This window comes from Solanum tuberosum, unplaced genomic scaffold, assembly GCF_000226075.1.
Source record: "Solanum tuberosum cultivar DM 1-3 516 R44 unplaced genomic scaffold, SolTub_3.0 scf00152, whole genome shotgun sequence".
Classification (NCBI taxonomy): Eukaryota; Viridiplantae; Streptophyta; class Magnoliopsida; order Solanales; family Solanaceae; genus Solanum; species Solanum tuberosum.
In genome coordinates this window covers 376,541-447,370 of record NW_006239078.1, presented here as the reverse complement: position 1 = coordinate 447,370, position 70,830 = coordinate 376,541, and the positions used below count along the sequence as shown (strand labels likewise).

The 70,830-nt window shown below is 31.5% G+C and overlaps 7 protein-coding genes, 2 long non-coding RNA genes and 1 other non-coding gene across 11 annotated transcripts; 5 read left to right on the top strand and 5 right to left on the bottom strand.

The window, feature by feature from the left end:
- Positions 1–7,878: 7,878 nt before the first annotated feature.
- LOC102581106 (cyclin-D4-1-like) lies at positions 7,879–10,635 on the bottom strand. The gene is made up of 6 exons (XM_006353124.2): positions 10,038–10,635; positions 9,557–9,643; positions 9,338–9,436; positions 8,935–9,136; positions 8,588–8,715; positions 7,879–8,229 (listed from the first exon to the last, which is right to left on the bottom strand). The coding sequence occupies exons 1-6, from the start codon at positions 10,335–10,337 to the stop codon at positions 8,017–8,019; spliced, it is 1,029 nt and encodes a 342-aa protein (XP_006353186.1). The 5' UTR covers positions 10,338–10,635; the 3' UTR covers positions 7,879–8,016.
- An 11,781-nt stretch (positions 10,636–22,416) lies between these two features.
- Positions 22,417–26,852, bottom strand: 35G (14-3-3 protein 1). Its single transcript, NM_001318540.1, is given in 4 exon segments — positions 22,417–22,577; positions 22,833–22,949; positions 24,387–24,509; positions 26,298–26,852. Coding segments are annotated over 4 exon segments (750 nt in total). The 5' UTR covers positions 26,787–26,852; the 3' UTR covers positions 22,417–22,556.
- Positions 26,853–31,157: 4,305 nt separating this feature from the next.
- On the top strand, positions 31,158–37,956 carry LOC102580424 (probable serine/threonine-protein kinase kinX). Of its 2 annotated transcripts, XM_015311245.1 has the most exons (6): positions 31,158–31,468; positions 32,339–32,415; positions 32,482–33,915; positions 37,273–37,377; positions 37,478–37,549; positions 37,716–37,956. In XM_015311245.1, exons 1-6 carry the CDS (start codon positions 31,345–31,347, stop codon positions 37,785–37,787), a joined length of 1,884 nt encoding a protein of 627 aa, XP_015166731.1. In that variant the 5' UTR covers positions 31,158–31,344; the 3' UTR covers positions 37,788–37,956. The 2 variants fall into 2 exon arrangements, with proteins under 2 accessions (XP_015166731.1, XP_006353184.1); XM_006353122.2 differs by having other exon boundaries at positions 32,339–33,915.
- Positions 33,922–36,426, top strand: LOC107061635 (uncharacterized). Its single transcript, XR_001474124.1, has 2 exons — positions 33,922–34,229; positions 35,015–36,426. It is a non-coding gene; the product is annotated as an uncharacterized lncRNA (long non-coding RNA).
- LOC107061634 (uncharacterized) lies at positions 35,261–37,266 on the bottom strand. The gene is made up of 2 exons (XR_001474123.1): positions 35,792–37,266; positions 35,261–35,354 (listed from the first exon to the last, which is right to left on the bottom strand). It is a non-coding gene; the product is annotated as an uncharacterized lncRNA (long non-coding RNA).
- Positions 37,957–39,520: 1,564 nt separating the features above from the next.
- On the top strand, positions 39,521–49,794 carry LOC102580091 (uncharacterized). The gene is made up of 22 exons (XM_006353121.2): positions 39,521–39,764; positions 40,219–40,746; positions 41,634–41,851; positions 41,936–41,992; positions 42,088–42,222; positions 42,700–42,818; positions 42,905–43,210; positions 43,571–43,658; positions 43,750–43,855; positions 43,946–44,059; positions 44,690–44,853; positions 44,964–45,078; positions 45,699–45,923; positions 46,034–46,224; positions 46,941–47,108; positions 47,196–47,301; positions 47,407–47,544; positions 47,893–48,054; positions 48,151–48,351; positions 48,463–48,657; positions 48,742–48,813; positions 49,288–49,794. Exons 2-22 carry the CDS (start codon positions 40,252–40,254, stop codon positions 49,438–49,440), a joined length of 3,528 nt encoding a protein of 1,175 aa, XP_006353183.1. The 5' UTR covers positions 39,521–39,764; positions 40,219–40,251; the 3' UTR covers positions 49,441–49,794.
- Positions 49,795–53,062: 3,268 nt separating this feature from the next.
- On the bottom strand, positions 53,063–54,482 carry LOC102579771 (mitochondrial uncoupling protein 5-like). Its single transcript, XM_006353120.2, has one exon. It carries the CDS (start codon positions 54,230–54,232, stop codon positions 53,258–53,260), a length of 975 nt encoding a protein of 324 aa, XP_006353182.1. The 5' UTR covers positions 54,233–54,482; the 3' UTR covers positions 53,063–53,257.
- A 3,535-nt stretch (positions 54,483–58,017) lies between these two features.
- On the bottom strand, positions 58,018–58,099 carry TRNAS-GCU (transfer RNA serine (anticodon GCU)). Its single transcript has one exon. It is a non-coding gene; the product is annotated as a tRNA-Ser (tRNA).
- A 1,549-nt stretch (positions 58,100–59,648) lies between these two features.
- LOC102579448 (IMPACT family member in pol 5'region) lies at positions 59,649–62,652 on the top strand. The gene is made up of 6 exons (XM_006353119.2): positions 59,649–60,001; positions 60,157–60,198; positions 61,043–61,158; positions 61,337–61,442; positions 61,605–61,658; positions 62,130–62,652. Exons 1-6 carry the CDS (start codon positions 59,726–59,728, stop codon positions 62,286–62,288), a joined length of 753 nt encoding a protein of 250 aa, XP_006353181.1. The 5' UTR covers positions 59,649–59,725; the 3' UTR covers positions 62,289–62,652.
- Positions 62,653–66,231: 3,579 nt separating this feature from the next.
- Positions 66,232–67,238, top strand: LOC102578798 (glycine-rich cell wall structural protein-like). Its single transcript, XM_006353117.1, has 2 exons — positions 66,232–66,322; positions 66,944–67,238. The coding sequence occupies exons 1-2, from the start codon at positions 66,232–66,234 to the stop codon at positions 67,186–67,188; spliced, it is 336 nt and encodes a 111-aa protein (XP_006353179.1). The 3' UTR covers positions 67,189–67,238.
- The last annotated feature ends 3,592 nt before the right edge of the window (positions 67,239–70,830 follow it).

The following is a 70,830-nucleotide window of genomic DNA, read 5'->3' as shown; positions in this document are numbered from 1 at the left end:
CGGGGGAACCTTTAAACATCTCATAGAAAAGTCCTTGTTCTTGGATACTGTGCTTTTAAAAAAATACTCCATCCGTCTCAAATTAAGTGTTGTCTTAGCAAAAGTATGTCCACTAAGAAATCGATAAACATAATGTATAGTTAGAAAAACATACTTAATTTTGTCTTAAATTCTTGAGGTGACACTTATTTTGGGACGATGGGAGTAACTATCACCAAGAATGATATTAATTGTACAAAATTGAGGGTGATGGCTTGGGCTACTAAAAGGACAATTGTCCTATCTATATATGTTAAATTTCTCAACCACCCAACCAAAATTTTGCAATTGTAATGTTTGTTGTTGAGATTTGTTATCAAATAAATGAGTGGTGAGGGACCAATGCAAGCAAGGCATTGCACTTCTTCTAAAAGTAATATTTGCTAAGGCACATTGATTGATAATTTGTTCTTATAATGTTTATGTTATGAAGTTGAATATTGTATACCTAGCTAGGTTTACTTTAATATTAGGAGGTCGACATAGAGCTTTTCAGAAGAGTTTGATTATGGTTATGTTGTTGTCGTCAAATAACGATCTTATTATTTGAAGTTGAGTGACAAAATTAACTATTTCACATAGTTTAAAGATAAATACGATCATTTCACATGATTTAAGATCAAATTTGATTGTTTTCACATTTGATGGTCAACTCATATTTTATGTACTCAATCATAAATGCATCGATATTCAATGTTATAATTTTTGTATTAATGGAACTTCACCATAAATATGTGAAATTGACATGGCATTTCTTGATATTTTATTCTTCACTTTTTTTAAATGAAGTTAGATATTCATTTTAAAAAATACTAATGTCCAATTCCAAGAAATACAAAAAGTTAATGAAGCTTTTATGTAGTAATTCTATAAGCTAATTGTAGCAATCATAACAAGATTGAAGTTAGTTTGACATTCAACTTGACCATTCAACAAGATGTATTTGCAATTTCAAGGCACTTGTCTTTGGGTTCTTTCCGTTATTTTTATTTGTCATATTTCGCTTTTTGATAGTCAAATTGTATAGACTTTAATCAATATTTTATGATGTATTTTTGTGTTGAGTTTGGTTGAATCAGTAACTAAAAGGTTATATCTTTCGGAATTAAGATTTAAAATTTATTGATTCTAAATTAATTTTCACTAAACTCATAGCTCGTTTTAGTTATTGGATTCATGATTAAATAAATTTTACATGTTTAATGACTTTTCTAAAATAAATATAGGATTTATGGAAAAACTACTAAATTCATCCAACAGACCAACACTCCAACTCGTACCTTATATTCTTGAGTATCGATTTTTCATTTATATTTTACTTCTTTATAACATTATTTTACCTATAACAACAAGGACATTCATTATATCAGAATTCTTTGTAAAATTATCTTTCTATAATAGTCATACTCAATATTTTTATAAGAAATATATTATATATAAAAATAAAATTACATACTCTAATTTCTATTGTTTTGGTTAGAAGGAAAGAGTACTTTTCTTCTTCGTGATATACAAAATTATTAAACTAATTTTTATATACTTTTATTTATAACAACTAAATGAAATCTAAATCTAAATGTCAAATATCAATATACATACATAACTATCTCATTATAGCAGTCATGAAATTTTTATTCAAATTATTATCACTATGACCGTATTGTAGCTCCACCGACCACAGAGAAGCAAAAGTTTTATTTTATTTATTTAATAAAATAATTCATCTAGAGGCTCTTGAGTTTTGACCATGCTTAGCTGTTTTTGGTCAGTCAAAACTCAATTAATTATACATTAAATTTTACCATTATATTTTTACTGTCTTTGTCTTTATATATGCAAAAGGTATTCTTATGTTTTGTTTATAATAAGCAATTTAATACTAAGTATAGAAAATATTATCACTTGTTGGTCTGACAATAGTATGCTTTCGGTAGTACATTATTAATTCTAATTAAAAAAAATTACCCAAAAATTTTTATTAAGAGTAATGGGTGAAAATAATTAATTTTGACAGTATCTCATCTTATCTTATCATAATTATAAGTATTATTTATCTGCGGAATAAGGTGAAGAACGTGTTAGGATTTGAACCTATGAAATCGAGTTATTGAAGATCTACGTTTGAACTAATAAACTAAATAAGAAAACTCGTTTTAACATGGAAAACTTGATGATCGCAATCTTTAAAGCGTCTATGTTTTTTTAGGTCTCACGTTCGAATAAAATCGATGGATTGTGAATTTCTATTGATGGACTAATGGATTTATATTTAGTAAAGTGTTAATTAAGTGAGACGCTTAAAGAAATAAACCATAATTGAAACAAATATACTTTTATCATAAATATTACTTATTAAAATCTTAAAAATATATAATAAATTTGGACCAATGTATTAATTACACCTTTTTTTTAGATCATTTAAGATAGACACATCGTCAATCTTTCACGTTTAATTTAATGGATGCAAGGACTTCATTATAATCACATTGTAAAATGACAGCTCCAACTTACATTCAACATCATATGTATTAATTGCGATTTTAATAAATTAGAGTTCGAAAGTTCAGAATAAATATAATATTATTAAAAAAAACTACAATTTAATTTTAATTTCTTAATAATATGCATATGCATGTAATTTGAGTGAAAAGCCTCTGAACTAAGGCATATAATAAAGTCACTATAAAAAAAATTTAGCTAATGGATGAGATCGATCCTTCACCTTTAATCAAAGATTTCAGATTCAGGTTTTGAGAATGAGTAAATTCCTGATTAATGTATTTCCTTTTTAATAAGTCATACCCGACTCAAACTAGTCAAGTCGATGAATATAGAATACCAAATAATTACATACATATATTAATAATTTATGTTTGTTTAGCCTAGGTAAAAGGCTGCAAAATCAAGTAGGTTTTTGAAACATAAAATTTTGAACCAAAAATCTAAGAAAAATTATATTGGATGAATTTTTGTGTGAATATTTACAACTGAGAAAATGAACAGAAAGAAAGGAACAATCCAAAAGCATTTAAAATAATTTATTTTTCACATTCAATTCCCAAGGTTTCTTATGCTTCAGATATCCCTTTCTTTATTTTATTTTATTATATAAAAATATAATAAAAATAAAATTTTAAAAACTCAGTGAGTCAGTGTTGTAAATGAGCAAACCAAGATGTTGACCAGTCTTACTTACTATCTTCCATTTCTTATTATTGCCAAAATATTTTTTTCTAATAAAATAAACATTACTCTTACACAACTTATAATGATACTTTTATAAACTTACAAAAATATATATTTTATAAGCACATATACTAGATACATGTACTTGTATATCTAACGAGTCTGATAGAGTGATAGTGAGACTCTCCTAAAAGAGACGATAACAAGTATCTAAAATACATGTATGACATGAATATATCGTATATTATTTCTCCGTTTATACAACATGTATTTTACTTATCTTTCACCGTTCACACACAATTAGCTTTACATACATCGTGAAGATACATACGTTGAATTCATTTGATCAAGCATGCAATTGATGTCATCGCATACATACACATACGTTTCAATTTTTATTTTGAAAACACACACATAATATATGTACGTGTATTTTAAAAGAATATAACTATATTTTGAAAAATAAAAGTAGAATCTCGCTATATACTCCCTCCGTTCACTTAATATGGAGTGTTATACTAAAATGCACATATTAATTATTATTTTTCAATAGGTGTGAAACGTCATCGTGAACAAGTAAACATAAACGGAGAGAGTCCACAAATTTCTCAAAAATATATTTTCTATTGATGTAAGTTAAATTTAGACACGTGGCTATTGGTCAAACGAAACGGATTTGGGTCATAGTTAGTGGGCCCAATATTGCCAATTCGGATCCCCAAAAAGTACATACAAGGCAATCATTACCGGAAAACGACTAAACGGCGTCGTATTGTTCATTTGTTTGATTAATAATTTTTTGTACTCATATAAATAAGCAAATATTTAAAAATTATTTATGCCAAAATTTTGATGATATTTTTATATCATATTGCATTGGGGATAACAATTACGAAATTAGGTAATATCGAGATAAAACTATCAAAAGATAAAAATAATTGTATATCTGAGCCTGTAGTTGGTTGGTCAAATCCCTTTGTCCGAGTGATTGAGTTGAAGTTTTGGCACAAAACGGAGTGAGCCTTTCGAGTATTTATGATTCTAGTGGCAACATGTGATAGGCGAATGACATGATTCTCGAGGAGTTACACGACAGTCAAGGGTTTCAAACTTAATGATGACAACTAAACATGAGGATTGCGCTTGTTGCGAGACTTAACTCAATACCTTACGGTATGACCTGATAACAGTCATGCATCATGCTATTTTCTTTTAAGAAATTGTTTTTCGTTTTGTTGTATAACAATAACTACATATAGTGTAGTTTTACAAGTAGAATTTTAAAAAACTAATATACACATTTTATTTTTACTTTTATAGATTAAGAAGGGTGCAAGAATATATATAAAACTGCAAAATAACAAAATACATCACGATAAAATGACTAGTGCATATAAACTTTTAAATTTTGAAATGTCTTGCTTTTGATAAGGGCTATCCATATGTAATATGACAGAAAATGACCATGATCTATCAATTTATTCTGTGCCAATAATGCAAAAAAAGCTTCAACATTTTGATTCAAATTATGGATCTTATCAATTGAATGGGGCACATATGTCCCTCCTTGTCCATAAAAATTTACTCGCATCGAATACTTATATCAAACAAATAAATGTCTATATGTATTTCTATGTACACATATACAACTTAACTAATGTATATTTTTAGTACATGGTCATAGTAAATTAAGTTAATTTTGTATTGTGATTTCTCGTCTTATCCCACCTAAATTGGGACTATTTAATCCGACTTCTCAGATGGAATTAATTAGTCTAGAAATTATAATCTCAGAACTATAATTTCATTATAATTTAATAATGGCCCTAAATTAAATTTTGTGGTGAAAAAAAAACTAAAATAATACAAAACAGTAGTTATTAGCAAAGAGGAAACCAAAAATCAGTTGAGATCCTTACTTGTACAATTTTGTCGAATACATTTGTGGTCGTTTAGTTATTGGAATTTTGAAATTAATTTTAGTACAAAGTTTGGTAATAATTTATGTTGTATTTGATGGACAATTTGTAGTGTACCACCAAAGAGTAGTATAGTATAATGTTTTAATAATTAATAATTGATAGAGTTTAGTACTAGTAGTTTCAGTACAAAGTTTGATAATAATTTATGTTGTGTTTGGACAAAATTTCAGACTATGGATTTAAATTTGTGAACTACCACAATCAAACTTTCGTCCTCTAAGTTTGAAGTATGAACGTGTTATACTTTTTTATCCAGACCTTTGGATATGAAGTTTTGAACTGTCAGATATTAACTTCCACCCTCAAGTCTGAAGTTTGAACGTGTTATACTTTTTTTTTTATACTTTTGGATATGAAGTTTTGAACCGTCATATACTAACTTCCACCATTAAGTCTGAAATTTGAATGTGTTATACTTTTTTTTTCTTCAGATTTTTGGATATGAAGTTCTGAACTATCAGATACTAACTTTCATCCTCAAGTCTCAATTAAACAACATTTTAGATTTTCGAGGCGGTAAAAAGTACTTTGTAAAATTCAAGTATATTTTAAACAGTGGTCTCAAGAGGTTAATTCGATACCCACCTGAAATATAACAAGATGATTGAAATTCTTCTCTCTTAACTTAAGAATTTTATTTTGAGCACTAAAATGGAGAAATTCTTGATATAGAGAAATAATTGAGATCTTTTCACCCTTAGAGGGTCGTTTGGTTACATGTTTGTTAATGTAGGAATTATTTATGTTATAGATGAAATGACACAACAACTTCAAGAAGAGGTATCATGATGGATGTTATTTGCATATGACTAGTATTGATTAACATGACATGCAGTGGAGTTAATGAGATTTGGAGACAGACCCTACAATTTAAAGATTTGAAATGCAAGTTCAGTGGCGTCTGCATGAGACAAATGTGAAAGTAAGGATTGATACACAGGTCATCCTCTATTAGAGGAGGTTTCAGGTATCTTAGGTCAATAATCCAAAAAATGAAGAAATTGTCGATGATGTCACACATCATGCAAGAGTGGGGTGGATGAACGAGGCCTCACATCTGGTACCCTTTGTGATAAGAATATGTCATCGAGACTTGAAAAAAATAATTTCTATGGAGTGATTGTTTGACCAATCATGTTGAATGGGATAGAGTGTTAGTTATTTAAGAATTTACTTGTTTAAAAGAAGGAGATGAGTTAAATGTATGTGACTAGGAGAGATAAGATGATGAATGAAGATATACGAGACAAGGTGAAAGTGATATCAGTGGACAGTGATGGACAAGATGCAAAAAAGAATAACGTTGGAATGATCCAGACATGTAAAGAGGAAGAACATGGATGCCCCTGTAGAAGGTACGAGAACGGTCTACAATAATAGATCTAAAAAGAGCTAGAGTAGACAAGTGAAAAGATAGAAAAAGGTGATTAGATATAATAAGACACATCTCCATCACATCTAGGACTCAACCCAAAATAGAAAAAATATGATGATCAAGGATTAGAATATAGGATTAATAGGTAATCGAATGATTCTCTTTCTTGAACAACCTCTTCACTTCTCACAAATTAGGGATAAAGTATACATACATCCACTTGTTGTTGATAATTAATAATAAAGGAATTGTTGTATAATGTTAACAATAAAGGAAACCACTATACATAAATTTCTTAGTCTAAAATAGTTTTTTTTTATCTTTAAATAACTTAATCTCTACATTGATAATATACATACTTATTCACCATCCTATATAGTAATAAATAGAGATCCAATTTGCACAACACAATGCAACATTATATTATTAACAAAAATAAAGATCAAAAGGACTTTTTTTTGGATGTTTTATTCCATAGTACCATGAAAATACATCTCAATTTCACTTCACTTCACTACATAATAGAAATAATAAAACAATACCACCACTTAATAACCTCCACTAACTATACTACTTTTAACCTCCAAACCCTTTCTCATTCTATATATTTTTCATTTGATTTTTTTTTTAAATTACCCAAAAAAAGGAAGAGAAAAAACTCAAATCTTTCTCCTCAACCTCCTATTTTACTATGGTTGTTGACAACTCAGGATTATTATTAACAGCTGGTGACAATTCTTTTCATGCTAAAAACATGGACCCCCTACCCCCCCCCCCCTTCTTTTCCTCAATGCTTTTGTGACTTTTAAAGCCACCACACCAACAAATTTTCCATTTAGCCAAAACTCATTGGAGTTTTAGGACCTCTAAAAACTAGTAAAAAAGATTTAAAAAATTTAAAGTTGATGACTTCATGAGATGATGTTTGTGTTAAGTTTCCTCCTTTTTGCATTTTGACATGAAAGAACTGTTCCTTCACCACTTTTATAACTCAAACAAGCAGCTTCCAACACTCCATTGGGAGTTTGAGGTACTGATGTTGCTGCTGCTGCAGCAGTAGTAGCACTAGTCCCACTAACCAATGTCAAATCTTGGATCAGTTCAAGACACTTCATCACTCTGTCCTGCAATATCACAAGAAAGAAAAAACAATGAAGCCCCACATCAATAAACTAATGATATAAAAGTTAAAACCAAGTTGGTAAATTTTAATGTATCAAGAATCTAGACTAGTGGCGCATGGTTTGAAACTCGATGGATGATGAGTATGACTCTACATGGACCCCCTCCCCCCCCCCCCCTTCTTTTCCTCAATGCTTTTGTGACTTTTAAAGCCACCACACCAACAAATTTTCCATTTAGCCAAAACTCATTGGAGTTTTAGGACCTCTAAAAACTAGTAAAAAAGATTTAAAAAATTTAAAGTTGATGACTTCATGAGATGATGTTTGTGTTAAGTTTCCTCCTTTTTGCATTTTGACATGAAAGAACTGTTCCTTCACCACTTTTATAACTCAAACAAGCAGCTTCCAACACTCCATTGGGAGTTTGAGGTACTGATGTTGCTGCTGCTGCAGCAGTAGTAGCACTAGTCCCACTAACCAATGTCAAATCTTGGATCAGTTCAAGACACTTCATCACTCTGTCCTGCAATATCACAAGAAAGAAAAAACAATGAAGCCCCACATCAATAAACTAATGATATAAAAGTTAAAACCAAGTTGGTAAATTTTAATGTATCAAGAATCTAGACTAGTGGCGCATGGTTTGAAACTCGATGGATGATGAGTATGACTCTTTAACAATGTTTGAGCTCGTGACGTGCACCTAATCCACACGTCAATGGACAACATTTAACAGTATGACTCTTTAGTAATGTTTGAGCTCGTGACGTGCACCTAACCAACACGTCGTGGTTGTGCTTTCTCCACTAAAAGAAAGTTTAAGGGGGGCAAGAATCAAGAGTTTTTATATCAGTGGGGGGCACTAACTCAAAATCTTTCACCTTTTCAACTTGTATGGAGAAGCAAGACATTGCCTTATCAATGTCTTTTGCTTGTGGCCTTTCCCATGAAACAGACATTGCCACTGCTGCTGCAATTTCAGAAGGCCTGAATTCCAAGAAGTCAATACCTGCATTCAATTTTCCCAACCAAGAACTGGATCAAACACTTGATGATTTTTTCAGGATCAAGAAATGGTACAACATGTAACTCGGACTCGGCGTGTGTCAGATCCTCTAAAAGCTATGTATTATTAGAGGTTCCAAACAACAATATCTTTTGAGAATCCGAGCAACATAGATTCAAACGATATCCAAAAAGACTCGAAAGATTGTGGTGAGAGTATAACCTTTAATTATGCTTAATATTAGCTGAATTGATCTAGAAACCAATCGCATTGATGGGAATTCATCAAGATTCATCTTTCTCATAAAATAATCAATGAATGTGCAAGGTGTAAAAGCCTGCATTCTCCATCTCAATGTGCTCAACACCAAAAGTTCCATTCTTTGTATTGTTTTGCCTTCAAACAAAAACTTAGGCTCACCTACCTGTTCCCACAAACAAAACAACTCAAGATTCACTACAAATATTCTAATTCAAGAATACAACAACACACCGAGTGTGATCCCGTGAGTTCGTTTCCAATAAACCCTCAACTCAAGGAAAAAACAATCCAAAGCAGTTCGGAAAAAGAAATAACAAGAAAGTTCAATAAAAACAAGTTCTTGAAATGGACATTTTGTATTCACCTGTAAATCAACAGTCAAAGGAACATTAATTTCATCCATTTTGACAGCAAGGGATAAACAGGCTACAGCTAACAATTGAATTGTCCAAATTTTACCTCTCTGTAAATCATTCATAAGAAAAAAAAGTAATTTAGCAGAATGCAGGGTAATCAACCAACATTGAAAAGTTCAAACACAAAGAAACAAAGTGTAAGACAAAATCATATAAAGTAGACTTACTGGCAATTCATACAAAGACAGAAACCTATCAAGGTAATTTATTGACAAACAAAAACTCAGCTCTCCAAATCCATAATGCACATGAGCCTGCAAATCACATAACACAAAAAAACAAATCACTAAAATATATATGTCCCCACTAATCAATGTAAAACAACATAGACGGTGTAATCACACAAGTGAGGTCTGGTACGACAATCAAGGCAACAGAAACAACCAATAGAAATAGAAATCTAAGACTAATACTAATGCAACCAATGGGAAAGCAAAACACTTGACTACCTACTAACAAATCCACATTTTCAAGTAAAATTCAAGAAAAGGACATCAGATATAGAAAAAGACTCTATTTTTAAGAAAGAACTAGAAACTCAATGAGAAAACCAAACATTTACCAAACAAAGGGTATAAGATTAAGATTGAGATTAATGCAAAACATAAAGTTGATCAAAAAGGAAATAATCAAAAGCATATAGTTAACCTTCCAAATCCAATTAACAGCTTCTCTTCTATGATTCAAATCCAAATCCCCAATTCTCAATCTCTTAAGATAATCATCTTTTGGTAAAAATATTTTTTCCCTTTCCATCATAACACAAAAGCTTTCTTCACTTAGACTTGGCAACAAATCAATCAATGCCACTGATCTGCCATAGTCAAAGTTCAAAACTTTACTCTTTTCTTGAATTTTTTGGTCATCATTTGCCCAAGAATCAAGATCATCAAAGCAAAGATTCTTAGTTTCTGTACAAAGTAGCAAATCATTACTGTTTTCACCCATTTTAAGAACAAAAAAACCAAAAAGATCAAAACTTTGCTATTAAAACTAAAACCCCTTTAATCAAAATCCAGTCTTTACAAGATTCAATCCCATTTTCATGAAAAAAAAAGGCAAAAAAAAATCCCACTAACACCCTTTAATCAAAATCCCTCATATTTTCAAGATTTCTAAAGATTTTTGCATGTAATCATTAGCATTTTTCTTATCATTTTTTGGGTTTTTTCTAATAAAAACACACAAAAAAAAAGGGGGAAGAAGAGACAGAAGGAGGAGGAGAGTATATAGAGAGAGAGTATAATGTGGGGTTTGGACTGTTTTTTTTCAAGAAGAGAAAAGAAAGGTTTATGTAGGAAATGGATATATGTGTTTAGGGTAAAAAAGGAATTTTGTATGAGAATTGTGGATTATGCCTCATTAATTAATTTAACATAAATAACAATAAAAAAATGAGGAGAAAAAAAAAAGCAAAAAATTATATTCCCTTCGTCACAATTTATGTGATATTTTTTGTATTAAAAGATTATATGTTAAGTATTATTATGAGTCACGATTAGATATGCTATAATCTTAATTTCAGAGTGTGAAAAATGTCACGTAAATTAAAACTGAAAGAATATAAAAATTAGGTAAAATTCATGAATAGTCATTTTTAGTGGTTGTAATTGAAAAATAATCATTATTCGAAAATGTCAAAAATTACAAATAAAATTTTAAAATAATTATATAATTTGAAACTTCATAATAATATTATGATTATTTTTTTTATGACATGACCAAAAAGTGATAGGTAATCACTATTTTTACATAAAATTACATGTATATACAAAAATAACAAATTAATAGAATCAAGATTGTTTTTCCCAAACTTTTTAGGAGTACAATTTATTATTTTGCTTTTTTTTCTTTGAGGAAGGTAAAGGAAAAAGAATTATTGACTAGACCAAGTGAGCCAATGATGATGTAATAAATGATTCTTATACACTTTTATAGAAAACTTAAATGATTCTACATGGAATATATATATCCTTTTTTGTTTTCTTTTTTCAATTTAGGTTAAAGTATTATTGATATGCACTGTATTAGGAAAAAAAAATTCTAATTTGAATATTAGTATTACAATAAATTATTTGCTTAAAAATATTTCACATTTTTATAAAAACAGTAAGTCTTTTATTTTTATTTATTGTTTTGCTTCTTTTTTTCCTTTGAGGAAGGAAAAGGAAAAAGAATTAAGATAATTGACTAGAGCAAGTGAGCTAATGATGATGTAATAAATGATTCTATTATTTTAGAGAAAACATAAATGATTTTACATGGAATAGATATATTTCCTTTTTGTGAATTTGTTTCTTTTTTCAATTTAGGGCAAAGTATATATTGATATGTTGATTATTTTTTTTGAAATATTTAGATATATTGAATTTTTTTTCGAACCTCTCGTCTTATTTTAAATTTAGAGATACTGAAACTTCTCTAGAAGATGTTGTCTCATTTAAAATTTGGAGATATTGAAAATTTTCTCGAATATATCATCTTAGTTTGAATATAAATGTGTCAAAACTTCTATAAAACATATCGTCTAATTATAAATATAAATATACTGAAACTTCTCTAGAATACATCGTCTTATTTTAATTTAGGGACCTTTAATTTATAAGTTTAGTGAAAAATAAATTGTTTAACACTTTTCTTTTTCACTTTTTTTGCTTTGAAAACATAATAAATTTATTGCTAGTCAAGATTACTCATTAATCGTTCCTATGATTAATTAAATGGACACACATAAATGTAACAACAAAGACTTTTATGAATTCAATATGCATTAAATTTAGAACGACTAAAAGTACTCTAACAATATGAGTACAACTAATTTCATTTAAATCAAACGTGGTTTATTGACTTAAAATTAATGAATTTCACTTTTTTCCTAATAAAATACAAACACTCTAGGAAAATATTTTCTAAAAAAATATCTGAGTTACATACTTATTTTATTGTGTTTGATATGTATATAAATAATATTATCTTGAAAGTATTTATAGATAAATGAAATGTCATTTGTAAAACATGTTTTCTCTGCTTTCACTGAAAACGTTATTTACCACATTTTTTAAGGAACTATTGTTTCGAGAAAATAACTTCAAAAATTTTAACCAACCGATCATAAAAAAATTAGATAACATTTTCTTGCTCCATACCGAACACACCCTAACGATAAATCTGAAGAATTCATAGAGTACAGAGAAAATACATAAAGTATGGTATAAAATTTCTCAATTATTAATTTTTATAAATTTAATTTCCTTGATAGCTAAGATGAATATATTATATTTATTAAAATAATTGAGTTTTTGTTGCAAAAAAACCTCGTTATAACAGCTTCAGTATTTCTCAATTATTAATTTTTATAAATTTAATTTTCATGATAGCTAAGATGAATATATTATATTTATTAAAATAATTGAGTTTTTGCTACAGTAAAACCTCATTATAACAGCTTCAGTATATCATTTTATTTTAAAATTAAAGATAATGAAACTTCTCTCAAGTATAACGTCTTATTAAAAATTTAGATGAACTGAAACTTCTCTCGAATATATTATCTTGTTTTAAATTATGATGTATTGAAACTTCTCTAGAATATAGCATTTTATTTTAAATTTATAAATATTGGAACTTCTCTCGAGTATGTCGTCTTATTTTAAATTAAGAGATGCTGAAATTTTCCTTGAGTATCTCGTCTTATTTTTAATTTAAATGTACATGAGCCTCTCTCGAGTATAGTCTTATTTTAAATTTAAAAATATCAAAACTTCTCTCAAGTGTATCGTCTTATTTTAAATATATACCTATTAGCATCCAATATTTATAAGAACTAATTTAGCGTACATGTATTGCACATATATAGCACGTCAAATAATAAATATATAAAATTGTTGAAAATAATAATTAACGTTAAAATAAATGTAATATTTGCTTAAATGATAAAATACACGTCATCAGATAACTTCTAAAGATGCAAAATATGATGAATTTATTTAATTCACATACAAAACATATGACTTGTATTTATAAGTTTGGTGAAAAATAATTGTCTTACCCTTTTTCCTTTGAAAATACAATAAATACTTTACATTCCAATTATTCCCTACTTATTTCTACTCAAGAATATAATATAACTAGAGTACTCATTAATTATTCCTATGATTAATTTAATCAACACACATGAATGAAACTACAAAAATTTTTAATTGGATTAAGCATATCCAAAAAAGATACAAGTGATCATTATATTTGGGACAATTTTTTTTCTTAATTGTACAGAAATATAAACAAAATGTGTATACAAGCACTCACAAATACTTATTATAGTATTGCCCCATAATTATTTTTTTTATGAGGATTCACAATTAGAAAAGAAGTCATCGAGAAACTCGATAGAAATTAAAAGATCAGAAAGATAAATCATTTTCATTTCTACGCCACATAGAAATTATTTACTTGTCTCTTGACCCGTAACTTGAAAGTCATGACACAAAAGGTTATAAATCATAATTTTCTTTAGAATAAAGTAAGCTTTGACCTTGTGTTTAGAATATATTATATTTATTAAACTCGTTTAACTTTTTAGTATATAAACAAACATGGCCATCTTAACCACTAGGCCACTAAAGTCATCGCTTGAGGCCCCATAATTTTGGGGGCTCCCAATTTTAAAAAAAATATACTTATATAAAAAAAATTATATGTACTTTTAATTATTTAAAAAAATATATGTAAGAAATATAAAAAAAAATAAGAAAAATGACCTTTAGTTTTCCCACTTTTTTAAGGGAATGAAACATTTTTTGGGAATAATTTCCTTAAATGGGAAATTGTGTTTTCTTATTTATCTCCTAAAAGTTTGACCCTATATTATTATTTACCTTATACTCATTATTTTTTATTCTCTATTTTATTTTTTTCATTCTCAATATTGAACTCTCTCCTACAATTTTTTTTGTTTTACTGTTGTTTACAAGTTACAAAAGAACAAAATTTGCTTTTGGATGTCTTCTTCAAAATCTCAAGATGTGAACCAAGCAATCATTATATTGAAGGAACACAACACTATTTCAATATTGTTCTATCAACTTATCAAATTCATGAGTCAGAGTTTATTATTCTAACTTTATTTTATATTTTTTCTTGAAAATATGTTATTGTTGATATTCTTAGTTCATAAGTATATATATATATTCTTGTTTTAGTTATTAATTAAAATTATTCAATTTAAATATGTCAACTGGAAAATATGATTGGGTTTGACAAAAAAAGTGAAAAACAGAAAACTTGAAGAATTAAATAATCCCAAAAAGGAGCCCTTGATAGATTTTTTAACAAAAAATAAATTTTTTGAATTTATAGAATAATGTTAACAATTCCTGTAATTGTTGCCTCAGCCGAAAGAAGTTTTTCGAAACTAAAATTGATAAAATCTTATCTTAGATCAACAATGTCTCAAAAGAGATTGAATGGATTAACTATATTATCAATTGAAAAGGAATTATTAAAACATATCAATTATAAAACAATAATTAATAGCTTTGCATCTAAAAAGGCTAGAAAAGTAGATTTTAAAATAAAGTATATATGATGATTTTTTTTTAAAAAAAAAGAATTTTAAAAAAAATATTAGGGCCCCTCTTTAAGATTTGGCTTTAGGCCCCAATCTTGTTGAGTCGGCCCCGTAAACAAACATAAACATCTTTAGAGAAAAGGCATAAAAAAAACTCTACATATATATACATTTCTTTATTGAAAATATATAGCAACGGCACAAATTGTAGGGCATGTGATTTCATGTGGGAAAAAAACCATAAAAAAATGTATATCTACTAATTATTGATATTATTCCTACCGTTGGAAAATGATAAATTGTAGGGCATGTGATTTTATGTGAGAAGAAAAAACATAAATTAAATTTTGTATATCTACATTCTTATTGATATTTTGAAAAAAGACAAATCTTATGAATATTTCTTATAAAAAGATAAATCAATAGATTTATCAAACATGAGTTATGATGAGAATATGGTTTAGAATTCCTTCATTGTTTTTAGAAATTTCAGGGTCGAGTCTTGAAAATGAAAAAAATCACGTCGAAAGTATTTCCTTCCGAATTAAACGGGCCCTACAACGCACCAATCCAAAATTTAGTCGAGTCCCCCCCCCATACACAGACACACAAAAAATGAGTCCTGCAATGCTTGTATCCGGATTTAGTAAGACTTTGCAACATACAAATTCAAATTTATATTGACCCTCTAAAAATAGATCCTACAATATACAACTACGAATTAAATCAGATTTCAACATCGATAGAATACATATAGTGGGAATCTAAAGATGAATAGATCAAATAAAGTGAATTATAGTATAGTAGGCATGCATGCTAATTTCTTTTCTCCTATAGACTTTATTCAAACACAAAATTTTAACCTTTTTTTTTTCTTTTTCTTTTCCAAGCATAGATACTTTCTACAATATCTTCCTTTTCTCTCTTACAATTTTTACTATATTTTGTATCTATTAAAACTAACTTTTAACCCCCATAACTTTTTTAGTACAAACATATATATATGTATCAAAGTTATATAGCATGTCACGTGTAGTAGTGCATCAATTCAAAAGTTATTTTTGCAGCCTTTTTTTTTCACTTTTGTTTATGGAAGTGAAAAGAGTATATTATAGTTTAGAAATTAAGATATAACTAAAATAGCCTATCAAATCTTGATAGACTCTCGGCTCAAAGAAAGATACTTATAAATATTAATACGAAAAGACATACTAAATTCTATTGAACTCATGATACCATTGTTGAATATGCCAATATAAAGATGATTTAGCCTCGCCTTGAATAATAAAATCATTCCAAACATCTCGAAGAAGCTGATTTTCAGATAATCATTCAATTAATATACTATCTCAAAAAATTATTGTTTTCTTAATTTCAATTTTCTTCTATATTAATTAAGTCAACTCGAATATCTGGCATAACCTTGGCACAATTCGTCATAAGAGCTGGTTGTGTTAGGTTTGTAACAATAGGGACATAATTTTTTTCAATTCAAATCGATTAGACATAATCTATCAATTTTTTAAATAATATATCTGAAAATACCTCTTGATACCTTGTCAACATTATTTTAGATACAACTAATACATTCCAAAATATTCACACACATATATTTTATTTTTCTTGCTTCGTTTAATGTATGAATTCATGTTTTATTTTAGTCTTTATATGTGACTTTTTTTTAGGGAAGTTCTGTGGCAAATCTACAGTGCCTTATTTTGTAAATGTATATGTATTTTCTTTGTTACCTATATGTTACGATTCGAGTCACGAAATTAATATTTATATTAAAGTAAATTGTCTACGTCTTTAAATTGTTTTTTTTTTTAAAATAAGGGGGGAATCAAATGGGGTATTATTATTTATGTGCACGGTCTGGTACAATTTTATTTTTTTTATAACTTTTACTATCACGTTATTTTATTCCTCCATACTTGTACAGTTGTACTATACTACTTGTACTACATACACTTTGAACATAAGTCCGTAAAATGCTGCACAAGGAATGGGATGAGGGTATACCTAGAGTATAATATTTATACGTATTTCAGTAGTTTTGATTCAAATCTTGTTTTTATTCAACAACTTAAATGAACGTTCGAACACATAAACTATAAACTATGACTTCGATCGTCTATGATAATATGGAGACGTGAAATGTATTTGTATCGTAAGAAATGGGGACTAGGGGAAGGACGTGTGCAACGGGGTTGTAGTTTCGGGGGTAGGGTGGAGATTTAAGGGTGGGAAGGAAACAATCAATGAAAAAATGACACTTACAAAATAGGTTTTCCAAATTTTCACGAGTTATTTTTATGATTTTTAAGAAATTTATTTTTCTAAATTAAAAAAATGTATTTTAAAATATTTTGTTCAACCAAAAACCCACTTATATGCATAACCATTCACACATTATTTGGTCAAGAAGAATAATTTTGAATTATTATGTCGATTTTATAAATGAAGCTCGTGATCCTAAATCTCCTTAATCCTATTTTTCTATTTTATATTAATTTTCAAAACTTCTATATTGAATGCTCTTAATTGATTGTATCTTATCTAATATAAGATTATGATAAATAAATACTATTTCCTCGATTTCAAATTATTTGTTGTGTTTTTATTTTACATTCTTTTAAATAAATATTTATTAGAAATTTTTAATTTTTTAAGAAAAAAAAAAGAAATTGTTTACCTTTTATTTGTATTTGAACAATCATAGCATTACTTCGTAAGTGCAATGTTTATAGTCTTCAAATATAATTACTATTAAGGGTGAAAAGGAAAAATATATATTTTATCTTGAATTTTTAAAATGATAAATAGTTTAAGATAATTATTTTTAAAAATTACGACAAATAATTTGGAAAAAAAAATAGTTTGTAAAGTAAAATATCAAGTAGCTAGGTCAAATTGGACAGTAATAAATAAAGACGATTATAAATATGCAAGTAAACATTTTTTTTTCTTTTTTCATTTTAAAAAAATGACTACTTAAGAAAAAGTTTTTTTTTTAATAGGCAGAAGTCATCGACTATTTTTATTTTTTAAGACCAAGCTTGGAGATCTTAATATTGCAAATTTGCAATTTCATTTAATGCTCAAGTAAACTATCATTCCACTTGAAAAAAATATGTTAATAAATTTGAAATTTTAGTCATGTTAACAAGTTGAACTTATTTCAGAGATTTGGCACTTTAAAAAAATAACAAGCATTTGTTATTAATGTAACTAGTATTAGTCTAATGATATTCAATTAATTATGCTCAATTAACTTTCAATTATTTAAAATAAACATTTTTTATTCATTTGCTTGTGAATATTCATAAATATATATAATTGTTAATATGCAATATTAGATTTATATGGTTAATTTACTTAGGTAATATATTTTCAAAAATAGTCTTTAACTATAACATATATCCCACATAAAAAGTTCAAACTCACAAAATTTAATTGATTAAAGGCCAACCATATTAAGTCATATATCATCATAATATAATAATAAAAAAAATTGCCAATAACTTGGAGACCAAAAATGTTATCATCACTTTATTATATATACTATGTTTTTTTTTCAAGTTGACCCACTCTACTTTAATTAATGAGGTTTAATAAAATAGGAAAAAATATTATTATGAATAAAATTATTTAAATATCTTTTTGAAGGGGTGTACAAGAACTTTGAAATACAAATAATATTTTCTTTTATTGAAAGTAGCCTAAAAAAAATAGTACAACTCATTAAATGCTCTGGGCTAAGGCTTGGTCCATTTGTAAATTTAGTGAAACTTCAAATCATTTGTAAGTGTTCATTTTCTGCAGAGTATTTTAATTAGGTACTATTCTGTTTCGTATTATTTGTCCACATTATTAAAAATTACTTATTAATTTATAAAATTAAGTTATAATTAATTTTATTTTTTTCATTTTGTGTTTAAACTGTATGTAAAAGAAAAAGTTACAACTAATTTTGATATGTACTGTTGGGGGATATCATTATTGTCGAACCCAATGTCTACATTGCATTTGCAGGTAAAAGAGTAATTGAACAAAAAAGTACTCGATGGTTCATGACAAGCAGCTGAATACTTATTCCATAAGAATTTATTCGACCTAATTGTATCACGTAATCTTTTAAAAAGCATTCTGAGTGAGTTATTTCCACGCCTCTTTTCCTTTGAATCAAAAGACAAGCAAAATCAAGTAGAGCACTAAGTTCAATTATTATTATTTTGTGTTCGTAGCAAAAAGTAGTTAGTTTATCGAAATCAAAGTAAATAAGATAATAATGGCCTTTTCTTTGGTGATAGAAGATTGAATTGTAGAAAGAATCAAAACTAAAGTTGAGGATACCTTTTCTTTTTTTTTACCTATATTCCTGGTTACGAATCAAGAAACCTTTATCACCAAGAATGAGTTTTTCCTTTCGTGAAATTAGTAAAATAAACGAATTTGATTTTGTCTTTGGTATATAATTTGAAATTTAAATATAGATAATAGAGTTTTGTATCAACAAATAATATAAGATCGAGGGAGTAAATAAAAATGTATATTTAATGACAACTTTGGAAACAAAAAAGAAAAAGGAGAAAAAAGCTAAGTCCTTTTGAGTGAGATTCTTTTAATTGTGTTTTTCCCTTAGATTTCAACATTGATTTTGTAGAATCAATGTTTTTTTTAGTGTGTATTTCCTCTAGCTTAATATGAATATAACACTTATCTTTATAAGAAGAATGTGTAAATGATTATTGGGATCCTTTGATGCTTATAAGCAATTTCTTAAACCTATTTTTATGTTGTGTAATAAAAATGAAAAAAAGTAAAAATAAATAAAAATGTGTAATATTACATAAAGCTTTTTCCATAAATGAACTACTCAGAGATTAAAGGCGAAGTTGAGATTTGAGTTTATACCTTACTAGATTCTGAATGAATTATTTATTCATAATAGATTGAACTTCTTTAAAAGAAATACAAATCCTGAGATTATTGAATTATGTCAAACTCATAAGTAGAACTGTAATTTCATCCCTGCTCGAAATGTCAATTTCACCTCCAAAAGAAAATCTTGAAAAGTTAAAATGATGATATATGATTTGTGCTTTAAAGAAAATAAAAATTCATATAATTGACCCTATCTTGTTTGAGATCAAAGCATAGTTATTATTATTATTATTAATTGTTAAAATGATTAAACTCTTTGATTAGTAAGAAAAATGAAGTATAACTTGTTAGAGGATTAACTAAATAATCAAAGACTTGTTAACTATTTTCAATATGGAAAATAACTATGTTCTTTTTTGCCTAGTTTCCAAAATAGTTTGCAACATTATAAAAATAAAGTTTTTGTAATGAAAGATCAATGCTTATAGTCTAGTAGTCGAAATCAATGGAAGTTTTTGATTGTCAAGTTATAGTAGGATTGAGCAACATTCAACAATTTATTTCTTCTAATCGTACAATAATTCTTTTTTTAAAAAGACAAAGTGGAAATAAAGCAAAAAGAAGAATATATGAAAAGGACCTAAAAACACAATAAATGGATGGATAGAAGGGAATCCAAGCTAAGAACTTTAATTGCAAAAGAGGACCATATTGCTCTTTAATAAGGTCAATGCTAAGTAGCAATTTTTTGGAGGGAGAACTAGCGGTGAATTGATAAGTATTTCTCCAATCTTAATTAAATATTTTCGAATTCAATTCTAGTTATAAAGTTATTTTTTTTATATTACCATTGTGCAAGATTGTCTGATAAAAATTATAACTAATCGAACTCTAAAATAAATACCGAACAACTAGAGGTAAATAAAATGATCAAAGTCTGATTAGGTGAAAGAGGAAATGTTGGATTATTTGGACCATGTAAATATGTATATATACTTCCACCGGTTCATACTACTTGATCCACATATCAAAAACAAGTGTTTCATTTTACTAGTCCAATTTAGAAAATCAACCGTTGTATACTTTTTTCCTTTTCGATACTTAGTATTTAATAACTACATGAAGCAACAATAGTCAGAGTCTAAAAATCATTAATAATTTAGTGAATTACATCCCTAATACAAGTTTTTTGACGAATTGTATCAGATTAATAGGGGTCAAATTATACTTGTCCAATTTAAAAAACCAACAATACGATTTGCTTTTAACTTTGTTGAAGGAACAGAAGTCTTTCTCCACATTGGTTTCAATTATTTGTTTGTTTGTGAGTTTTAGTAGAAGAAACATTTATGACTTTCTTGGAATTTGGGTTTTTTGTTTTAATTGCCCAACCAACATTTATGCAAATGGGCCTATATTGCCTTCATTCATTCTCTCTTATCAAACTTCTAATGGCCCACTTTTGCTTACATTGTCATTTTCCAATATCAATTCCCAACCCCACCAACAAAATAAAAATAAAAAAGTGTTTTTATAAAAAAAATATTCTCTTATCTTCATTTAGTATATTTTAATTTTATTAAATCAAAATATTTAAGGATCGATAGGTGGATGGATGATAACTTTACCCTTTTTCAAATATGTATTGAATTTACATAAACAGTATAATTAGTTTTATAAACCTTCTTGTTTATGTAAGGAATAGTTCATATATTTTTATTACATATTTTTTAGTTTATTTTATTTTTGGTTTTTCATCGATATTCATTTAGAGATTCGAATAATCTGAATTCACCCAAAGTAGTCTCACTCTTAACATAGTGAAGGGAATCAATTCATATATTTTTATTACACATTTTTTAGTTTATTTTATTTTTGGTTTTTCATCGATATTCATTTAGAGATTCGAATAATCTGAATTCACCCAAAGTAGTCTCACTCTTAACATAGTGAAGGGAATCAATTCATATATTTTTATTACACATTTTTTAGTTTATTTTATTTTTGGTTTTTCATCGATATTCATTTAGAGATTCGAATAATCTGAATTCACGCAAAGTAGTTTCACTCTTAACATAGTGAAGGGAATCAAACTTTTCCCCAAAAAGAGTCTCACACCATCAAAAAGTATTCATACATATTATATGTTCTTTTCACTATTACTATAATTTTTTTGCTCGCACACGCAAAGGCAGACTCTACTCCCAAGACTTTAACCCGAGACTTCTAATACAATACGATTCACTTGTTTTAGTTAATTAAAGAGAGAACTACCAAATCCACGACTATGGTAGAACATTGACCCTTCATATCTAAAGATAATGACGAAGGCTCTTATAAGAATGATATTGACATGTACAAGTCACAAGATTTTCAAATGATATTTTTAGTATATGATACACTTTTTAACTTAAAGATGACAAGATTCGAAAGTTTTGTTTTACTTTCTTAAACTTCATGTTCAGTCAAACTAAAGACGCATAAATTAAAAGGGTTTCAGACTTGGAGATACTCCAAGACATAAGAGAGAACTAAAAGGGAAGCTAGAGAAATAAAATTAAAATCATAAAAAGTATCAAACGGAAGTTTGAACAAGAAAATCATCAAAGTAAGCAGGGCATATAAAAATTACAAAAGCTATCAATTGCATAGGTAGATTTTACAGACTGTTGTTGTGACATTTGAGCTCACCCTCCTGGAGGAGCGGTATCATGTCACGCCTCGTCCATCTGCTCCTGCATTAACCAAATCATACTAACGTTATAAGCAAAACGACTATGAAACAACTAGGAGAGGAAAGGTTCCTTCTTCTAAGGGCACTCCAGGGGAAATGAGGTGAGGTTTGTAGCTAAGAGGCGTAGAGCCCGTGGCAATGAACCATGGTGTCAGGGTTTGAATCACTCCTCGTCCATAACCGGCCCAGAAGGGGTAAATATATAACATATCATGCATTAATGTAAGGGATTTTGCTAATGAAAAAAATGAAGTACCTGCATATCAGAAGTCCAGAGAGTGAGATTGTCCCTTAACAACTGCATGATAAGTGTGCTATCCTTGTAGGATTCCTCACCCAAAGTGTCCAGTTCAGCAATAGCTTCCTCAAATGCCTGTAACAAAGCAATCAATGAATCACGAATCAGCCTCAAGAGTCGAGACGACTCCTAAAATCAAATCTGGTAGTCATTTTTATATTTATATGCAAAAGAACTAAAAATGAATGAAGTGGAACCTCTTGCCGAACTGTAAAAGAAATTGTCTATGTAGAACCAACATCTATCTTTTTTAGGCAGTTGCTGGAAACACTAAAAAGGTTTATGAGCCTCAAGTCTCTGACTCACGGGATTGGAGAAACTGGTTGATTCTACCTATACTAGTAACCTATATTATGGTGCTTTAAGCAAAACAATGAATGTGTGGCATTCATTGTTGATGTAGTACTCCTTTACCACAACCACATGGTCAAAGATCTATACATTAAATTCACAAAGCCTTAATAGTTGCCACAAATTTGTGCATGAAATTTTCAAACTACTTGAACAAACACCCAAAAATGTGCTTTCATTTTTGGTTATTGAGAAGTCGTTTTTCTTTATAATCAGTAAACGGAAAAGTCATTTTTATTCTCAATTCACAACTAGACACCTAATAATAAGCATTGATTTTAGTGAATGGAGCATCTAATTCCACATAAAAGTGAGAAGTCCTTTCACTCTCATTATGAGACATTCACAGCCACCCCAGATTGAATTAGTGAATGGAGCATCTAATACTCTATGCACTATATAGTTCCAGCATACTTGGGGATCATTATGCATTTGCTAGACTTTCACCCGAATGACCCTAACTTCAAATAGTACTCCATAAACCATAAACTCTTCACATACACACTTCTGCAACACAATAGAAAACACCAGAGGATCTTTGATAATTTGCTCCATAGCTATGGAACATATCATCAAACAAATCCTTATTACGATTAGATTAAGATTATTAGATCAAGGGGGCTGGATGCTTCATCTGTCAACCAAGTGGAGCATGAATGCACAAATATAAGGATTTGAATCTCAATCAGATCAAAGCATATACTGAACAACAACTTGGTAAGACAACATGAGCAGATTTCTCCCTAGATAAGGCTTATTTACCTCCCAGTAACAAACTTTTGTTTCTTTCTTTTCTAACCAAAAGAGTTGTACCTCATATACTTTTACTATCAGACCTGACCTAGAAAATAGATGAAAGAAAAACGAAAAATTCTGAATGCATTAGCACATCAGAGTTAATATCTTCAGCTTCAGTGCTTTAATTGATTCCGATATTGCAGGAACGACTTTTGTAGCCAAGATTCTAAATGGGTATTAGCAAAATATCAAATGTAAAAATATGCGGGAATGCATGCAATGCACAGGAAAAGCTGGGGTACAAGGTATGAGCTATCATTTTAGACAGAGGGACAGTATGACACACTATCATTACTAGTGCTGCTGTGGGAGGAAGAACATAATAAACAAAACAATAGAAGGAATCAAGGAAAACAAACTAACCTGCTTAGCCATGCTGCATGCTTTTTCTGATGCATTCAGAATCTCATAGTAGAACACTGAGAAGTTGAGAGCTAACCCAAGTCGTATCGGATGTGTTGGGGCAAGCTCCGCAACAGCAATGTCCTGAAGCACAATCACAGTAAATGAATAAATAAATAACACGAGTGTTAGACAACTTTCACTTAATGCAGGTGACAGAAACAGCTCTGCTACTGGAAAATGACACAAATCAAGAAAATTCTAAATATCAGTTCATTAATGTGGGAGATGAAAGATTCATACATGGGTTCCCATGTCTGTTCAACAAAGAGAGCAGCACAGGAAGGACAGGCTGGAAAAGTTTACTTCATATTTCAGCGAGTATAAGTTGGGTCGGACACATGAAGAGACATGAAGAGGACAAGAGGTATGAATAAAAGCAACTAAAGAATAGCTATACTTAAATGATAAGCTCCATGATTTCCTTATTCAACCAAAATTATCCCTTTTACTGGCTTAAAGACTAACAGTAAAAGGTGATCTCTCCAAAAAAAATTATGACAAAGTACCTAATGGTTTTGTTTTTTCCTAACAAATAACTGAAGAACTCTGAGAATATATTTTTGCTTGTAAAACTCAAAAGATGAATTTGCTGCTGGAAAAATGTTCAAAAAGATCTGCTATGGAGTTAATGCTTGGAAATAATCAAATGTTGCAAGTGGGGCACTTGTAATATTGTCCACAAGTTGAAGAGAAGTTGATTTGGCTAAGTGGAATAGATGATAGAGTGATTCACTCATCTCAATCTCAAAGAAGCAGTAAGATATGAATCCCCTTGTGTAGGACAAAATGATATTGACATTAAGGTCATATCTTCGAAAAAGAGATGCAGTTGAGTCCTTTCTTCCTGGGAAATTGGGTGTTATAAAGAAAGCTGCTTGTTTAAGTTTTATCATTAGAAAAGGAAAGCAATGACCCCTCTTACAGATATGGTTACTGAGACAAAAGGATTTCAACTTCTTGCCAAGAATGAAAACATAATAGTAGTTGTAGACATTACAAATATATGCAACTAACCACCTAACCGTATCTGAGATTATAAACTCAAATGGAAGAACCACATGACAGACAATTGTTCAGCTCCTTGAGCAAACCACCGGGGTTTACCACGATGCCCCAAAATCAAATTAGACAAAATAGCAAGAAATTAAACTTGTGAGCCCAAATAAAGATGAACAAAATAGATCACTTTTTTATTTTTTTTGATGACCGTGGTGTCTGGGCAACAAACTAGATCACTTGACTCTCAGTTTTATTCCACCACTCACACATCCCAAGTTATCAGTCGAGTTTCAGGTTGTAATGTTGTATACTCACTAATGCACTCTCTCTACAGGCACTGAAATCTAAAAGGAAAATTCTGCTTATACATGGCGTATGCACTGACGGGACCATGTAAGTTCACCACAGTTGACTTTACTTCCCCTCAACCATAGTCAACCCAAAAGGCATAAAATTTCAACCTAGTAAAGTCTACTCCACTGTTAAAGCTTTGAACTTTCAAGTTGTATGAAGACTAATACACTTTCCCATCAATTTAATATTCCAAATTAGAAAAACAACACAAACTACCAATACTTGCACATCCATATTACAAAAAGTCAAAATCAAACTGCTTAAAGTTTGAATCTTCAAGCTACTCGCAAACTCAATTTTCCATCACTATTCAAAATACTCGAAGTTCAAACAACAATTTACTTCCAATTGTTTCAATCACTAATACACAAAGACAACAGTAAATAACAAGATCAGGTTTATGTAGATTAAACTTTGAATTAAGAGCAAAAAGGACATTCCGGTGCACTAAATTAACCTCATGATCACGTGGCAACAACTTTACCAGTTACGTCGAACAATTAATAATAAATATACCTGAGCAGCTTTGTAGGCAAGCATAGTATCCTCAGCAGCTTCCTTACGTTCATTTCCAACTTTGAATTCAGCTAAATAACGATAATAATCCCCTTTCATCTTCAAATAAAACACCTTCGATTCGCCAGCAGAAGCTGAAGGAATCAAATACTGATCCAAAATCTTCAGAATTCCAGCACAAACATCACTAAGCTCAGATTCAACTTTAGATCTGTAATCCTTCACTAGAACCACATGCTCATCGTTCTTCCTACCTTCCTCCTTCTGCTCAATTGACGACACAATCCTCCACGCTGCTCGAAGTGAGCCGATAACGTTCTTATACGCCACCGAAAGGAGGTTTCGCTCTTCCACCGTCAGCTCCGATGAACCCGACCCGATTACGAGCTTGTCCATGAACTTCACCATCTCCTCATATCGTTCGGCTTGCTCAGCTAGCTTCGCTAAGTACAAACACTGCTCTCTGGTTAAATTTTCAGGCAAGGCCATCGTCGATCGCCGGTAATTTCCGCCGGAGAAATTTTTCCCTTTTTTCCTTTTGGTGTTTTGAAGTTTTTCCTTTATTTCGCTTTTTCGAACGTTTCGAAGAGAGGATTTTATAGTAGGAAGGAAGTGTATTTTTTTGTAACGCCCACTCGCGAGTGTAAGCTCCACTTGTGCACTCGCCACAAGGACGATCGACGTCTTTGGAGTGATCTCGTAGTTCCTTGCACGTAGATATAATGGAGTCGATCTATGCATCTTAAAACTAATACCAATCTTTCCTAACCACGATATATAGTTTTCGTACTTTGATGAGGCATTGAGATTCTATCACAAGTCATAACTGTTGAAGGGATATTTATCTTTATCCGATCAATTACGTAAAGCCATGATAATAACAAAATTGAGAAACAATATAAAAGAAAAAAAGATAATTTTTTTATTGGATTAGTATTAATTAGTGATTCCGAGTATGCGTTAGAAGAAAAGAGTGTGATGTGCACGTAGGGGAGAAGCGCGTGGGGGAAGAGAGGTGTTGAGGTGTGATTGGTTAATAAAATATGAGACTGAGGATAGAGCTTAAAGGTGAGAAGGATGAGAGTCAGATTCCACTAGCCTTCCTTTTCTCTAATTTTGGAGTTGGAATTAAAAACAAAAACAAAAAAAAAATAGAAATAAAGTGTTAAAATAATTTAAAAAGTTTGTTCTATTCTCATATATTTTCTATTGATATAAACAATAAATATAATAGTAGCTTCAAATTTAAAAATAAAATAAAATGTGTACTTATACATGGGAGGAGGCTTCATTCTTTCCATTTTCCTTTTTTATATATTTTATTTAGTTATTCATTAAATAACAATCGGTTCATATTTTTTAAGTTTGATCATTGATAAGGTTTAAAGAAAGGTGAGTCATTGATACATAATCAATTTAAAAAAAACAATGTTAGTAGCTAGACTGTTAATCTTTTGGAGTAGCTTAACTCTAAGAAAGAGATTACAATCGCCGACAAGAATAAAACATGTTGTATCGCATAACATGAATTCTTTAAGATTAGTTGAATAGGCTGACAGACAACAAACAATGTTGAGCAATGTTTCTGGCTCTACCCTAACTTCTCATTCCTTTCTCTCCGAAGCTTTGATCGTATCGAACGTCTATTTTTAAAGCAATCGGGGATGGGTACTAATGCATCCAAGCACATAACGCGCATTTAGTAGGGTCCAAGATTGCTTTTCCGAATGGAATAGCATTGATCTTTGCTTCTACAAGACATAATTCAAACATATCTAATGAATTATTAAGATAAAAATAGAATTTGAATCAAAATTATTGAGTTCGATTGAGTTCATAGTCAATACTCTAACTCTGCCATGTTTGCAATATATGTAAATAGTTTTTCCTTCCTACTAGTTCCTATAGTAAATTTATTTGATGAACTGCTTATAAATTTTTTGTTTTATAATTATTGATACTGAATTTCTTAAAAATACATGAACCATCAAATAATTCATCAGGAAATGACTAGCTATTGTCATTGAATATGTCAACTTCACGTTTTTTGTGTTTTTTTTTGCATTTTAGAGAATGGAAAATAATTATTAAAAAAGTAAGTAATAGCCAAAGTACACAACATGCACATATTAAATCATTTTGAAATTTATACTTATCAAAGCGCATATATATAATTTATGTTTACTCATCAAACACTATAAAAGATATGTGAGATTATCACTTACTATCGATGGAGAACGTTTTCCTACCTCCAAACACCTTTAGAATCTCAATTAAATATCTTATAATTAATGATAGTATTTGATAGTGTACTTGTTTTGCGATTTGATCAATAGAGGGTTCAAATCGAAAAATCACATTGATAGATATAAAGATATAATATGTCCTATTAAAAGATGATTTCATACCTAAAACTCGAACTATCCATCATTTCTTTATACTTGTCAATAAAGTTTGTTAGACGGTTAAAAGAGCCAAAAATAAATATTAAAAACACCTAATAATAAATTTATGAAAACTAGTAGAATCATATCACATGACTAATGAGTTGTTTCAAATTCATCATTTGTTGTTTCCTTGTTGGAATTTATGGTGTTTTGTCTGTTTTTCACAATTGTCAGGTTTGTGTTGTTGTAGCATTAGACATGCATTTCCATTTTAGTTCAGAGTTTACACATGCATGATGTTTTTTAAGTAATAAATAAGTTATGTTTCATGTAGTAATATATTTTTTATATTATCAAATTAAAATGGTGCCTCTTGATTAATTCTATAAAATATGTCATTTCTCATCAACAACAAATATCGAGTAACTCTAAAATCACTAGACTACACCTTTGAATTTACCATTAGATTAAATTAATTTGCACAAATGCATAAATTTACATGTCAAGTTAAAATTTGCTTTTCCTTCTGATATTCGATAAATTCATCGTGGTCTAATTTTGCACTGTTTCTTGTTATTTGTTATACTTTATATTGTCCCCTTTTTTAATATGGGGATTTGTTGCACTGAAGTCGGGGTCCTTCGATAACAACTTCTCTACCTCCACAAGATAGTGATAAGATCTACCTATATTCTATATACCCTCCACATACCTCATTTGTAGGCCTTCATTGGATATATTGTTGTTGTTATCGTCATTATGGTCCGATTAAATTTAAATTCACAAACAAAAACTTGATTAGACAAAATGAAGTGTTAATTATATCTAATGTTGCGAGTAGATTTGATGACAAAGAGACAAAGCTGAGTTAATACATGTTTAAGCAGTCACGTGAGTAGGCACGTGGACAGTGGCTTTTGAATCTCAAGTTTGAGACAAAAGATAAATGATGAAGAAATCTCTCAAGTGTAAATAATGAATCCACGTTAACTTAATATATATATTTTTGTTTAATATTACATTTATATGTGTATTAAAATATCTACTAAATATTTAAGATCATAAAACATATTTTGTTTTTTGTCCTTCGTTAGACCTTGTTATCTTCCGGCTTAACAAAGTTTTGAGATCGAGCTTTTTCTTTGTGCCATCTTCTTTATAGAAGTCACTGGCCAAATTTATCATGATGTTCGAATTCTATGATAGAGAACCTGCATAAAAAATACTTTTATAAAAATATATGTTTAACATTCCATCATACCAAATATATATGATCTTATTCTATTGGGTATATAGGATATTAAAAGTTATTTGAAAAAAAGAAAGTAAAAGTTATCGACCTTTTATCTCACACATTTATCCAAAAGCAAATATAGTTTACTGATTTCACCAAATGCTTTTATGCCTTTAACAAAAATTGTATAAGTTTATAGTTATGTCAATGATGGCTTAAGCGATCTATTGAACCTAATGAATTTCATAATCTTTATATAATAAGGTGAAATGTATAAATTTTTATTTTCGACATTGCTATTTAACTTATTTTCTTATGTTTTTTTGCATGTGTAGTTACTTCGAGTTAACTTTAGGTAAAAACATATGAACTTCAGCTATACAAAACTTCAAACAATGTATATAAAGTTTGATTTTATCAAAATCAACCAAATATCGTATATCTAAAGTGGTATATGTGTAAAAACAATAATAAATGAATGTAGATTAATGACCTGATCAAAACAAACTACCTCATGAAATCCAATTGCATCACAAGGATTCAAATAAAAAAAGGTTCTTTCGTATACTTATATTAGCTATTGTTATTTCTTTCTTGATTTGATAGTTTACGCTATTACATGAATTATATCTATGTATGTAAATACTTTGAAAATATTTTCTTGTTAATATGTAAGAAGTCCAATAGGCATATCTTGTATTGATACGAAAATGATATTCACAATAACCAAAAAAAATAAAAAATCATGAGTAAACATCGAGTTTCTAGTATTTCTTAGTAAAGCAACAACATCAAACAACACATTCCGTGTAATTTCACAATAATAATAAAAATAACATATTTAATATAATCCCACACATAAAATCTAGGGTTCATTTAGTTGGGAACAAATTATTTTGAAACTATTTCTATCATGTATATGAAATAACTTATCTCATTTCTAAGGCATGAAGGGTGGGATAAATAATCGCATGACTGTCTAATACCTCTAACCAAACGCAAGATGAAATAGTTCTGTATTTTATGTTGAGATTATTATACGTTATATCTTACACTAAGCGATTCCTAAAAAATATGATAATAGACGCAAATATAAATCAATTATTTTCGACAGAGTCTCAACTAAATAAAACAAAAAGAGCCCAAGAATGAGATTGATGGTGGTCCTAAGTTCAAAGGCCCAACTAAACTTTTCAATATAATACTACCAATAAAGATATTTCATTGCCTTAGCTTTTTTTCTATTTCACTCATTTTTCTCCACCTGCTTCACATTCCAAGATTTTGTTGAGCCCAGTAACACCACCACCACACTTAAAAGCTAAAACCCTAGCGTTTTCTCCTCCTCTTCTTCTTCTTCTATATAAACCTCCATTACCCCTCTGTTTTTTTTCAGGGTTAAACAGCATTTATAGCTGAAAAAACAATGGAGCTTTGTGTACCTCAAACCTTCTCGAATCTTCCAAATTATAGGCTTAGTAATCGAGCTCAACTCCAATGGAGACCCTCTCTTCTACTAAAAAAAAACCCAAAATCTCGATTCAATTCAGGTTGGTATTTCGAATTTTAGGGTTTTTTATTGGGTGTTAGAAATTGTGCGATATTTGTGTGTAAAGTCTGTTTTTCTTCTTCTGTATGTTCAGCATTTTTTTTTTATTTGAAGAACTAACTTGAATAGCCAGCTACCCATTTGATTAATTAAACGAAAAATAGCAGGCGGATGTATAATTTTGGTATTATATGTGTATGATTGTGTACATATAGGTATGTCAGCTAGAAAAAGTAGTAAATAGTAAATCTTTTTCTTGGATTTTTACCCATTTCCTTGATTCCTAGAAGTCCCTTGTTCTTTTTTTGTTTTTATTAAATTGTGTTGAAGTTAAATAATCTTTTGCTGTTTGGTGCTCTAATGCTAATGAGGATTGTTTAATTTACTGCTATGTAGTTTATATATATATTGGGTGTAAGTTTGGATTTTTTTTTCATTTCTAAAATAGTTTTTTATGTTATAATTTACTATAATATAGTTATACCTGATACACTGAACTATACCAATGCAAAGGAAAACATCCGGCTACATAGTTACTATTTTCGTGATTTTTTTTGGTAAGTATTATGTGTAACGGGCTCATAAATGTTTTCAAATTGGGTTGCTGTTTTCTGGGTTGATGACAAGATTCAATATTTAGACTGGAAAAAAATGTATTAAAATATGTCTTTTTGTTAAGAGTTGCTCAGATTTGTCGTTATGTAGAGGCTGCTAAGTTTTGGTAAATTGTCTGAGAGCTCCAATAGTGACTTGAGGAAAGTAAGTTTAGTTTTTTGGCATTGGTTTTGTTGAGTTGTTCGCGACTTTGATTGGATAATGGTGGTGGAAGAGTGATTGTTTGCCATCTTATGGTTTTCTGTTTATACTTCAGGATTACTTTACCGTAAAGGCTCAGCTGTTAGAACAAAAGCAGAGACAGAGGCTTATGAGTTATATGTACCTCCTACGGTTGAGGAGAAAGATGATGGAGCTGTTAGTACGGTTGAGGAGAAAGATGATGGAGCTGTTAGTATGGTTGAAGAGAAAGATGATGGAGCTGTTAGATCAAAATCAGAGGAAGAGGCTAATGAGTTATATGTACCACCTACGGTTGAAGTGAAAGATGATGGAGCTGTTAGATCAAAATCCGAGGAAGAGGCTTATGAGTTATATGTACCTCCTACGGTTGAAGAGAAAGACGATGGAGCTGTTAAGAATGGAGCACCAGTAGAAGATTCTAGGACTGCCGCAGACACGGATGCTTATGCATCTTTGATATACGAACCTCCCAAAGTCGAAGAGAAAGACGATGAAGCTGTTCAGAATGGAGCACCAATTGAAGACTCTAGTAAAGACAAAGAGACGGATGCTTATGCGTCTTTGATAGACGAACCTCCTAAAGTTGAAGAGAAAGATGATGGAGCTGTTCAGAATGAAGCACCAATTGAAGATTCTAGCAAAGACAAAGAGACAGATCCTTATGCATCTTTGATATATGAACCTCCTAAAGTTGAAGAAAAAGATGATGGAACTGTTCAGAATGGAGCACCAATAGAAGATTCTGGGAAAGACAAAGAAACAGATTCTTATGCATCTTTGACATATGAACCTCCTACAGTTGAAGAGAAAGATGATGCAGCTGTTCAGGATGAAGCACCAATAGAAGATTCTAGGAATGATAAAGAGACGGATGCTTATGCAGCTTTGAAATATGAACCTCCTAAAGTTGAGGAGAAAGATGATGGAGTTGTTCAGGATGAAGCACCAATAGAAGATTCTAGGAATGATAAAGAGACGGATGCTTATGCAGCTTTGAAATATGAACCTCCTAAAGTTGAGGAGAAAGATGATGGAGTTGTTCAGGATGAAGCACCAATAGAAGATTCTAGGAATGATAAAGAGACGGATGCTTATGCAGCTTTGAAATATGAACCTCCTAAAGTTGAGGAGAAAGATGATGGAGTTGTTCAGGATGAAGCACCAATAGAAGATACTAGAGAAGACAAAGAAACAGATTCTTATGCATCTTTGACATATGAACCTCCTACAGTTGAAGAGAAAGATGATGCAGCTGTTCAGGATGAAGCACCAATAGAAGATTCTAGGAATGATAAAGAGACGGATGCTTATGCAGCTTTGAAATATGAACCTCCTAAAGTTGAGGAGAAAGATGATGGAGTTGTTCAGGATGAAGCACCAATAGAAGATACTAGAGAAGACAAAGAAACAGATTCTTATGCATCTTTGACATATGAACCTCCTACACTTGAAGAGAAAGACGATGCAGCTGTTCAGAATGAAGCACCAATTGATGATTCTAGTAAAGACAAAGAGACAGATGCTTATGTGTCCTTGATATATGAACCTCCCAAAGAAGATTCTGCTGTTCAAGCTGAAGCACCAATAGAAGATTCTGCTTTGGAGTTTGAATCGCAATTGTCCAAGTTCTTTGACACGCTAAATATTAAGGTGCGTTCCATCTTCTTGTTGTTTGTTGTCTTAGTAAGACTTGCTGAACTAACAATTTGCTGTGAATATTGGCTCTTTGACTAGCCATTCTGGTGTACCAAGTAGTATACATTTAATGGTCTGTCTGTACAGCAAACACCATATCATAACGCCCAAAGAATAGGAACAAGGAGATTAAAATTGCAATAGCTGGAGAGGGAAAATGATCCATATGGAGAACTGTTTCCCAAAAAAAAGAAATCCATTCAGAGAAAAAATAAACATAGGTATACATTTTTGGGACATTGTTTCCAACAAATCAAAGTATTAAGGAGGTTAATTAAGACATTTTTTAATTCCTTGAACAACACATAGAGTCATTGTCAAGACAGCTAGGTCAAAAGTACAGGGATTAAGTTCATATTATAAAAGTATAGGCTCAGCAGTTTGTGAAGATCTCTTATATACAATATTGACTACTATGCCTCCATCCAAAGCAAGTCTGGGTCACCTTTTTCTAACATATGCTAGCAAAGTACTTGATTTGTCTCTCTTTCTTGCTGGTGGTTCTTTTTTATTGTCAAAAGTCTGACTGCTGTGATGAGACTCAGAACTTGTTGAAAGTTTGACACCTTGATGAAACCGTCAACAGTAATGTTGACCCTGAGCGGTTACCTGAGCAGTCATATCTTCATGCTTCTTCTAGTTGTCATATTTTGAAATGCTTGTGAAATTAATGTTCAACTGCAATGAACCTTTCAACAAATAGTAGTCTAAATTTGGTGATTTTTCAAATATTGAAATAGCTGGAAAGGAGACATAGGATACAAATAACTGACACAGCCGTCTGGAATGAGGTGTTGTTGATTCGTTGATTGATTTTCTTCTCAACTATTCGTTCCAGCACAATCAGTATTTTGGAAATTCTTGTTCCTTAATCTCTTACATATACTTGAAAAACACACATAATTTTTCTCTTTTGTTTATTGGTGTTTTTACAACAACAACATACCCAGTGAAATCCCATTATTGGTGTTTTTAAGATGTAGAAAAAGTCGTCTGCTGTGATGATACCCAGAACTTGTTGAAAGTTTGACTCCTTGATGAAACTATTAAGGAGGTTAATTAAGACATTTTTTAATTCCTTGAACAACACATAGAGTCATTGTCAAGACAGCTAGGTCAAAAGTACAGGGATTAAGTTCATATTATAAAAGTATAGGCTCAGCAGTTTGTGAAGATCTCTTATATACAATATTGACTACTATGCCTCCATCCAAAGCAAGTCTGGGTCACCTTTTTCTAACATATGCTAGCAAAGTACTTGATTTGTCTCTCTTTCTTGCTGGTGGTTCTTTTTTATTGTCAAAAGTCTGACTGCTGTGATGAGACTCAGAACTTGTTGAAAGTTTGACACCTTGATGAAACCGTCAACAGTAATGTTGACCCTGAGCGGTTACCTGAGCAGTCATATCTTCATGCTTCTTCTAGTTGTCATATTTTGAAATACTTGTGAAATAGATGTTTAACTGCACTGCACCTTTCAACTAATAGTAGTCTAAATTTGGTGATGTTTTAAATATTGAATAGTCAGTAAGGAGACATAAGATACAAATAATTGACAACCATCTGGAATGAGGCGTTGATTGATTTTATCTCAATTCTCACCTGCTTGATTTTGAAGCCATCTAAGTTCATTCAGCACGATCAGCATTTTGTGAATTCTTATCCCTTAATCTCCTAGATGTATTAGAAAAACACACTTAATTTTTCCCTTTTGTTTATTGGTTTTTTTAAGAAGTTGAAAAAGTTGTCTGCTGTGATGATACTCAGAACTTGTTGAAAGTTTGACACCTTGATGAAACCGTCAACAGTAATGTTGACCCTGAGCGGTTACCTGAGCGGTCATATTTTATCACTTCCTTTTTTAGTCTTCATTTGAAGTGCTTCTGAAATACATGTTCAATAACCCATGTTTCAATAAATAAGTCCGTCTTTGATGAATCCTTCTTAAGCTCAATAATTCTTATCCCCCTTCTTTCTAACCTATTCAATAAAAACACATAATTTGGCTCTCTTCTTGGTTAGTGTTGCTTTTGTATTACCACAAGCGGACTGCTGTGATGAAACTTGGAATATGTCGAAAGTTTCTATACTTGGTGAAACCGTCAACAGTAATGTTGACCCTGAGCGGTTACCTGAGCGGTCATATTTTATCACTTCCTTTTTTAGTCTTCATTTGAAGTGCTTCTGAAATACATGTTCAATAACCCATGTTTCAATAAATAAGTCCGTCTTTGATGAATCCTTCTTAAGCTCAATAATTCTTATCCCCCTTCTTTCTAACCTATTCAATAAAAACACATAATTTGGCTCTCTTCTTGGTTAGTGTTGCTTTTGTATTACCACAAGCGGACTGCTGTGATGAAACTTGGAATATGTCGAAAGTTTCTATACTTGGTGAAACCGTCAACAGTGATGTTGATCCTGAACGGTTACCTGAGCAGTCATATCTTAATCAATTTCTTTTTCTATTCTTCATTTTGCAAAGCTTGTGAAACATGTCCAATTGCAAGATATGTTTCAACAAAATACAGATGGTTTCTGATGGATCCAAATGATTTTGCTGTTGAAATTCTGGTTGAGGTATTTCTTGCTTCACTAGTTTACCCGTTAACACTTGTGACCATTTTCCTGCGAAGGGTCATCATGCAAATTTGATTTTTATTTTCCCCCTATTTTCCCACTAAATTATTCCTTATTAGATGTAATATTTAGATTTAAATCTGGTTGCTGTGATGAAAATTCAGCTTTTGAAAGTCGCAAGGCTTGAAGATGCATCGGCAGTCATGTCGATTCTGAGCGGTTACCTGAGCAACCTCACCTTCCTTGCTATTCTTTAAGTATCATACTGTCTGTCATTCTCTTCTCATAATCCTCCCTTCCTCTGTGATATATGATATGGTTGTGGTTCGTTGAATTATGCACTGTGCTCTTTCTTTCATCATGCAATGTATTTGGTGCATTTGTAGGTTCTAGTTTATGGGGATATGTGACATTTTTTTGTTTTCTCAAATTTGTTTGTGTATGGCCTTCTTAGTGCTTTTTGCTTTTTAGGACTTGGGAGGGACGCTAACAAAGGATCTGGTGAATTTAGCTTTCGTTGTATAGCTAAACTTATTGACATCCAAATGCTTCATTGTATATGAGATTTTCTCGTAGCTTAAACTAAAGATATCCGCAAGCTATGGAAAATTTGAAGAAGCTAACTATCACTACTACCGTTTCACTTTTTCATACTGTTGATTATAAATTGTCGCCTTGTCTACATCTGAGATTTCCTTCCAATTGTTGACACAAAGATTTCCTACTTACCAGTATGATCCTAAAGATTCCTCTTCAATTATCCTATTTGGTGGTGCTGTTCTCACTGCTCTTTGGTTGACAACTTCAATTGTTGGAGCCATCGACTCTGTTCCTTTGGTTCGTACTTTCCTCTCTATCACAATCGACCCTTTTGTTATTTCTTTGAAATATGTTTTCCTCGTTGCTGACAGTCGTTCTGTATTGTATAATTTTTCAGTTTCCTAAATTAATGGAATTGGTGGGTCTTGGCTACGCTCTCTGGTTCACCTCCCGTTATCTACTATTCAAGGTAATGCCTGCACTACTTACTATTGCTCAAGCTGCAGTTCTAATTTCAGTGGACTCATCGACATGTCAATGCAGCTCATTATCGACTCGTGTATTCATCTTTTATGAGTTAGAAGCTTTACGTTCATTTATCGTTCTAACTCTTTGAAATGATATTGTATCTGCAGAAGAATAGAGATGAGTTTGCTGCTAAAATTGAAGATCTTAAGCAGAAGACGTTAGGTTCTCGAGATGATTAATTTTTACTTGGAGAGAACTTGTGTTCCTTTTTAGTTTTGTGCAAAGAGGAGCTGTATTTTATAGTAGAAGAGATCTATTCATGCCAATGTGAATAATATAAATTTGTGTATATGCACATTTGTTTTCTTGAATTCACGATCTATAAATCACATGAAAATAACTTTATCACTGTTTTGTAGATGAAATGTGAACAACCTATCCTGATTCTACGACTCGAACAATGTTAGCTCTGAAACTTACCCTCAAAATTTAATAATCTCTCTACTGATTCATTAAATTTCCAACTAAAGATGCCTATATAAATAACGTCATTAATACTAAGGTAAAACATTTATAATCTCATTTCTTTGCACTTAATTTCATTTGACCAATACTTTAAACTGTTTGACTTTTTCAAGGCACTTATCTTAATTTCGTTTTAAAATAACTTGTCATATTTTACTTTTCGAAAGTCGTGACATATGACATGTACATATCATGTGATTCTTTCTTGCAAATGCAAAGAGAAGATGCAAGTAAAGTAGTAGTGAAAACATTAGTCCAAAAAAGAAAAAAACTTTAATAAACAAAAGGAATCTAAAATTTTAGATCTTTCCAAATCACAGAATATTTAATAAATGAATTAAATATTTTTTCCTTTTTTTGAAATCTTTTTCTTAGTCAATAAGGTAAAGCACCGAATACACTCTCTGTCCCATTCATACATTCTCTCACCTATTTGTTTTTCGTACTTTTCATATATTTTGAACTCAAGTGAAAATTTCGACTCCATCATTCATTATGACTTATTTTAAAATAAGTCAAGTAATTCTCATTCCTTTCCCAAATTTCGTGCCCACTCAATTAGTCCATATGTTTTTTTTTTTACTTGATCAACGCCCACTGCTTGACCATCCAACTCCGCCACGAGGCCACCCTCAAATCCTCATAATTTCACTATATTACATATAAATATTTTTACTTACTTATCGAACACTCAAAATTAGCCCAAAAAAAATAACATTTTCCTTTCATCCCAAACACACCCTAAAGCTTAATTAAGTAAATTTCTTGTGTGCAACCAAAACCGCTCCTCCCGCGGCAAAAAACGCGCCACTAAACGACCAGCCGTTATTTTAAGCCATTGCCACGTCATACTCACGTTACTTTCCTCACGTCTCCGTCATTTTTTTTATTTTTATATAATTAATAGAAATACTAAATTACTAATGCATGTGATTTTAACTAAACTTTCAAGTTTAACAGAAAAGAAAAGAGTAAAAGGTGGACAAAAGATAAACTTAACAGAAATTTAGGAGAATTCAAATGCATGATTTAACTAAATTTCCTCTAAATTATTGATCACTAGATTATTTTGAGAATTACATTATTCATCGAAGTACGTGGCACAACAGATGAGACTATTTTTAAACTTAGTCAAGAAGTTTCAATTTTGAGTTACGTGTACGAATTTAATTATTTTTGACCGAGAGAGTATTTTGATCTTACGCGAGTGAATTTGACTTAGTTGAACTTTAATGTGAGTCGGAAAAAAAAGAAAGAAGAGAAGGGACACAATTAAATGCTTTATGCTCTAGAGTGAGAAAGGTTTTTTATTTTCTTCTTCTTCTAAACTTGCTGTCACTTTTTTACCCTACAACAACAAGTGCATTACAATCTGTCTTGTGACTGTGTATAATATACATAACATGCATATAAAGAAAAAAGTTCCAATCTTTTCCTTATTTTAGTCATTTTTTTCTGTCCTTTTCTTTGCCTCTTTTTAATAATTTTTTTGCTTTGCTCTATTTTCACTTGTTGTGTTATTTATGGCAAGTGAGCTTTGTGTGTACACTGAATCTTTGATTTCTTAAGCAAAGATTGTCAAATTGGGTTTTGCTTTTCTTGATTGAGTTGCTAAGGGGCAAAAAAAAGCAATCTTTAGAACTGTGATTTGCTCATCTTTCTCATTAAAGAACTGGGCTTTCTTGCTCTTTGTAAGTTCTGGATACTTCTATTGGTTATTTCTGCAAACTCCATTTAGTTTTTTTACCGATTGTTTATGTGTTTCTATATGGTATTAGATATGTTAGTGTAAAAGCCCTAATCAGAATGTTGATTGACAGAAACCCTTTGACTTGCTCTGGATGATTAATGTCATATGTTAAGATTGTGTTAGTTGCTGTGTTTTCTTCACTGTCATTATTACTTGTTTGATTTGTTGCGCTTGAGTCGAGGATCTTTAGGAAACAACCTCTCTACCTTGATGAGGTAGGGTAAGGTTTGCGTACACGCGATCCTCTTCAGACCCTACTTAGGAGATTTCACCGGGTTTGTTGTTGTTGTTGGCTTTTGTTTGTGACAATAGGAAAAAGATTGTCTTTTTATTTGTTTTGTGCTTGTTGTGTTTGAGTATTTGTGATAAGTTGGACAACCCTTGATTTGAATTAGGTAGGAGATAGTGTGAAGAAGAGATAACTTACAATGTATACTCAGAGAATGCAATCTGATCCTGTTCTTGGCCGAAAAAACAATGGATTGGGCTTTGGAGTAATATGTGGTTCTAACTTTCAAGCTGGGCATTTGCCATCTGGTGTTATCCCTGGTTCAAGAACTATACCTGTGAGTGGCAGTGGTGGATATGATAATGGGTGGGGGTCGGATATGGATATTGGTTTTGATTCGGATGATGAGGTTTATGATGGACATCACTCCGTTGAAACTTCACCCCAAGATGATAAGTTTCCGAATGTTGGTACTTCAAAGAGAGAGGATTCCTTCAATAAACATATTGGTAATGCCACCAATGATGAACTTCAGCAGAAAATGTGGAACCATTCTGAGAGTGTGTATCCTGGTAATGTAGTTAAAAGTTCATCAAATTCTGTTGCAAGTTCTAAAACTACAACTTCGTTGCCATTTTCGATCGGTAACAAGAGTGCCTCATCCTGGGAGTCGAATGTGAAGTCTTCTAGACAGGTTTGCTGTTCTACTTTTGCCTGTTGGGTAAACAATGTAGGACTAGTGAGTGAAATCTTGGGATAGTTTTATACTTGTTGAGTGATATAAAAAACTGAAGTAATGTGAAATCTGCTAGGATATTACTTTAATGCTCAAACTGATGAATAAGGCTTGATATTTATGAAGTTCCTATTTTGGGGCAAAGTTTATGTTTGATCTGTTTATGCTTGTGCTTCTCATGGAATACAACAGTTATAGTTTATAAGAGTACCCATTGAATGTCTATTAACGAGACTCTAAAGAAACCAGGAAAGTAGACATAACATTTAGCAAGATTGTTATGTGAGTGTTTAGAGGAATCCCTTTTTTTCCTGAACTTATTTCTCTTGATGAGTAGGCTGCTTATTGCTACTACTTAGGAGACCAAGTATCTTGGGTTTCTATTTGACATAAGTTGCCCAAGAAGGTGGACGGAAGTTTAAGCTTTTAAAATCATTTGCAAGAAGTTCAAGCCTTAAAAACCGTGGTCCACACTGAATGAGGTACTTGTAGTGAATCAGGAATATCAGTAATTGTTTGAAACCAGAGGGTCTAGATGAAAAAAACTGGTGGGTGTAGATGCAGCAGCTATGTTTGCATCTTAGAGGTGTCACTTATTAATGAACAATAACTTCTGGCGATTCTTCTTGAATCTAAGTAGTTTGTAATGATAGTTAAGGGATTGAGATTCTTATGTTTGTTGTTTGTGGTATAAGCTCTGATCATCTGTGCCTCCATAACTGTGTCTGCGTAACTGTTATAAGGAGGATTAAGCACTCTGTTCTTCTTGTATTAATCTTTCATATGCGAATATGACAATATGTTACTCTTCTTCTGCCTACTGATTCTGTTATGTGCTGAAGCAGAGACTGAAGTTGTTCAAAAGTGATATTCCCAGTGCACCCCCGTTAGGTGGTTCATTACAGGAATGCGATCAAGTTGCTGTGCAGCGTAAAACTTTTGTGGCAGATGAAATCCCCTTCCCAGAAATATCAGGTTGTTCTGTAGCAATGGATGAAGCTAAAACATATAAAACTGCAACCGCAGGTTCTACAAAAGATGGACAATCTGATCCATCTGGAAGGTATACATCATGACATATTTTATTTTTCTGAATAATCCTCGAAGAATTTGAAGACAAAAGTGACAACCTTGTTATCATTCTCAGGGCTGGTGGTGTACCTTCTAATTCTTCATCTGCCCTCTTTCCAACATATCATGCTAGGTATTTCACTCAGAGTGGTCTAAATTTTTCTAAAGTTTCTGTTACAATTATTCAATTTATTCATCATCTTCTTGTGTAATTTGAGTTGGATACAGTGGACGAGGTAGTTGGCAAGGTTTCGTTGCTTATGAGGCATGTATTCGACTATGTCTTCACTCATGGGAGAAGGGTTGCCACGAGGCTCCAGCTTTCTTGGAAAATGAATGTGCCTCGTTACGAGATGCTTTTGGGTGCGTTTTGTTCCGATACTTGCACTCTATTTCTGTTTCCATGTTCTGTATGTTCTACTCAGTGAAAAAATATGGAAGAAGCTATATCTTGTTTGGAGTGCCAAATAGTCCTGTCTTTTACAGAATACATTAATATGCTGCCAGAAATTGCAGAATTTGTCTGTTGGATTACAAAAAATGGTTTTCAGAGACGGATCGCTTTGGGAAGTTCAGAAGCTGAGACTTATCTGGATACCAATAAGTTGTCTACTTGTGATAGAAATTTTGAATTGGACTTTTATTTTAATGATGACTTGGTCTCTGGTACTGCATACTGAGTTTATATGGTGTACTCTGTTTGATTTCCGTCACTTCCATAGGACCACCATTTTGCTTTGTAATGTTTGCGCATATTGTAATAGCATGTCAATTCATCAAAAAATTCATCCTGCACATTTATTTATCTGTAATATGGAGCTTATATTACCATTATTCCAGCGCAAGGCAAGTGTTGTTACAATCGGAGGAAGAACTGTTGAGGAAAAGGTCCTTGGAACTCGTCAGTGAGGGAGCCTCGATGAAGCCAAAGAAAACTTTTGGCAAGCTGAAAGTACAAGGTGCTTTAGTGGTTTCATTTATAGCTTTGATGACTTCTCCCATAGACAAATCGGTTGTCAAACTGAACTATATGATTTTCTTGTAGTGCGAAAAGTGAAAATGGCATTGGACCCACCCACAGGCTGCAGCTTTTCCACTCTGAAACCACCAAAAGTAAAACTGGAGGCTATACGTGCTCAGTTGTCCAATGTAAAATCGACCATCAGTTCTGAATGGGGAGCCATACGAAAAGTTCGTGTGACTCCAAGGATTCCTCCAAATGGTTCTTTATCACATCAAAGCTTGGCATACCTTCATGCCGGTACTCGTTATGTGAAAGACGTTTCTGGTATTTTGAAACTTGGTGTAACTACTTTACGAAGCAGTTCAGCATCATATGAAGTAGTTCCAGGTATGCAATTCTTAGCTGAGTTCTTGGAGTAATAATCGTTAGTACCTTTGGTTCCCTTCTTCTATTCAGTTGTCCTCGGTGAATGCCAAGGTGGAAAGTATTTCTTATTGTTCCAATTACTATGGATCTAGTGAATACTTGATGACCTATTCTGCATAGGATTTAGAATAGGAGATTTGAGGAACAATGTACTTTAGTTCAGTTCATTTCTTGCTTTGTAGGACTTCAAAATGTTTTGATATTTGAAACTTTGTGCCTAAGTTTCTGTAAAAAAAGTGATAAGTGTGTTGCCAGAAAGCTGGACACAGCTTTACTCCTTCTAGACAATGCCTCTTAAGTTTGATTTTCATCTTGATGCAGAGACATACTTTTGTTCGTTGAAATTGAAAAGTTTACCTGAAGAGGATACAGTGAAAATGCTAGCTGGATCCGCTGAAACCCATCTATTGTACGTTGGACTTGTTTGTTCAAACTTTAGATATAGCATTTTTTTCATATTCTTGACATTGATGGTTTACCTTACCAATAATACAACTCAGCTTACCGGAGGGGCTGGGGGATGACTTAATTGTTGACGTACGTGACTCGAAGGGAAACTACTGCGGCCGTGCAGTAGCTCAGGTTGCTGATATTGCTGATGATCCGGTATACTTTCTGGCTCTCATGTGTAATTATTTCTGTTATTGAGGTTTAACTTATATGGTGGAACACTTAGTTTTTATTGCAAAAATGCAGGGAGACAAACTCCGTTGGTGGTCCATATATCATGAGCCAGAGCATGAACTTGTTGGAAGAGTACAACTATACATCAATTACTCAACTAGTCCTGATGAAAATAGCAACACTAAGGTATAAAAATCCTGTAACAGCCTCATTTTCTTCCATGCTATTTGGCTGTAAGTAGACTTCCAGAAGCCAAACATTGGTACTTCTCCACCTACTTTTCTGAATTAACAAACACAAAATTTAACTTGCGAAACCTCAAGTATCATAGCTTTCTCTGAAGGATTTCTAGATTCATGCTGTATGCCATCGCTAAGTTGCTTTATTTGAATACTTTTATACTACCTTATCAATTTTTATTTTTTTTATATTACCATATGCATATATAACCATTTGTGTGGTCATCATAAAATGTAATTTGGTGAATGTCAAATTCTTGTTGTTCGGAGTTTGTTTTGATAGAACTTTTGCTTTTATGTTCTCTCTGTAAGTAGTGGAAAATAATTGAACATTTTGATCTGTCATATCATCCCCTGAAGAATGTTGTCGTTAGATAAACATTTTTCCCGGTTTTTGCTATGGTACTTAATCTCATAACAATGACATTGTAATATCTGTTGATATATTCTGCCATAAGCAAAACATGGAATATATTTATTTATTCAATAATTTTTCTTTATATTCACTATTATGTGATTTGATGGATGACCAGAAGTTAGGTTTCTGAAGTTGATTTGTTGCCTGTTTTTGTGCCAGTGTGGCCTTGTCGCAGAAACCGTTGCATATGATTCTGTTTTGGAAGCAGCAATGAAAGTTCAACAGTTTCAGCAGAGAAATTTGTTGCTCCATGGTGCTTGGAGGTGGTTAGTAACTGAATTTGCATCATACTATGGAGTCTCGGATGCATATACAAAACTAAGGTAAGAAGGTAGATTATTTTGGAAAATCTTTCATTAATTAGCATCACTCAGAGATTTGATAAATGAAACAAATGAGGAATTCTGCTAAAAAATTTCAAATTGTGTGTTAGATATCTTACTTATGTCATGGATGTTGCGACGCCCACAGCAGATTGTCTGAATTTGGTATATGATTTGCTGCTACCCGTGGTCTCTAAACCTAAGAATAGCCTTAGTCATCAAGAGGTAAGAGGATTTGGTTTGAACTTTCTGCCGCTTTTCTTTTGGATTTACTTAATTGACTTATTCCATATACTTATTCAAAGCAATATCAGCATATCCTGAGAAAATAAAAACCATCATGTTTGTGGTCAGAAAAGATTGGACTATACTTGGTATTTGCAGTTGTTATTTATTGGTTTGGCTGCTACAAACATAAGTTTCTGTGGTTCTATCTTATGATCTCTTGTTCCGCATGCTTCCACCTCTCCAACCCCCTATGCCCATACTTCTCTACCCACCTCACGGATAAGAAAAAACGAAGTGTCGAAAATGGAACTACATCGAATAAGTGGTTTTGTCTGTATTTTCTTTTTCTTTTTGAGGATGGTAACAGTTTATTTTTTGTTTTTTCTTAAAAACAATTTTAATCAATTCCACTTTTGTTCTATATTTTAGTTTTCTTTTCCAAATTCACATTTCTTTCAGTTTTTTAACATGCATTTTTTACGAAGTATTTTTAACATGTTAAGCACATGCAAGTTTGTGGTTCAGAATCAAGTGTTATTTTATTACTTCTGTGTCTCTGGGATTACAGAACCTGCTTGTATTCACTGCGATACTTTGTCTTTTTTATCATGTACCAGAATCGTATTTTAGGAGAAGTTTCTGAAAAGATCGAGCTGATTGTCGCTCTAGTTTTTGAGAACTACAAGTCTTTAGACGAATCATTACCATCAGGGATGGAAGATGTGTTCAAACCCGCTACTAGAGTTGCTGCTCCTGCACTTTCTCCTGCTTTGAAGCTGTATAGTCTTCTTAATGATATTCTTTCTCCAGAGGCCCAGTTGAAACTATGCAGATATTTTCAGGTTAGAGAAACTTTGTTCGTACTTTCTTCTTTCTTTCAAGGAATGGAAGATGTGAGAAAGTCCTTTTCTTCTGGAAGCTTTCTCACTTCTGCACATTATTTTTTGTGTAGACTGCTGCGAAGAAAAGATCCAGAAGACACTTGGCAGAAACAGATGAATTTGTCTCCAACAACAATGACAACATATTGATGGATCCTATGGCTCGCTCCACAGCTTACCAGAAGATGGTATCACTTTGTTCGAATATCAGAAATGAAGTTCATACAGACATACAGATCAATAATCAAAATATACTTCCGAGGTACCCGACCATTCCCCTCCCTCACTGGAGTGTGACTTCCTGTGTCATTCAGCTATAAAGCTGGAATTTTAGATGGTCATATTGGTCTTTTGAAGTTAGCTGGTCTTTTTTCTAGTTTTCAGATTTTGACAGCTCAATCTATTATCCTGTTTTTCTTTCTACTTTGGATAATTCTACTCATACAATAAAAACAACTATCACGCCTCAGCCATTAAGCTAGTTGGATTCGACTATATGAATCATCACTGCCCATGTCACTCTAGTTAAACCCCTCTCAATCACAGTCTATTCGTACTGGTCTACTCTAAGTTGTATGCTCGATGCGTTTTATTCAAAGCATGGCAATTTGGTAATAAAAGGTGTGAACCATTTGTTTGTATATATTTGTGGAACTTGGCAGCTTGTTTAGGAACTTAGGCACTTTGTGCTTTGTGGTCAGCATGAGGTAATAAAAGGTGTGAACCATTTGTTTGCATATATCTGTCTTATTGTATTTTGTTGTTCTTGTGCAAGTCTTTCTCTGGAATTAAAAAAACTCTGGATGTTGGTCTATTGTGGACACGAGCAATCATCTTTCTCTTGGATGTAATATGATGAAAAGGAAGACATTTAGGAAAGGCAGGGAAATATATTCTGATAGCATGTAGATCTGTTATTAGACAATTACTATATGGAATGCCATTACTCACAGCTATTTCTGGATTAATCTTCTGTAGTTTCCTAGACCTCCCAAATCTTTCATCAGCCATATACTCCGCGGAGCTATGTAACAGATTGCGTGCATTCCTTGTTGCATGTCCTCCCACTGGTCCCTCATCTCCTGTAGCAGAACTCATTGTCGCAACAGCTGATCTTCAGAAGGATTTTAGTTACTGGAACATCAGGTAATGCATATTCGTTAGTTCAGAACTTCAGCTTATACTGCATGTCCTGCGTGTATGATTTTGACAGAGGTGAAAATCCTTTCACAGTCCTGTCAAAGGTGGAGTTGATGCAAAGGAGTTGTTCCATCCATACATTACCCTCTGGATCAAGGAGAAGCGTCTTGCTTTGCTCGAATTGTGTAAACCTGACAAGGTATGTCAATCCTGACATTGCTGTGTCTAGTCAACAATATCTTCAGACGTGTTTGTTCTGAACTTCTTTCTTAGTATTCTGTACTTGACTTGGTATTATTTGCAGATAAAGTGGCCCTGTGTAGATACCCAGCACTCAACAACTCCTTTTGTTGATGATATCTATGACCGACTGAAGGAGACATTAGCTGAATATGATGCTGTCATAAGACGCTGGCCTGAATATCTTTTCTCGTTGGAAACTGTATGTACAAACATTGCTCTTCAAATTCTTCATCTTCAAGTCCTTTGAGCACTAAACATGTTTTTATTTTGAGCACTAAACATGTTTTTATTTTATGTTAATAGCAATATCAGCTTTTTGGAGGGGGGAAAAGGTTCTTCATCTTGTCTTTTCCCTCCCCGTTTTGCTGTTGAGTGTTTAGCATTAGAACACTTGAGAAGTATTATATATGGTTCTAAGATTAGTGATAGGCTTAAATGAAATATGTGAAAAGAGTATGGTTATCTCAATTCCAGAAAGCAAGATTACATACCTCCAATGCCTTGTTACTCACTAACGACACTTATGTTTTCCACGTCTTTTCAAAAGGCTATAGCAGATGTAGAAAAGGCGGTTATTGAAACTTTGGACAGACAGTATGCGGATGTTTTATCTCCATTAAAGGAGAACATAATGCCCATTAAATTAGGTCTCAAGTATGTCCAGAAAATCACCAAAGGCACAGTAACTCCGTTTGCAGTCTGCAAAGAGGTGAGCTCCTTGGTCTTTTTGCAATAGCCTTGTAAATGTATGAGTCCATTTTTTCTGTTTTCGACTTGCAAAAAAATAACTTGAGTTATTTTTCAGCTGGGAATTCTTTTGAATTCTATGAAGAGAATGTTGGATGTTCTACGGCCCCAAATAGAACTGCAATTCAAGTCATGGGGTTCTTGCCTGCCGGATGGAGGAAACGTCACTCCAGGAGAGCGTATCAGTGAAATTACAGTTATGTTGAGAACTAAATTCAGAGGTTATATGCAAGCAATCATGGATAAACTGGTAGAAAATGTAGGTATTCTATCAGAATGCATTATAGTTTTGTGCTCTCAGTATAAAATTGACTTCTTGTCTAAATTTATCAATGTTTGCAAGAGTTGTGATAATTGTTTCTGTATACAGACAAGATTGCATAGTCCCACTAAACTGAAGAAGATAATCCAAGATGCTAAGGAAGGTACACAGGAATCTGATTTACGAGTTAGGATTCAGCCGCTGAAGGATCTGCTGGATAATGCAATTGAGCAACTTCATATGGTATTTGAGACGCAAGTTTTCATAATTATTTGTCGAGGCTTCTGGGATCGTATGGGGCAGGTTAGTGAATCGCTTGTTTGTTATCCAAGAAATATTTCCTAATGTTGTGCACTCTTCAAATGACTCACGGTTGTTTAATTTCAGGATGTGCTCAAGTTTTTGGAAGAGAGGAAAGACAATAGATCTTGGTACAAAGCATCACGAGTCGCAGTATCGGTTAGTTGATGCTACTTTTCTGCTCGTTAAGTCTATTTTGTGTTCTAGAATCATCACATCATTAGAACTTCAAACCATGGTATTAGCACTACAAGGTTTAATACATGGATAAGCACGGTTAAAGACAGAATTATCCTTAATACACCAAACCAAACACCACTTTTTCCACCGGGAGATTAAATTTTGTGTAATCTAGAATCTTCATGTGATAACTGATATGGAAATAAGGGGATTGTGATTTCTGGTTCTTATAGGTTCAAAAACGTGCATATGATAATTGATGTATTCTAACGTGTTTGGACTCTTGCGCTATTCTAACCCCGTGGTGCCAGCCTGACTCTTTCACCTTCATCATTTTCTTGATACCTCAACAAAATTTTACAACGATGTATCAGACATTTCCTTTTTCGTCTTGAAATAGGAGTGGAAGGTTCATGCTTTATTTCCTTGATGGTTCTGTTTTCGAACGTGCAGATTTTAGATGACATATTTGCATCAGGAATGCAAAAGTATCTAGGCAATGCACTTCAAGAGAAAGACTTGGAACCGCCTAGATCTATTGCAGATGTTCGATCCATGCTTTGTAAAGATGCAGTGAATGACAACGACAACAACTACTTCTACTAAGAGTATTCAACAAAACTTGTACATAGCATATACCAAATACTCCTACATAGTACTTCCTTTGTTTCTACATTGCGGAGAAAATATCAAGAATTGCAGTCTCTTGCACCATACGAAGCGTAGAGATGAAGAGAGGGTTCTGTCCAATTTTGTTAGATACTCTTTATCTTTTGGTTCTTCTTGATGGCTGCTATAGAGTAACTGTTCATCATTTTTTATTCATTTAGAAATTTGTACTACAAGTAGTAGTTTACTGAGATTGCTACAATGTATGTCAATATTATACAGAAGCAATATGTTTAGAAACTATTGTGCAGCTATTTCCCTCATAAAAATTTGCCAAGTGATTTTTTTCGATATGCGTTAAATTTTGGTGGGTAGAGTTATCTGAGGTTATTGGTATCTCGTGAAATAATTGTGTTGCACACATGTACTTGATGATTGATAAGGTGTTTTAGGTATGTGTTCAATCTTTTTTTGGTTTTTTACCTGATGTCTGCTACTCGTATTGGCTTCTCTGATTAAATCTTGGTTTGAGTAAGAAAGTCACATATTGGGGAGTAAAACGCTCCTAACAAATATGGTGTTTGTGACTCAAATTCGAGATTTTTGTTTGAGAATGAAGGAGTACTTGTCACTATATTGTAGCGGGTGACTGCTGAATTATTGACTAGATGATAGCTGTCCTAGTTAATACCAGCAAAAAAGTACTATACAAATTGGGACCCTAATCTTTTATTGATATTCAATTAATCTATTAGGTTTAATCCAAGTGGTCAAATTTCTTGTCTGTGAATCTAACCATTTGGATTGGTGACAACTATATAGTAAAAATAATAATACTTCATTCATTTTAATTTATTCGCCTGATTTTAACTTGAGACGGAGTTTAAGAAAGTAAGGTAGACTTTTAAATTTTGTAGTTATTTAAACTAAAGATGTGTAAAATGTAACAAAATTTTCTTTAATTTTATGGTTTTAAACATGTGAGGTGAAGTTAGAATTTAAGAGTTGTCAGAAAAGAAAGAAGACATTCTTTTTTTAAACAGATTAAAAAAGGAAAGTAAGACAATTATTTTTAAAACAAACGGAGTAATAAAGTATGTTATGTGACATTAACTCTGTGAAGATATTTTAAATAATAATACATAATGTGTTAGTCACCAACTCACCATGTATGAATTTCATGTCTCCTTCCTTTTTAGGGATATAAAGATGGGCTATATCACAAAGTTTTTATTCAATTTTTTTGATCTTTTATTGCTATTTTTTTTTAGAAGAAGGGAACCAAGAGAATATTTCATTAAAAAGGAATAGGATTCAATGGATGTAGTGTGTAGTCAATTAGGAACTCAAATTATAGAAGGTATCAAAGCATGTGAATAAATGCATGTTCAAGAATTCATCACAATCTCTTAGAATTTAGAGACAAATTTATATTCTAAGGGGAAAAAAACCAAACTTCCTACTAACTTATAAGAACCAAATACCATTATTCCAAAATGCATTGCATGAAGAAACATCACAAGTAGAAGAAAATAATGCCTTTGCCTCGATTATTATGATAACAATATACTCTATGTAATTTCACAAGTAAAGCTCGAGGAAGGTGATGCGTCCACAATTTTACCTTATCTTATGAAAGTAGAGAGATGATTTTCGATAGACTCTCGGTATAAAGAATAATAAAATCAAGTATGAAAAGGAAAATACAACAATGAAGCAGTTATGCTGAACATAATGAGAAACATATATAATACGATAATCGAAGAAAAATAATACAAATAATAATATAATCAAAGAATAAGATATTATTAAATGAGAACAATCTTCGAGTTTCACTTATATGGGCCCACAAGTAGTAGAAGTTGTAGGACCCTTATGCATGTGCCTAGCACACGCTCCCTTACCTACTAGGCAACAACTTATGATCCCATAAATAAAACCTTTTGCTTATGTATTTACTATTCTAAATTTATCGATCTGATTAATATGATTTCATATCATTTAAATTATTTTATTAAAGAGAAGCAAAGTTAAAACTTAAATTTATGAATTTTTGATTTATTTTAGTTACTGGATTTATCAATCATTAATAAATGTGATATTGAAAATTATGTGAAAATGGATTCAATTCTTTTTGACTTTTAGAGTTTTGACCATGACTTTTTCAAAAATTTCTTAGGTCAAGCTACTCTACTTAGAATTATTCTCCCTTAAACGTGTGAAAATAAAATAAAAGAGTTTTTAATTAAATAAAACTCTTTTTTGGTGGCTAAGAAGCCATTTTGACTTTTTTTTTGTTTCTTTTTTTGTTGTCCTTTGGAGGTGGGCATGATATAATATTGTTCCAATATTAACGTAACATGGTGTTACTTGTTCTTTGTGATTAAATAAAATACTTATTTGTTTAAGATATTATTCTTTTCTTCTCAATTAATGTGAAAGGTGTTTGCTTCGGCATGAAGTTTAATAATAAAGATGATTTTTAAAATTTATAATTTTAAAAAATAAGTTATATATGAAGTTTAAAGTTAAATTGTTACTAAATATAGAAGATTCTGTTCTTTTTAAAATGGACTAAAAAGGCAAAAAATATCATATAAATTTTGATGAGTGGAGGACCCAAATATTTCGAAATATTTGATTCCCTCTTGCCAATAAACTTTTCCTGACATTCGATTAACCTTAGTCACAAGGCTTTCATGTAGTTGTCGCGCTCTTACTTCTTGCTTTCGAGTTGGTGGGTTGGGGTGGGGATCTCTTTAATATGATTTGGACAATCCCATCTCAACTAATTTTTATGATTGAGTTAGACCCCAAATTCATTTCTTTATAAAGACAAAATTGAAAAACGAAAATCATCATTTATCCCGCTATAACAACAATTTTGAAAGTCCAAAGCTACTTTATCCCACAAGTAAAACTTTGGGGAGTAAATTTGTTTATTTTTTCTTCTAAAAAAAAGCATATATATGTGGTTTGAAATAAAATTGTGTCGACTTGGTCAATTGAGATGTTATAAAATTAACCTAAAGTCGTCTTATTTTTAAATTTGGTTAAGTAATTTGCACATTTTTATACAATTGACTCTGTGCATACATTTATCACTAAGCTCAATTCCACGTATTATCTGTTTTAACTCAATGCATTATGAATTTGTTCTTTAATCTATGTCAATTAAGCCCAAACACGACTATGTAGCATATGAACTTATTCTTTGTCATGTATTGTTTGATGATTTTAAAAATTCATATGAATCAAAATTCGATTCAAACATTGGAATATATCATCAAGCGATATCCAACCATAAAATTCAATCAAGTCCAACCCAGCAGTACCCAAACCAAACATGGACTTGTGTCACATTTAATAGAATAGTTCATATCTATCAAAGATCCGAGGTAACAAATTAGACTCACCTAACTCTGGAGTGATAAATTCGAAGATGGAGTTCAAGCAAATATTGTTATATAGCCGCATAATCATCTGTGACTTATTTTAGACCATAAATTTCAAACATGTTTAGAAAATGAGATCAATGAATTGTAGTTGAACTAGTCATTAATTTCACCTAATTCTACTTCCCAACTAACATAAAAGTAAACAAAAATTAAACATTTGCTTAATCAAGAATCATTAATTTCACCAATCAAGAACTCATTTTTCATATAGAAGTAACAATAATAATAATAATATTAGAACACAACATAGTATCACTTTCCCAAACTTAAAACTTAAAAAAACATAAATTAAACTAAACTTTTTTTAAAATTCTTATACTAAAATCCCATTATTATTTTTTTCTTCGTCATCATCATTAAAAATCCTTAAGCATTTTCCTGACTTGTTCCAGTGTGACAAAGAGCACCACAGTAAATGGACCTTGCCTTGAGATTGTTGGAATAAATCCCTTATACAATGCCATTGGCCCCTCAGCTTTGATAGTTTTCATTGCACAATCAATGGCCCCATTATACGGTGGGGCCATTCCCGGCTCGACCTTCATATTCATAACACGTGTCTTAATCACATCCACAGGATTTGACGCCACCGCCGCCACAAACCCAGCAGCAAAGCTCGAAGTCACATGTGTCCCAAGCCCATCCTTCATTATCCCCTTCTCGAGGATAGTCTCTTTGAACTGATCGTACGATGCTAGCTGCGATGCGGTAACTAGCATGGCGCGGTTCACAGTAAGAGATGAACCGCGCCACAGGCTAGTTACCCCTTCGCTTTTACTCATCTGAGTAATTGCATCGATCACGCTTTTGTAGTTGCGGCGTTGAGAGATCGGAAGCCGGCCGTCGGCTTGCATGCGGACCATTGCTACATCGGCGGGATTACCGACGGCAGCTCCGATCCCGCCGGCGATTAGTCCGGCAACGATCTTCTTCGACAAAGGCATGATGTTAGTATCTGGATCCGTCCATTTTTGCTTCAGCATATCGTATAAACCCATTCTGGTTGTAGAGTAAAGTGTCTGCCGGAGAACAGTAGCTGATACACCGGAGAACAAAGCAGCAACACCTTCTTGTTGAATAATCTTAACACCTACAGAAACCGGTCCTACACGCGGTGGAGCAACAACCGACGGCGCCGGAATGGAAATAGTATGATTAGCAGCACCAGTGTGAAAAGCAAGTGCTGGACGGAGATTGTGAACAGTCGCCGGAGCTGAAATTGGGGTTTCTCCCTGAAGCTGCATACGGACTTTGATTAAATCAAGTGGGTGAGTACTACAACCAGCAATAATCGAAGCAATACCTCCTTCAACAAATCCCTTAACACCCATTATACCAAATGAATCGAGACGAAAACTTTTTCAAAAAAGAATGAATATGAATTAGGTAATGGGAAAAATTGCAAAAAATTTGGAAAAAATAGAATAAATTTCAAGTTTAAATCCAATTGGAATTAGAGTTCATCTCACTGGAAACCAGGAGATGGGAATGGAGACCGAAAGCTATAGATGCGAAGTGTGGAACGTTGAGTCTGTGAGACATAAAATTGTGAGTTGAGAAGGAAGAGGAAGAAACGAATTTATAAGGGAAAAAAGGGAAAGGGAAAGGAAAGGAAAGGGAAATTAGGTTTTGTATACAACGCGGGTTCTTTCAGTATACTTTTCTCTGCGGCGGAAGGAAAGTAGGAGCCTTTGGTCAATGGAAATATTTTTTGGTTGTAATAATGAAGTTGGAAGTTGGGGGCGGAGTTAAGTAGGATCGAGGGGATTTTTCATTCATTTGACTCTTTTTAGGTGTTGAATTTTGTTTTGTTTTATTGCGTGTTAATTTTGAATTTTTTAGTGAAAATTTTGACTCAGCCATAAATGAAAAGTGTAATATAACTCAAAAATCTTGATCCGGTCACTTCATTTGTATTATTATTTTTTAGCTATTTAGATATTTGAAGTATGGTATGTTCTGATTGAATATATAAATGTTTATATTAGATAATTTTGATTCAATTTTTGTTAAGTTTTTGTATGAATACTCAATTTTTTGTTACGTAGACAAATTAACCACTTAAACATGTCGTTTTATTTGATTATAATTTATACGCATAATTAGATCAACAAATGAATGAAGATCGCGCATCAATAGATCATCAACTATGTTCAAGAAAAGCCAGACATGCAGTTATTTTTTACTAACAATACGAATAACAATGTTGGGATATAATTTTTTTAACTGATACGAATAATAAATTTAAAAGAAATTGACTTTTATAAACTATTTATAACAATTAGATTCTCAATAAGGCATAAAATCTTATAAATATTCTACTTCAAGTCGATTGTATAATGAAAAGATGCCTCATATTTGAATTACAATTGGACAATAGTTACCACTACTTTATATTTTTCAAGAGAAAATGTTAGATAGAAAAGAGAAAAAATTATTTATTTGATTACGTGAGGAATTATGCCATTGAAAAGTTAAAAGTCTACAATGTGTAACTAATGGATCATATGAACCTTCTTGAATAAAATTGATGGTGCTTATTGGTTGAGAATAAACTTAAGGGGTCAAAGTTTTACCCCACGCTTTGAAACCGCACAATCAAAGGCAATAGCATATACCTCTCCCGGTCCAATGTGACGATATTTGATTAACCACGTAAGTTTTTAAAAAAGTTAATAGAAAATATGTTAAAAGTATTTTGTTGCTATAAAGTTATTTTTTTTATAAAATAAATAAAAAAATATGAAACTGAATTATTTTAAAATATAGAACCTATCTTATTCTTTTCTTATGTTATTCTTTTCTTGATATATTAAAGAAAGAAGTGCGACTCATAAATAGAGGTTGAAGTGTACCTGTATTTGATTTTAGGACTACCAATGAAATTCTATTCATAAAATGTAAAAGTTTACAAGTCAGTCTATTTCAAAACAGCTTCAAACATGTGATACTATATGTTCGAATTTTTGATATATATGATTAAAGTTTAATTATTTTAATCTGAACTTTAACAGCATATTACTTTAAATAAAGATGTATGAAATTAGGTTTTATTACATTGTCTATTTGAAGTTGTTCCGAAGTGGACTATATTTAATTTTTTTAAAAAGTAAATATAAATCAAATAGAATGTTCGTAAATTTTTACTAAAATAGAACATAAGGAGTACCCATTTTCAAAAGTGGTCAAGTTATGAACATGGATTATTGTACAATAATTAAAGTCTATTCATTCTTATGTAGAGATTTTGAATTTGAGCTTAAAAACAATTATTAGGATTATTGCCCTAAACGAATTTAAATTTGATCAAAACTCAATATTAATATAAAAAAAATAAAATTGGTCAAGTTGGCATTTGATGCCCCAATTTTGGCCTTTATGGCCATCCAATTGTATGGTCTGTTTATGGAAAATGGGCAAAAGCTATAGCATCTTCAAATTGTGGCTTGTTTTACATGCGTAATATTTACTCCATGTTACTTTTAACCCCCAAAAAATAAAAATAAAATAGGTAAGTATCTATTCCCTTCCTTTTCAATAAGAAATATTAAAATTAAACTAATTTAAAACCGTCTAATTGATTTTAATAATGTAATTGTCATACTCACAAAGTCTTAATCTCAATTCCAATCTTTTCTTGCCAACAAAAACAAGTTTGTCAGCTTAATATTTGACATTACAAATGTACATAATATGAAATATATATAATTTTGTGTCAGCCTCCTTACACATTTAAATAATAGAAAAAAAAAACTAATATAATATTATGAATTTATGATTACAATATACTTCTCAATTGAATCAAGACTAGTGTCATTTGAAAGATGGACAACCAAAGGGGTGGTGAGGTGGGATAGATACTAGATTAGATTTTTTTTCATTCTTTATCGAGCTTCAAAGATAGAAAAATATTTACTAAGAAAATGTTTCTTTCTTTGATAAAACTTACACTACACAAATTAATCTCCTAATTAGGAAAAGATATTTTTTTCTCACCCCTAAGGCAGTAAGGAACTGAGAGTAATTTTAAGTCATACCGATAAATTTAGATCTTTTTCTTGAAAATTTTAGACATATGAAGTCTATCCAATCCATCTCATGTTAGAGCTACATTAGCAAAAAAGAGCAAATACGAGATAATTTTACTAGGACAAACATAAGAATGAACCAAACGATTTGGGGACAATAGATATTTTCCCAAACTCTATATTATCTGCGTATATATTATTCTCTTCGACTTGAGTCAAAAATTAATAAAAAGTCATGATGTATTTAATGAAAAACAATTTAGAAAAGTTTAAATAAATGAAATTTTGCCAAATAATTACAACTTGAGTGCTTGACTTGGACTCTACTTGTGAGTTGTTCACACTTGTATGGCACCCAAAATAGAACAAATAATAAATGTTTGACGTAATTGTTGCCGAGAAAGTTGGAAAAGAACATGACCGAGTCACCGCGTTTGGGCATATGGCTTTATTAGGGGTAGGTGCTTTTTCTAACCCCCACCCACTTATGATATTTTTCTTTAAATGATTGACATTTTCAGTAAAATTACAATTGATTTGATCCATAAAAAAAATTTCGGTTATAAATGAGGGGTGCTTACTATTTGAGCAACCCCCTCTTGTCAATTTTTGTTATTAATAATTTACTAGTTTATCCTTAATGCTCACGTTTTAACCATTAATCGAAAATCAAGTCGTTAAGGATCGAAAATTAACGAACCGATAATAAATATCTTATTGATTTGGTAAGTGATTTTGCGTGCTTACAAATTGAAAATCGACAAACCGCATCGATAAAAATAGGGTTTGGGGAGAGGATAATGTATTCACCGACTTTATCCTTGTCTTGAGAGGTAGAGATGTTATTTTCGACAAACAGGGCAGTGTGTACGCAAACCTTACCCCTACCTTAAGAGGTAGATATGTTGTTTTCGATAAATACTCAACTCAAGGACTTATACATCAAAGTAGTTCGGTAAAAAAATATGACTAAGAAATTACGACAAATACTAAAGATAGCATAACAAAACATTTTGAGATGGAAAAAAAGAGCGATAAATACAATAATCGAAATATAAATAATAACGAAAAAAAAAACAATAACAAATCGTCGCCTGAGAGATTCGAACTCTCGCGGGGAAACCCCATGTACTTAGCAGGCACACGCCTTAACCACTCGGCCAAAGCGACTTTGTTGATATCTACATCTAACACTATTATACTATTTACTAAAATAAACATGGTTAGTTTATTATAGATTTGACCAAAGAAATTATAATAGTACAAAAAAATTTCAACCATGCATACAACTCAAAAGTTGTCCAAACTTCTGGCCTCATTTACTAATGATATGAAAGTTTTCTACCTCATTTAGACGTAGACAGTGACAAAATCAGAATTTTCACTAAAAGGGTTCAAACAATGAAGAAGTAAACACACAAAGAAGTAGAGGGGTGGAGTGAGGGTTCAACATCTACTTTAAATACACGAAAGATAATTTTAAATAACCATATATGAATAGTGTAATTTTTTGTTCAATGGGATTGGGATGAACCCCTCAGCTATATGTGGCTCTGGAACCCTTGCATCTAGGTAGTGTCTATTAGAAAAATTATAAAGAGTGGAATTTATCTTGAGATGTGTTAAGAATACTATCTTTTAAGAATATAATTATGCATGTTTCTCAGATTCAATAAATTCTCCTAGTTATAAAGTAGGAGCATAAACAATTTTTTAAAAAGAAAATAACCCCCCAAGAAAGAAGAGACTAGATAGGTGTTATCCCAATGGCTAGCTAACGACTAATTCGATTTCATTCAGTGTAAAATCAAATAATAAATAGGTATAAAGTATAGCATTTTAAAAAGATATTTATTCTATGAATTCATATGTTTATGCATGAATGAATGATTTTTTTTAATGATAAACAAGAAAAGATGGTTGGATTCTTTCAAATCTCCAACTCTAGTGAATTGGAACATGTATAAACCCATGGAAAATTCCTATGTGGGCCTTGTTTTGCTTTTGCCAATTGTTCTCAACATTTGAGAACATATGCCATAGTATATCACCTTCCATTATAACTTTTAAAAGTTCTAAAAGAGAAATTTTAAGAAGAAAAAGAGAAATTAAAATGATATACAATTGATATGCTTTTGTTTTATGCAATTAGTATTCAAAACTAACTCACATTGTGTTTAGTTTCTAAGGAGAAAAAATCTTTTATATTTTAAAAGTTTAACATAGATATTTCTGATTAAAATGTGCAGGAATCTCATCTATCCATTCACACTTTATAAACTTATTATTTGTATCTAAGTTCAATAGTAAATTGACACACATTGATTTTTTTTTAATTTTTGCACAATCATAATTCCATAATTAATTTTTACTATATGCTCAAGAAGGATAGTTTCAAGTCCAGAGTAGTGTTAGGAAATTCTAATTAGAGAAACTATTTGAAGTTGGAGTTATTGACAAATAATAATAGTATTTGATTTGTTGTGTTTAACATAAATCTCTCTTAAAAGAGCTAGAACTATTATTTCGCTTAAAATATACTACAAATTAATTTGTTCATATTTTAAATTCTCGATATCAAGTTAAAATTGCAATAATCCATCATATTATAAAACAAATATTGTTTCGAAAATAATATTTCAAGTAAATACCCAAAAATTTGATAAAATTCATGTGTCAATTTTAAACTCCAAAGATGAATTTGTAATTACCAAAACTTAATGGGTGAAAATTTCAATTTTACTCTTTTTAATTTTTCCAACATCCTCAATCTTCACGAAATTGTTGCCACCATAGATGTCTGCTTCTTGGTTGTTTTCCACTCCTTGTTCAAAGCTGAACCACCACCTCCGCCGCCGTAGCCACCGCCTGATTTTCTCGCCGCCGTTCTCATTTTCCGGCACCGGAAAACAAATGGTCACCACTAGCAGCGCCAGTAGTAGTTCAAATAGGGGTGCATTTACAACACTCGAAGAAAGAGTCACTTTTGAGAAAGAAATAAAAAAAAGCAAATTTATTGCCATTGCTGGCCATATTCCAGATGAGGGTTCTGCTCAATCTTTCCTTTCAGAGGTACCCTTTTGGTTTTTGGGTTCATTTGGGTGTATTGAGTGTGTAAAGATTGAATCTTTTGCAATTTTTTTTTATTCTTGAAATTTTAATCTTGAATTTGTTTGTGAGGATTTGGTTATCTTTTTGTTGTAATTGCTGATTTGATTTGATTTTAGGTACGAGATCCTCGAGCTACACATAATTGTTGGGCGTACAAGGTATGTTCTTGTGGCCAAAATCATGTTTTTATTGATATACAACATATACAGTGTAATTCCACCACAAGTGGAGTCTAGAGAGGATAGAGTAGAGTAGAGTAGAGTGGATGCAAACCTTACCCCACCTCGTAGAGAGGCTCTTTCTGAAAGACCCTAGGGCACAAGTGCAACAAATCAATATTTTTATTGATATACAACATAAATAGTGTAATTTCACAAGTGGGGTTTGGGGAGGGTAGAGTAGAGTGTATGCCGACCTTACCCCACCCCGTGGAGGTAGAGAGGTTCTTTTCTGAAAGACCCTTGGCTCAAGTGCAACAAAACAATATTTTTATTGCTATATGTTAGAAGTATTTGGGAATTGATGAAGAAAAGTTTCATTATAAAAAAGGAGCTTCATTTGTTGAAACTCTATTAAGCTTATGCTACTAGCTAGTATTGTGATTGAAGTATAGTTGATACATTGGTTAGTTGAGAACATATGGTTTAGTTAGGAATCGTTTGGTAGGAATGTGTAATTAATTGCGTTATCCCAGTATAGATTTGGATTGAATCTATCATGTATTTAGACTTTAGTTGAGGATATTACATAAAACCAGGATACATTTGTGGGATATATATCCTGATTATAATACCAGGAATAGCCTAGTTTTGAACCAAACAACCCCTTAGTGACTAGCATTTTGGGTCACAATTGCTTCCATCCGGAATGATAACAGCTGCTTATCTTTATATGGACATATAAGAAATAGAGTCTCTCTAGTTTTAGGATTCTTTGGATTTGTGTATATCGTTCTTGGCTCTTATCTTACATGCCAAAAATGTAATTATTCGTTCTATTTAGGTTGGTGAACAATATCGGACTAATGATGATGGCGAACCATCTGGCACTGCTGGCAAGCCGATACATTCTGCAATTGCATCCTCAGGATTGGATAGAATCATGGTGGTTGTTATTAGGTACCGCATTTATTTAGTAAATAGTGTTAGTACTTTAAGAATTCTTATCAAAGGAGATGTAAACTAGACTTGCATCTTTTCTTAATGTTAAAAAGATTTCATGTGCCTAAACTGGGAGATGTTTCCAAGCAGTGAAAGCATGTATATATCTTTATCGTGTTGCTTTTCTGAATTCCAGGCACTTTGGAGGAATTAAACTTGGCACTGGAGGTCTAGTAAGAGCTTATGGAGGAGTAGCTGCAGAATGTTTAAGAAATGCTCCTACATGTCTCATAAAATCTAAAGTAATAAATTCCTTGAACAACTTTTATCCTCCGTCTTCCCTTGCCCATCGTGTATTGGCATAGTTTCAACTGCACGTTGATCCTATTTTTCTCACTGCGTTCTGTGCTTTTAGCATAAACCTGAGACCTACTCATTGATTAAGCAATACTTTTTGGTTTTAGGTGCCGATGGGCTTGGAGGTTCCTTTTGAACTACTAGGAGTCTTATACCATCAGGTAAATTTGATCTTTTGTGCTAAAACTTCCACCGTTCTAATCTTTGCGTTTCAATTTATTTGTCTTACTTTTCTTTTAGTCTGTTTCAGAGAGAATGTCTATTTCTTTCCGTCTTTTTTGGCAACTTTTTACTTTCAACTTTCCATAGGACATACTATTTAAGACCATAAGATTAAAGTGCTTTTTGGTACATTCTACATATCTTTAGCTTTAGACCACAAGATTCAAAAGTTTCTTTTGCTTTCTTAAATTCCGTGCCAAGTCAAAACTAGACAAACAAATTGAAACGGATGGAGTTCTAATATGTGTCAACTGTCAATGTTGTGATATTCATTAATAGTTTTTCGATTCTTCAATTTTCATTGTTTTTTCGGGCCATTCTCTTAATCAAAAGCTGGATGCTTCAAGAGCATAATTGGTGCACATTTACTTCTATTGATGCATTTCTGGGAATTTGTTTCGTTTTCACAGCTACAGTCGTTCCAAGCAGAAGATATCAAGCAGGATTATGATACCGGGAAAGATGGAGTCACTATGGTGACATTCAAAGCTGATTTTGACCGTGTACAAGGTTTAGAAGAAGCTATTAAGGCCAACTGCAGCCGTGACATTGTATTCTACAAACGCTAGAATTTTTCCGTTTCACTTTGTCTGATGGTTTTAGTTCCATCCTGCTGGAACTTATGGAGATCTGGAATACCCTCTGCTTCAGAAGCAAGCTACATGTCGAGATGGTTAATATCATCCGCTCATTCTTGAAAGGTTCATAGCGTTGCTCTTGTTGACTCCAATATATGAGCTGAGTTTTCTGTCTCTTTTAGTCTTCGTTCTGTAATTAGGAGTCGTTATAGGAGAGTCGAGACACAAGCATGAGACTGGTCTGTTCTCATTTCTCTTATATTCATACAACTTTTAAAGATATATACTTGTACAGTCTTTCCCATACTTCTTGTTTCTATACTCATGAATATGACATGGATGCTTTGTTTTGTCATTATCTGCTGTTTTTGTTACTATATGTGGTTTCTTGTACTTCCGTCTTTTTCTGGATGGCTTTGGATTGTGTTTCCTGCTAATGAAATTGAATGCTTGTAATTGGCATTTTCTTGGTTCTGCCAATGTTATTATTGTTTCATGGTGCTTAAATATTCAAGTTTAAGTCATTCTTTTAGGTGAGAATACTTATCCCGTGGAATTAATCGAGGTGCGTGAAAGCTGGTCCAGAAACCACGGTCGTAAAAAAGTTCTTATTGACATCAAGAATGCCAACATTTGGTAAGTGAAATCTGTGAGAGAAGCAATGTTGTTTTCCTTCAAATAATCTTAAGGAACCTTCAATATTCAATCCCTCGTGGAACGTTCCCTAGGAGCATTTTTCGAGACAAAAACTGATCATTCTGTAGATCCGAGAAAGAACTCCCGTCCTGCATGCAACTCCTTATTGTGGGATAGGGTCTAGGATATATATCACTCTTGTTGCTAGTTCATATTACAGAATTATTCTGGATTTTGATTGAATCTTGACACCATATAAGACTCAATTGCTAACAACTCCATTTCACACCATGTAGGACTCTAACATCTTCAACATGCTCAGGACTAGACGTTTGTAATGTGTAAAAGTAGCTCAATATCGAGTTGATTTGACTATAATATCATGTTGAGAAATAGATCTTGTCTTACTCAACCTCAAACCACAAAAGTTAGTAGCTTATACTAAGGATCGTTCAAGATCATGGAAGGGGCAAACAATTCCATCCTCTATAGTTTATCTGTCGAGCCAAAGTTAGTGACTTTTTTGTTAACATAATATAAAGTTTGAACCGAAGTTAGTTGAAATGTAGGAATAATTTTAGATCAAAATGTTATTGCCGAGTTAAATTCTAGTGGAACATTTGTTAAAAGTAAAAAAAATTAGTGATTTATTGTGGCGTATTTTAATCAGTCAGAAATCTCTTACCAATGAATCAAATTTCAAAGGAACTAGTATATTCGTTCAGAATAACGATTTTCTGATAATGTGTTTTACTTTTCGTATAAGTATTCGTCTCTTTAATAAAATGAAACTTTCTATTTTCAAAAACTCGTTAATTATTTCTATATCATACGTGACATATTTAAAATCCGGACACAAAATTTAAGGACATTTTAATAAATTATACTAATAACTTTTACTTATAAAGCTCACTAAGACTCAATAGCCTAATTATTCTGCTACTTTTGTGTGCTTTCCTTTTTGTTGCTTCAGCTCTAGCAGTTGATCAGACAATATCTCTTTTTTAAGTTATTGTTTAAATTTTTATTCCTATTATTAAAATGTTTTATAAATATTACTTTTAGAAAATCAAACAATTTTGATAGAACAATATGTTAGATTTGAATTTAATATTTACTCATATATTTCTTAACCTTACAAACTAAACATTAGGTGATGTATAGAATATTTACTAACGATTTAGACTATAGTATATTTATATTATTTTTAAACATATGAATCTATTGGCTTACATTAATATAGGTGGAAATTATCGAAGTAACTACATAATTTCCACCTCTATTAATGTAAGTCAATAGATTCATATGTTTAAAATGATAAATTGTTTCACTCAAAATTTGTCCTTGGATTCAGAATTTGTTTATTGTATTTTTGTCATCTTAGCTTAGTTTATTCTTGTGTTCCCTTATAATTGGATTCAAGCATTTTGCCTAATCATATTCTTATTGATATATGTCAGAAATATTAGGGATTTGATGAAGAAAAATAGTTTTCATATAATAAAAAAAATAGCTACACTTATTGATACATGTATTATGTGCCTAGTACTTGTGCTGGTGCAAGGTATATAATGAGATAGTCGGGATTGCATAAGTTTAGGAGAGGATATAAAGAGGGTTGCAATGGTACAAATTGATCCCTTTAAATGTATCAGTCTTTCCTTTCCTTTATTATTGCAGAGAACAAATAATTGAAAGATAGAGAATTGGAAGTATATGGTAGAACTTAGTCTTAAATCTATGTATCTACCCAAAAGGGTAGCCTAGTCGGAGGAGAAACACTGGATTCAGATTCAAAATTCTATATTGAAACAAAAAATACTAGGGTGGTGTTTTCAAATTTGCCTAAGCTTTGGTAGAAAGGGCTATTTCACACCTACACTAGTGGGAGGTAATTAAGGTGTGCAGAAATTAGTCTGAATATCATCGTCATTCAAATCTAGGTGCCCTCTCCATCTCATCCTCCAAAGTAGAGCAAAAAGATTAAAACTAAGCACTCTTATTTAAAATATATTGTTACTAATTTTTTATAATTATTTAAAGTTTAGCTAATCTTAGATTGACGATGATATTCAGATTAGTTTCTGAGATCATTGAACCTCGCTCTCGGGCCCAAAGGCAGAGCAAAGCAAAATGATTTTTCTTTTTAGAAAATTTCAACTATTCTTTATACTGGAGTCTTAATAATGACTATCGGTGCACTTTCCACCTAATAAAAAAGATGGCTTTAATTATTTCTTACGTTATATATTATGTTACTAATTCAAATTTCAAATATTACATCATTTCATATTTCTTTGGAGTCGATTTTGTTAAAATTTCTGACTTCGTCATTTTTGCGATTACGGTAGACAATGATGAGTCAAAAAATCCAAGAATATCGGCACCAATATTACACGTGCAAGGCCTCGAAATGCACCACGTATAGCTTAAGCCTAAGCTTACTTGTTTTCCTTTTCTTCTTCCAAGTTCCATAATCAGTTCGTCATCCAATGGATAAAAGTTTCTAAATTTATACATTCTTCCGTTTTAATTTATGTGTTTTTTTTTGTTTTTCATCCGGCCGTGTCTAGAGTTTGAAATTGAAGCTCCGACTAAATTTGAATTGCACTCTCTGGGTCCATTCTGGGTGACGCTCCCAACATGATTTTCTTCATATCCAGAGTTCGAATTCGAGACTTCTAGTTAATAGTGAAACAGTCCTACCACTGCACTATCAAAATTTTAAATATATTTTATTAAAATTTGACTCGATAGTAATCCATTGAAAATGTTACTAGCAAGACAAATTCTAGTCCATTGAAAATGTTACTAGCAAGACAAATTCTAGTGGAATTTATGTCGAAAGTAAAAAAAAAAAAAATATCGATCTTGTCTAAGTGTGATTAAAATCAGTTGAAAATTCCTTATTGGCAAGTCAAATTTTGAGGGAAATAGTGCATTCCTATAGAAAATGTAACTTTCTATATTCAGAAACTCGTTAATTATTTCTATGTCATATATGACACATTTAAGATCTGAACATAAAATTTAAAGACATTTTAATATATATTACATATTTTTATTTAAAATCACAATTTTATTTTTTACTTTCTTACAATTTTGTGTTGAATCAAAATAAGACAGATAAAATGAAACGTCGAGAATAGAGTTTTAGAGCCATATCCTCACGAAGAAATACATAAGATTTTATGTCTTGTAGTGAGATGTTTTGAGTATAAATTGAGGCTAAATTGAAAGCCAATTTCATTCCACTCTCAAAAATATTTCTTTGTTAGAATATATAGTGAAAGAAAATATGAAGATCAATAATAGCCTAATTATTTTGCTAGCACTTTTAAGTGCTTTTCTTTTTCTTGCTTCAGCTCTAGCAGTTGATGAGACTAAAGGTAAAGGTCGATTTACGCAAATATCTCTTTTTTAGGTTATCATTTAAATTTTATATATTTTTTTAAAGGTTTTATAAATATAACTCTCAGAAAATTATACAATTCTGACGAACTATGTTAGACTTGAATTTAATATTTACTTAGTTGTTTCTTACCTTACAAAACTAAACATTACTAGTATTTATATTGTTCTTAAATATATGGATCTATTGGCTTCCATAAACATATATAGCTAGTTACTTTTTATTTTCACCTTTAATAATATGTTTGTCCATCTTAAAGATAGAGACAAATTCAAGATTTCTAGATTTTAATCTTTTTGAGTTATTAGAATCTGAATTAATATACTATATATATAAGTCATACAAAATTAGACAAATTAAGCTATTGAACTTTATTGAATTCGTATCTTTTACTCTACCTCCACCTATGCATGCACTCAACTAACTATAGAAACAGCGTGACATATTTGAGGCCACAACTAAGAATGTACTTTTTTGACAAATATAATATATTTTTATAAAAAATTCAGTACTCAGCCAAATATCGTCATATGACAACGTAATCAAGAGATACTAATAGTTCCATGCACTAATGAGAAATACTATATGTTGTATGTAGCAACAAATGAAGGACAAGTAAATGATGCAACACAAGGCCATGGTTGGGACGGGGGAGGCGGCTGCCACGGACGCGACTGTCATGGAGGTGGTGGTCATGGAGGTGGTGGTGGTCACGGAGGCGGTGGCAATTATTGCCGACACGGATGTTGCGGTGGATATTATCGAGGAGGAGGGTGCAAACAATGTTGTAGAACTGCTCAAGAATATTCAACTTACATGCAAAATGATGTCAATCGCCCTTAAATGCACAACGTACAACGACCTACTGCAACGTTCATAATAAATAACAGGAGCTTAGTGCACCAACAAATTGTCTTTATTTTAATGTTTAATTAGGTTGTGTTACGTTCTAGCTAGCTAGCTAGCGCTAGCCTAATGTTGTTCTATGAGTTAAATAAAAATTATGATGTAGTAAATATGCAAATAAAACATATCTGTGTTATATATTCTTCGGATTCTAAATTTTCTTTACAAATTTCAAATAGTGTTTGTCCATATAATTTGTCATTATTTGTCAAATATTTTTGACAAATAACCAAAATTCTCAAATACGAGAAAAAACTAGTATTTGAGCCAAATCTCAAATAGTGTAGTAACACATATATTTACTACACTATATGTGTTAATAAAATATAGTGTAGTAAATATGCAATAAAACATATATCTATGTTTTATATTCTCCGGACTCAAAATTTACTCTATAATATAGTTTCATCAACAATTTATTTTGTCTGAATACTTTCTTTGATTATAATTCTGCAAGAGAGATCTTTAAACTTTTCTAGAATGAAATTTTTTATTTGAATCTCTCTAGACTAGTTATAATTTTTTTTAATCATATTGTTATTTTTAAAATTCTCGTCAAACAACCTGGTTTTATTAACAATCAAAGAAATGTCATTTGAATATATTTAGTGAAAGTCTGACCGTCACTCTTGTATTAATATGAGAGTTTCTTTTCAAATTCAAAATCTATTTTTGTCTATCTCGTTCACTTTCAGTTTAAATATACCCCTCTTATTATATTTTGATATAAAATTGTCCTTAATTTGATAAAAAAAAATATGTGACAAGCTCTAAATCAAATGACCTACCCCAATTTTAAATATCCGATTTCCTAAAACACACCTATTTAACTCATAATATGGATTTTCAGTCAAGAATGCAGCTTTACAATAAATTAGTATGAACTAATGATTAATTAGGCTCATATTAAGAAATTCAACCATTTTTTAAAAACATATGCTTAATAGATTACTCTCACAAGCGTGGATAAATCATCTAATCACCGTAAAAAATCAGCAATACAACCGTAGACTTAGGAGTAAATTATTAAGGACAATTTTATGTTAAAGTATAATAGGAGGGGACATATTTGAATTGAGAGTATAACGGGGAGGACATGTTTGAACGAAAAATATAACGATGATGAATCTATTTAAACTATTTTTGATAGTGTAGGAGTATATTTGATCTTCTCCCTTTCTAAAAACCCTTCATTATATTTTATTTGTCACAAGCTAAATTTAAATTTGAAGTATATAGAGTCGATTTGATAAAATTTCTGACTTTGTCACTTCGTTCGCTTACTTCAATAAGTTGAAAATGAGACCTAATATGATCGACGTCAAGATTGACTATATGAAGATATTGACAAAATGTTTCCTTGTAAGCATTATCATTCTCATATTTTACGTGTAAAGCCTTCAAATGCACCACATAGCTTAATCCTAAACTTTATTTTTTATTTTTTTTAAAAAGTATTCACATTTATTTGTATAATTTCTAAGAAGTTTTTTAAGGGGTGTATTAATAAAATTATCTTTTTATTTATAATTTCTTAAGCACTCTACAAAATAAAAAGTGATCAACTAAACATTATGTTTGAAAAACCTATTTATTTTATAAATAAATAGTTATGCATTTGCACTATTAAAAAAGGGTCACATGAATTAAAAGAAAAATAAAAATAAAATAATATATATATATTGGGTCCTAAAATGATTGTTGGTGAACTGAACTCCTGATAATTAAACCCCTCCATTATATTTCGAGTCACAAATTTAATTTTCAAGTATAACATCACCTCATATTCTTTTGCAGTTGATTTATTCATATATATTTCTAACAATTTCAAATATAATATTATCTCATATATTTTGTGAGTCAATTTTGTTAAAATTCTAACTTCGCCGCTTCAATAATGCTTACTTCAATATGTTGAAAATGATTTTAGAAAATTTCCAACATCGACACCAAAATTGACTATACGAAGATATTGACAAAATATATCTTTGTAAGCAAATATCATCTCAAATTCCATGTGTAAAACATCAAATGCACCACGTAGCTTACTTGTTTCCCATAATCATGTTCATCATCCACTAAAAGAAAATTATTTCCAAATTTATCCTTTCTTTCGTTTTAATTTATGTGTCACTATTAAAAAGTTCTTTTATTAAAATTAAATTTAACTAGTGAATAAAGAATAATGGATGAGTAATCCATCAAAAATGTTATCGATAAGCTAAATTCTGATAGGTTATCCATTGAAAATTATCACCTTTTAAATAGTGTGTCTTACTTTCTCTTTTAGTTAATTAATCGATATATTTGCTTTTATAACTTCTTATATGCAGAAACTCGCTATTTCTGATATCTTACGTGGTATATTAAAGATGATAAAATTTAAGGACATTTTAATATATTATGCATGACTTTAATTTAAAATTATAAAATTTAAAACATATAATTACTTTACTTTCTTAAATTTCATATTCATATATCAAAGTAAGACACATAAAATGAAACGATCCGGAGTAATATTTAGAGTCAAAATTAAATCATCACCACCAAGACCACATAAGATTTTATGTCTAGTAGTGGGATTTTTTGGGTATAAATGAAGGTTAAGGCTTAGTTGAAAATCATTCCATTGTACTCTCAAAAATCTTTCTTTGTTGGATAGTGAAAGAAAATATGAAGATCAATAATAGCATAATTATTCTGCTAGCACTTTTATGTGCTTCACTTTTTCTTGTTTCAGCTCTAGCAGTTGATGAGACTAAAGGTAATATAAAGTTTTTAATTAATTGCTATTTTAATTTTCTTAAACATATGGATTTATTGTCTTACATATTTATATATATATAGTTCATGCATGCAATTAATTATGACAAGAAATAGAATATAATTCGACGATTCAGTACAATAAAAATAATTTTTAGCAGCAACAAAGAGTGCTAAAGTCTTTACCGGCAGTAGTTCATTGTCATTGAATCCAATGTTGTTATAGGCTTTAGGGACATTTACAAAGAGTGTTAATTGCCACTAAAAGTATATATTTAGCGGCAATTAAACTATGCTATCGTTAATTAATTATCGCTAAAGATCATTTTTTATATAGTGATTTCACTTCATAACAACACTTTTTTTTTGTTCTGTCCTAAAAGGAATATTGTTATTTTTCTATATTTGAAGGTTTTTAACGTTAAAATTTTCTTTTTTCTCTTGATAATATGTTGTTATCATCATAAAAATATCATGACACATTTGATCCGTAACTAATTAAGGATGTCATTTTTATAATTAGTTGTGTTGAAATAATTAAGCTATCTTTTCACTTCTAGAATTCAGAAATAATTACTTTAAAAATTTGAATTCGCCTCTACATACAACTTTTATGTGTGTCAAAAGGATTCTAATTTTCTTAAACGTCATGTTCAGTCTAATTACTCTATGTTGTATGTATATATATGTAGCTGCAAATGAAGGCCAACTAAATGCTGAAACACAAGGCCACGGCGGTGGTGGAGGCCACGGCGGCGGTGGAGGCCACGGTCATGGTGGTGGAGGCCACGGAGGCGGTGGTCATCATGGCGGTGG

Excerpts from the sequence above, each read along its gene's own strand:
- LOC102581106 (XM_006353124.2), bottom strand. The coding sequence starts at position 10,337 with ATGGGTGAAAACAGTAATGATTTGCTACTTTGTACAGAAACTAAGAAT. Across the intron at positions 9,437-9,556 it reads TGTCTTTGTATGAATTGCCA|AGAGGTAAAATTTGGACAAT; the intron begins GTAAGTCTACTT and ends AATGATTTACAG. Across the intron at positions 8,716-8,934 it reads AATATTAAGCATAATTAAAG|GTATTGACTTCTTGGAATTC; the intron begins GTTATACTCTCA and ends AATTGAATGCAG.
- LOC102580424 (XM_006353122.2), top strand. The coding sequence starts at position 31,345 with ATGGAGCTTTGTGTACCTCAAACCTTCTCGAATCTTCCAAATTATAGG. Across the intron at positions 37,378-37,477 it reads CCATCGACTCTGTTCCTTTG|TTTCCTAAATTAATGGAATT; the intron begins GTTCGTACTTTC and ends ATAATTTTTCAG. Across the intron at positions 37,550-37,715 it reads CCCGTTATCTACTATTCAAG|AAGAATAGAGATGAGTTTGC; the intron begins GTAATGCCTGCA and ends TTGTATCTGCAG.
- LOC102580091 (XM_006353121.2), top strand. The coding sequence starts at position 40,252 with ATGTATACTCAGAGAATGCAATCTGATCCTGTTCTTGGCCGAAAAAAC. Across the intron at positions 41,852-41,935 it reads CAATCTGATCCATCTGGAAG|GGCTGGTGGTGTACCTTCTA; the intron begins GTATACATCATG and ends TATCATTCTCAG. Across the intron at positions 47,109-47,195 it reads TTTAGTTACTGGAACATCAG|TCCTGTCAAAGGTGGAGTTG; the intron begins GTAATGCATATT and ends ATCCTTTCACAG.
- LOC102579771 (XM_006353120.2), bottom strand. The coding sequence starts at position 54,232 with ATGGGTGTTAAGGGATTTGTTGAAGGAGGTATTGCTTCGATTATTGCT.
- LOC102579448 (XM_006353119.2), top strand. The coding sequence starts at position 59,726 with ATGTCTGCTTCTTGGTTGTTTTCCACTCCTTGTTCAAAGCTGAACCAC. Across the intron at positions 60,002-60,156 it reads CTCAATCTTTCCTTTCAGAG|GTACGAGATCCTCGAGCTAC; the intron begins GTACCCTTTTGG and ends ATTTGATTTTAG. Across the intron at positions 61,159-61,336 it reads ATCATGGTGGTTGTTATTAG|GCACTTTGGAGGAATTAAAC; the intron begins GTACCGCATTTA and ends TCTGAATTCCAG.
- LOC102578798 (XM_006353117.1), top strand. The coding sequence starts at position 66,232 with ATGAAGATCAATAATAGCCTAATTATTTTGCTAGCACTTTTAAGTGCT. Across the intron at positions 66,323-66,943 it reads AGCAGTTGATGAGACTAAAG|CAACAAATGAAGGACAAGTA; the intron begins GTAAAGGTCGAT and ends TGTTGTATGTAG.